This window comes from Nymphaea colorata, chromosome 11, assembly GCF_008831285.2.
Source record: "Nymphaea colorata isolate Beijing-Zhang1983 chromosome 11, ASM883128v2, whole genome shotgun sequence".
Classification (NCBI taxonomy): domain Eukaryota; kingdom Viridiplantae; phylum Streptophyta; class Magnoliopsida; order Nymphaeales; family Nymphaeaceae; genus Nymphaea; species Nymphaea colorata.
This window is the reverse complement of record NC_045148.1, coordinates 6,056,410-6,127,074: the sequence shown is the minus strand read 5'-3', so window position 1 is coordinate 6,127,074 and position 70,665 is coordinate 6,056,410. Positions and strand designations below refer to the sequence as shown.

Here is a 70,665-nt window from a genome sequence, read left to right as displayed (position 1 = left end):
ATTATTTTTCTTGTATAATTGTGATACTTTCATACTTTATCTCTTTTTTCTCAAGGCTTTATACTGTTGAACTCTTTGATTATTTAAGCTTTACTATTATATATCTGTTGATTTTTTACTAAACTTATTTATGTAAATTATTTTAAAGTTTAATAATTGTTTTCTTAGTTGTTTTCTTTTACAAGATTGTTTCATGGAATTGTGTTTATTGAGTGCTATAATCGAACATGAATTTTATTTAGACATAATGACTTTCTTTTTTCCATTTTAATATGTAATTTTGTCATATATTTTAACTATTTGAGGATCACAGTTTGGCAATTTTTTTTTACTTGGGAGTTTGGACATTTTTAGTCGTATAATCATAGTTTATTAAGTTGTCATGAACCTTATACTCTTGTTAAAATGTGACAATTAATTACATATTTTGTTAATTAGGGTTATGTTTTATTTAGAATAATTTATGCTATTATTATCTTTCAATAAATAAAAGTTATTTATCTTATATATAATCACCATGTTTTCATACTTATGTCTTTCTTTTCAAAGTTTTTATTATTGAGCTCTTTGGTTATTTAGACTTTATCTCTTGCATATATTTTCATTTTTTATGAAACTCATTAATTGATTGGGCATGTTTTTTTCTATTAGTATGATATTTTTATTTATAATCATTTCTGCTGTTACTTTTTTTTTTTTTTTTTTCCAATTAGGGTTATGATTTGTTATATTTAGAACCATTTTTACTTTATTATCTTTTGATAAATAAAAGTTACTTTTCATATATAATCAAGATGTAATGTCTTTGTTTTCGAAGTTTTATTATTAAGGTATGTGGCTGTTTCGACTTTATTTATGACAAATATTTTCATACTTATGCTTGGACTGGCTGAGGGTTCCCCTTAGCTGGTCCGAAAGAGAGTTAGGGATTACCTCCCGGGCTGTCCCCGGGTTGCGTCCGATCTCAGCCGCAGGAATTATGGCCGGGTAGCAGTCATGGTACAGCAGGGCGTCTCAAACCAGATAAGTGCCCACTGTTGGCTGGCCTTCCAGTTCCAGCGGCGCGTAGGCTCCAGCAGGTACCCGACCGTAACCTGCTCCTCTACCGAATGCGTCCAGTTGCAGTCAGAATCTTCTGTTCGGTTCGCACAGAACGCAGCTGTGGACCCGCGGCAGCTAGAGTTGACTGTGCAGTTTCCTCCTCGCCCAACTCGACGAACACAAACCACACGAGCAGAGGTCACAGTCCAGAAACAAACATGGATTACATTTGGCAGAGATGAGGATTTGGCTACCAGACTGAGATCAAACGCAGGCTGCAGCTGCTTCCGGGCACCGATGCTCCTGCTACAGGACTCGGTGAGGAACTCAGAACGGTGGCGGTTTTGGACGGGAGCTGTTGCGGAACAGAGGACGACACTCGCAGGGATCACGGACTGTGCACGCCGGTGACAGGTTCAGCTTCACAGGCCCGTTGCTCCCAGCTCACAGCTCGGATTTGAATGTGCTGGCTCGTTGGAACCGGGAGGACGTCTCGAATCCATCCTGGCCGTTTTTACGTGAAATCCACGGTGGGTTGCGTAGCTATGGTCCGTCGAACGTGACGGTTCGGCTACTGGTCCTTCGAACGTGATGGTTCGGCAACGGCAGGGAAGCAATGCACAGCAGCGAGCTTATGCAGATTAGGGAACAGATTTTACCTGTCTCCAGCGGTGAAATGTGCTATTTGAATGCGCCTGGACCCTGCATCCAGTGCTTATGATGGGAGTGACGACCGTAGGTGGTTTGGAGGTCGTCGCTGGTGGAAAGACTGTGTGGGTCAGCCTTCAACTTGGCCTAGAGCAGCCACTATAGAGCAGCCACTAACGAGGCCGAGAGCAGTCATAGGAGGCGGGCCAACTTGGCCTAGAGCAGCCACTAACGAGGCCGAGAGCAGTCATAGGAGGCGGGGCAAGGCCGCCCTTCATTCAGTCAAGGCCCAACAGGGCCGAGTTGACCCAAGCCGGGGTCAAGAGAGAGGAGTGGGAGGCGTTGAGCAACAAGGTCAGACCGAGGTTAAGTTCACAGATCAGCTTGGAGTGGAAGCAGTGGGAGGTGCGGGAGGAAATGCGACGACTCTAAGTGAGGCTCTTGAAGACCACATAGGTGGGTCTAGTCCGGTCCAGGTCAAGTCCAGCCCAGGTCTTGGTCAAAACCCGATCACTTAGGGTCAATCTAGGGCGAGCCTAGGCAAATCTAGGTCCGAGTCAAGCCCAAGCACGTGCGGGTTAGAGGAGGACCGGTTTTAGGGATGAGACTTTAGGTCTCGTGTTTGCTTTTGTGCACTTTTGCTTTGGATTTGGAGTGCGCCATTTGCTTTGGTTGATTTGATTGAGTTTTCAGATCCGGATCAAGTGTTTAGATCCGTTTTACTTCAGAACTATAAGTACTTTGATCACATTTGGATTCACATGCAATTGAAGGAAATTAAGTTCATTTTTCACTTTCGTCTCTCTCTCATCTCCACGTTTCTCTCTTGCTCCCTTGCGCACTCTCCCTTCCACGCACCTCTCTTCTTCCTCGAGTCACATTTGGGGAAAATCAGCCACCGAGGTTGAAATCCAGCCAATCCCCATCGCAAAACTGAGGGTTATTCTTTCTCCTTGCCTTATTTTTCTTCTTCTCTTCTCATCTCACTCGCCCAAGGTAAACCGGCTAGAAGATTTTCAAGTGCTCGGCGCGAAGGATCTCCTTGCCACGAGTTTCCCCACATCAACAACCAGCTGTCAAGGGTGCATTCTTCCTTGAACCATGGAGGAGGAAAAGAGGCCAGATCAGTCTTCGGGAAGACCTCTACTCGGCTAGGCAACTAGGCGAACCAGGGTAGCGACATTGGAATCAATCGGTTGAAGGTTAGTGCCATAACTTCTCTTGGCGATTTGTGGATTTTGTTGGACGGTTTTGTGGAAGAATTCGGCCTTAAGGATCAACACTTTCCCATGGTGAAAACCCATGAGTCTGAGCTGGGATTGACGATGGAAGTCTCTCAGAAAACCGTTCTTACAAGGCGCAAGGATACCTCGTGGAGTTCGTACTTTTCCCAAGCCGATTGAAAGCCATTTTCATTGGCGAAATCTCTTCAAAACCTCAGTTCTAAGTCTCGGTTTAGGCCTGAGTATATTACTGGAAAACAGCAAGAAAAGAGTTGAAAAGTTGTGAATTGGACGGTGGAAAAAGAGGAAAAAGCAAATCAAAAGTATCGTTCAAACAGAAGGAAGATTTTGGCCAAGTTTGGTGAAATTCCGGCTTGAAACGGAGTGGTTTTAGGTTCGCCAGAATTCTGATATTCCGGCGACCGCTGCTCTTTTTCTGGCCAACATTTGGGAACTCCGGCCATTGAAGAACATCGCATTTGGGCGTGCAAAAGATCTCGTACATTTGGTGTTGGCGCATTTGGGAATTCGAGTGGCAAAAGGAGAAAATCCTCAACGCAATCCTTCATCCACGCCGGCACATTTGGAGTCATTTGGTTGGCCCTACTCTTGAGGTAAGTGAATATTCTCATTTAAGCCTTTCGCCATCTCCACCCTTCATCCTCGCCACGTGGCGGAGATATAGCACATTAGAGAGATCATTTGAAGAGAGCTCGCCCCTTGCTTCCAAGATCTTAGGAAGTGCTCCACATTTGGTGGGATCGATCCACTTTTTGGGAGATCTTTTTGGGATTCAATCCGAAGAGGTCGTTTGATTGCTGTCCATTGGGACAGGACAGACAGGACGTCCTGTCCATTACACCACTGTCCTGTCCTCATGGACAATGGTGTTTCTTGTCCACCGTTTGATGATTTTAGGAACAGAACACTATGTCCTTCTTGTCCGGCGTTTGTTTCGTGTGTGTCTGTTCTGTCTGTTTTGTCCACGTTTGTTTTTGTCTTGTCTGATCTATCCGTTCTGTCCATCCTGTCTGACGTTTGTACTGAAAGAAACCTTCAATTTCAATATCTCTTGTATCTATTTCCATAGAATATTTTATTTACAAGTACAACTTCATCAACAATAAATAAGAAAAAACAAAAAACGTATAAGACTTTTATCATGAAGCAATACAAAACGCCAGTGAACAAAGGGAGAAGCATTCACATCACATTGGAAGGAACATGTTCAAATAATGTAAGAGCGTGCACCCTTCATTTCAAATGAACTCTTCTTGTAAAGAGTAAAAGCATACGTTTAATCAAATATACAGGAACCAGTTCAGAATGTCACAACCACAGTTGTGACAAAGCTTTTATGAAAAACTGGAAGAACAGTTGACACTTTCACAAGAAGAATGTGATGGAAAGAAGAGATCTAGTGGGTCTCTTAGCCACAACATGACATCTCTTCAAATATCTTTACAGTTCAAGCAAGAAAAGCTTTCAATTGAACATAAAATGAAGCATGGATTATTACATCGACTGTAAAAGCAAAATACAACTATGACATCTTGCTAAATAACTTGTCTTCTGTCATGCACACTACTCTTCCCATCGAAGTCATGCAATACTTGAGAAGATGCATCACCGTCTAGTTCCTGCATTTCAGAAATTAAAAAGACAAACAAATAATTAGGTTATCACCATAAAGTATTAAAATAATCAAGTATAATTAAAACAATAACATATAATATAATGAGAATGTTATACAATCAATATCTTACTTGAAACATAATCATTCCACATTGTTGAAGTAATCTGCTCACGAAGTTCATTGTTGCTACCACGTATTTGCGTTTTTTCAGTATTTTCATCATCATTTATAATTTCACTTACTTCACTATCATTTATATCATCAGAAGGAAATTGTTCAGCATTTGGATTGTGGTTGATTATAAAATTATGAAGAACACATGTTGCTTGTACAATTTTAACTTGAGTGGATATTGGATATGACACATGATTCTTCAAAATCAGAAACCTTGCCTTAAGCAAACCAAATACTCTCTCCACAGTAGTGCGCAAAGATGAATGTCTATAGTTGTACAATTTTTCTTTTGTCTCAATTTGCCTAGATCCAGACACATTAAACTCTGATAGATGGTACCGAATCTTCTATATGGAGTTAATAATCCGACAATATTTTGGTATCCAGCATCAGCAAGATAATATTTACCTATTTCATAATCAACAATATGTGTTTTGTCAGTCAAACAATTAAATTAATGATAGTAAATTTAAATCATGAATATTTATTTTCTTACCATGTGAAATTTCTAATGGATGAAGATTATCTTTCAATGCACTATACAATACTCTTGCATCAGTTGCACTTCCTTCCCAACTGGCTAGTATGTAGTGAAACCGCATATCGAATCCCACCACTGCTAAAACATTTTGAGATAAAAACCCTTTTCTATTTCGCCAACGATTTTGGCCATCTCTTCGAACATATACTGGAATGTGTGTACCATCAATTGCTCCCAAACAATCCTATTGATACGTAATATGTGTTAATATTCTAAATGTTTTACCATAAATAAAAATGTTGACTATATCTATTATGGATTATAGTTGTTTACCTTAAAATATGGAAAGAAACGTGGATCTCCTCTAATTCGAGCTGGTGTAGTATCATCTCTACATCCCACGTATTCATGTGCAATGCGAAGAATTGCTTTCAAAACTAAGTTGAAGTACTTACTAATTGTTTGTCCTGAGTGCTGAAAATCATATTGGGTTCGTCGATTTTGTTGATCATGTCCCAAAGTAACGAGAAATATCGCTACTTGTTCTTCAATTGTGATTTCTCTTGCATCACACAATAACTCCCTACTTTTTAGCAAATTGCATAATAATGCATATGTTCATTGATCTACCCTCAATAGATCTAAACAATTTCTTGGGTGTCCGTGCATACAATCATGCACAAATTGGGCTCCTGCTAGTCGATTAGTATGTACTAAATTTCTAGTAGGTCTACTTTGAGCTTTCAAGCGTTCCATCATCAACCACGTAAGAAGAATAAAGATAACTGTGGATATTTCGTCCATCCTGATAATAAATACATAAATTTCATGAGAATAAACACTATTTAATTGCAAGCATGAGTTCATAGCAATTTACTATATATCGCAAATTATAAACAATTAAAAACATCAAAAATACACTATTACAAACAATTATTATATATCAAAAATTACAAACAATTACACATATCAAAAGTAATGCATAAACCTCCATAATGATACTTAGCTACAAACATGACCTGCCGTTTAGCCAATCTGCATGCGCAACCAAGTAATCTGCAACTCACGTGGCATCATAAAAAAAGCATTTGCTTTATCAAAATTAGAGAGTAAATCAACTGATCTGAAAAACAAATGATTATCTATTTCTCCTTTTGCATGCATATCTCTTAAAATTGCTCCACTCTTCTGCAAAATAGCTGCAAGTTGGGTTTCCAAAAGTTGCCGTATGTACTCACCAATGGTTTCAAAAGTATCATCATTCATGGTTGTAGAGGTTCTTGCTCTTTTGTTTCCCCTCATGCTGTTAGAGGTTTCTCCCTGAGTATGAGTATTGCTATCCATTGGTGAAGTAGGTAACTGAAAATCATTCTCATCTTGCTCATCCACATTTATTTGTATATCATCTAGTGGCCTACTATCTACGCCACTCCTATTGTCACCCAATGCAGTAGAAGAACCTCAAATTTCTATTGCGTGCTCATAATATTTCCATGTAGCTGGCAATTTATATTTTTTTCTATTTGGGTACTTTTGTATATATTCTTTCCACACATTATCATCCGCTTGTATAATTTTTTTATCTGGGTCCCACCCAAATCCTGAAGCAGTAAGCCAGTTGTAAGTTAGGTTTTGCTCTTTTCAACTTGTTTCGAATTTTCTCTAATGTAAACATTGGTCCATATGCTTCTATCATTTTTTGTTCAACCACCTTCATAGCAGTTTCTTTTAGTCCACCTGATGTTCACATTCCTGGAATCTTTGCTTGCTCTAACATCATGTCAAATAAAAATTGCACTTGATTTTCATCCCACTGTAGTTTGTCATGGTGGCTACTCATCTAAGTTTAACAAATAGAAGTACAAGAAAATCAAACAATTTAGTTACATGAAATAAATTTAAACAATTGATTGCTTGTGCAAATAAGCAAATATACAATCAGCAACATCAAATAAACAAATATGTTTAAGCAATGAACAGACCGATCAAGAAGTCCCCATTTACATTATAGTTCAACTCTATGATAAGCCACATCAAGGACATGTGCACTTTGGTGATGATAAAATGGACATTATCAAAGCAATTACAAGCAACTCATGGAGCAAGAAGGTCATTTTTCCCCCCTTTCTAGTACGTGCATGTGTAATTTACTGTCAATCTCTTTTGATCTACTGTCTCTCAACATATGTTATATCAGTTGTAACCAAGAATACATGTTGCTTCTCTCTCTTTTTTCTTTTACTGTCAATGTCTTTTCATAGGCAAATCTCATCTACTCTATGGTACGTGCATGTGTGAACTACATATGTTAAATTACACACAGCTGGAAACGTGATGATGGATATCATACAACCAATTACTCTCTCTCTCTCTCTCTCTCTATCTACCTATATATATATATATATATATATATATATATATATATATATATAGTCAAATTTGATAAACGTGTACCACAAAGGCATTCATAGATAAAAGGTTTAACAAAATTTACCATCTAAAAAAACGCCTAAAAATAAAATCTGGTGCTCTCAAGGCCCTTCCTTTATGGTTTTTTTTTTCAACTAATCTAAAAAGGTATTTATGTACTTTTAATTTAACTAACAAGGTCATATTTATGTCTTTCTAAAGCAAGCAAAAAAAAAGTCACTACTATCACTTTCATATAATCATCTTTATGTAGTCTGCAGTTTTTTTTCCTCATTAGATGTTTAATGTGAATGAACCATAAACATGATGACCTCTTCCTAATAAGTTGGCCATGGTCTACACATCAATTCATAAACAATATTTCATGTACCCTTCCTCATGTTGATGGAACCTTGTTGTTGGCCCATTCAGGTGGAAGCAGGAAATGCTTGCTGCCATCAACATCTCTAGTAATGGGTTTTTAAACTTTTTTTCTGTTTTGGGAGGGACAGGTCATGGAAAGTCATATATAAAAATTTACAATAAGATACAGTACACATAATAAATATACAGTACACATAAGCAGTAGATTGTTTACTTTTCCACCTCAGGTAAGTAAATAGCAGCAGTAAAGCAAGAAAGCAGAAAGCCCAAAAATTTTCAGGGTGTCGTGATAAATTACCAACAAAAATAAACCAAGTTCATCTTCTCTAGTTGCATCTAATCCTAGGGACGTGCAAAAACGAAAAACTCTAATTGGGGCCAGAGAGATAAGTTAACATATATTACTAAAATCTGATCAGTCAGGGCCACACAAGATTCACATGGAACCTCACACAACACCTACTCATCTAAGCAGCAAGATAATTTTTCCCTGCATCTTGACAACTGCGGCATGCTAAACAAACAGATACAGGATGTGCTTTGAGATCTTGCAATATTTCTTCAAGTGATTGAAGTTGAATATCAGGTGCAAAGCTGTGGCTGAGGTGAATGATAAGAGTGACAACAGAGATGTCCTTTGATTCACCTCTTCACAAAGCCATTGCAACTATGACAGTGTATGGTACTTTGTTGTAATCACATTATTCAAAGTTCACTTTCTATTAAACAAATCATGTAGATTATGCCAGTAAGGTTTATTAAAAAGTGAAAATATGAAAGGACTGGTGATTTTTAATTTTCTGCTAAACTGCTTCACACTATCATGCATGCACATGTACACATACACACCATCCAATGGTATGCAAATTTACAGACAAAAAGAATAAAATAAAAAAATATGTGTATCATCTTAAATGACAAAAAGTTTATTAAGGTTTCTGAAGCTTATCATTACAGGAGAATTTTGACATTGCACGCTGGTTATCTTATGTTTATTCACTTCTTATTTCTGCAAATAAATTCATGGCACCCTCTCTGCACCAATCATGTGACTATGCAGTTGCAGATTTTTCAAAAGGCCTCTCGGAGCTGTGATCACATATTTGTGGCTTCTAGATATTGGAAGGTCAGGAGCCAGGAACTGACCTGTGAATGATGAACTGAGTTTTCAGATCTACATTCCAAATCCCAGAAACCCCATCAAAAGAGTGGAAAAAAGCCATAGTCATTGAAACTAGGACATCAGGTTCTAGCCATATATCTAAATATTGGTATGCAACTTCCAATTATTCCTAGATTTTCTAGTGAAACATTTAGTGCTAAGCTGAACTAATGGCTGAAAACAGAAATGCCATATGTTTCTTTGATTGGCGAAGCTGAAGGCATCAAGCCTCAATGACCTTTAAGAAGCATTAATTTGTCAGAGTTTTTGTCCTTTTTGGTGTAATAGTCATATAGATCCATCATTATTGTAAGATTTACGGATGTGGGAGCAACTGGCCTCAGCTCTTACAAATCCAATTGGACAGAAAAGATGAGTCACACATATCCCTCCCCATGTGTAACCTACATCATGCTATAGACGGATAGGTGTTGTGTGGCATGCAAGCAGAAATAACCAAAATATTATTGTTGATGAAAGTTGTAAACACAGAGCTGAATGTCCAGCACAAATCATGGAAAACGATGTGTGATAAACACTATTCATAGGACCTTACCTTTTATTAATATAAACAAAATATTGGCAAAGATTAATGGACCTTATTAAAAAATGGTGGCGTAGTCAAGAAAAAAAGTTCAGAAAATTCACTTACATTTTTTACAAGGAGAGGACCTAATTATATGCACAACAGAACTTGACAGGAGCATCATATCTCAGAACCAAGCTGGTGATCTGATTTCCAAAGTCCTGTGGAATCCATTGTTTATAACTTCCAACCAGTAGTAGATTTTACTGTATAATGAACTTCATGAGGCTTACAATTGAACACCAAAAACGGACCATTTGTGTGAAAAAGCAGTCTGAATCAAAATCTAATTAAATAAGGTCTGATCAAATCCAATTCAGTAAAGAGTGTATCCAAGCCGTTGACATCCCTATTTAAAGGCACAGATTTGCCATTCCCTGTTTCAATTCTTTCTTGATAGTTAATATGAAGAAAATCCCCTCAGTGCTTTAAACCATAAACTTAATTAAGAACTGTTTAGATTGGTTTATTTTTTTACTTAAAGTGATCCTCTTAAGCAGTTCTTACTATGCCTAGAAAGGACCATATAAATATTTTAGTTTTGTCGTAAATAACAATAATGATTTGTTCACTGCCAAGGGCAGTCTAGAAAATTCATATAGAAGCTGTTATGGTTTTTTTTTTCTGCTCATTGTTCTGCCCTCTTCACTTCAATGAGAGTTTTCTTTGGCCTTACTCATGTAGATTAGCCACATCCAAAGGAACTGCTTGTTACATGTCTCCTTTACCAGGCTCTTTGAACGGATTAGGAGAATGAAATATCATCCTTCGCCAGGCTCAAACAGTTATTAGCCCCTAACCTGTTTAAGCAGATAATTGCTATGTACAAGAACCAATTCAAACAAGACAGACAGAATGAAATATATTTATCATAAGAACAGCACAACACCATATCAATTCATATCAGTAGGTCAATTTATATCATTTCATTGAAGGCAAACAAGTTCCAACTAACAAATTTAACAATAAATGTATATCAATGTGAACCAACCGAACAAAAAAAATCTCAATAGTCAAGAAACTCTGTCTGTTATAGATTTATTTTTGTTGTAAAAAAGAGGACGCCCTTACCTCGACGAGAAGCTGCTGCTGGACTGCAACGGAAGCTATGGCTGGCTGGTCTGCTGATGGCCTGCAAATGATAACCGGCAATAGAAAAAGGGCAAGAAATAAGCCTGCAATCAGGAAAAAGGAAAACAACAGAGAGAAAGAAAGAGAGAAGCAGCCTGCGCCTAACCTCGACAGAGGTGGGGAAGAGTCACTGCTACGGAGAGCTATCGTTCCTGCTAAGGAGAGGAGAAGAGGAAGTTGAGGAGCTGCTGGGCTGCTGGGCTGAGAGGGTGCAGATTGCTTGATTGGCAGGGCGAGGGGAAGCTTCAATCCACTGCACGTTTGAAGGAGGTGAGAGGTTGAAGGAGGGTGAAGAAGCGTGAAGGGCAGACAAGAAGGGGCTATAGGGTGAGGGCTAGGGCAGCTCGGGCGGCAGAGGAAAATGAGAGAAACAGAATGAGAGAAACAGGAATAGGGCAGCTTGGGGGCTTAGACGAGGGCAGAGATGGAGGAGAAAGTAAGGTCGGGGGCGGAGAAGAGGAGAAAGGCAGGGAAGATGGGGGCAGAGGTGGAGGAGAAGGAGATGGGGGCAGAGGTCGATGGCTCGGGGAGAAGGAGATGGGGACAGAGGTCGAGGGCTCAGGGAGAAGGAGATGGGGGCAGAGGCCGAGGGCTCGGGGTCGTCGGGGGCAGACGAATTTCTGTCTTGTCTGTTCCGAGGGTTAGCTCGGAACGGATAGGGACAAAAAAATCATTTATACCCTCTTTCAGTCGTCCGTCCTGTCCAGTCTGTCCGGTGTCCAACGTTTGATGTAAAAATCTGCTAAACATGACACGCGTGTCCTGTTCTGCGTGTCCTGTGGCCATCAAATGACCTCTAAGTTCGTAGGTGGTGACCTTCATTTTAGGACCTAGAACCCTCTAGCCTCGCCAATTGTCCTCACCCTTAGTCCTTTCACACCCCGCACCAGCTTACTATCCCTCTAGTGGATCACATTTGGTTAACTCGCCCCCTCCACCTCACCATTTCCCCTAGCCTCTCTCCTACTTCCTTGGGAGATAGTCTCCACCGCGCCGCCACCTCAACCTAGAATCTTGGAGCTTGATCCTCACTTGGGATCTTCTCCAATTCATTAGCCACATTTCCCTTACTCGATTTACCTTTTCATTTCCACCCTTGGTGCCTAGATCTACCCTTCCTTGAATTTAGGAGTTGATATTTGGACCCTTTTCCCTAGTCCGTTCAAGCCCACATTTGAACCATAGGACCGAGTTAGCCTACCTCGTCATTGCCCGAGCCCACTTCCTAGACCTAGCTCGGACCTACCTTGACCCACCTGGCCCGAGCCCACCTAAGCCTACCTAAGCCGCAAGGTCTGCACCTAGTTGGTTCCAACCCTAGTCCTCAAGGAAGACCGCATTGTTGCATCCTTGTGAGTCTTGGAACCGGCGGGCCTTGTCTCAGCCATCGCCGGCTACCTCCGGCCGCCGCTGCTACTATTCCAGCGACCTTTCGGCGAAGATTCCAGCCGGTCCCCACTTCATCCGGCGTGCATCCGTGGAGCTCCTAGGCGATTTCCGACGAGTACATCTCCATCCTTGGTGATCTTTGAAGTCTCTTCACTAGCCGGCGTACTACATCATCCTTGGAGCTTGTCATCATCCACAACATCTTCCCTCGTGTAGATGTTATTGCCCGAGCGTGGAATCTCACCTCGAGGCCTTGGGTTTATTTTCGCCAAGTTAGCCTTGGCCGGTACTCTCTTTATCCCCCTATAGATATGTGGGAGGGTTTCTTGCTTTCGCATTTGTTTTTAGCCCGGCCTTGGGTTGTTGTTGAGCATTTGAGGGACCTCTGAGGCACCACGCCAAGGACATGACCTCGTGCCAACTTAGCCTCCTACGGGTGGGTGTGGTTTGTTCGTTTAGGCTTGGATTGATGGTTTGTTTGAGTGAGTTGTGAGTGATTTATCATTGTATCGCTTCCACGTTGTACTGGCCTCACATATCTAGTTATTTGTAGTAGGATTTGGCTTTCGGAATTGGGATTAACCTCTCTTGTATTCCTTTACCTATTTGGGTTTTTAGTCAGGGTTTCTGTTCGACTGGGTAGTATCATTGTATTTGGTTTGTCCTAGGAAAGTCTTAAGGTTGGTCCAAGGTGATCTTGGGGGTAGGCACGGCCGTTGGCTTGGGACTTTGGTCGGCCACGGGCAAGACCCTACCAGTTACGGAGGGCGGACGTTTGGTTTATGTCAGTCGGATGGCTGGTCTGCAGCACAACAATATCGCACACAGCAGTAGCGGCAGAGAACCACGCTGGAGTGCTCGTTGGTTGCCTAGGGATTGCTGGCATCGTGGTGTACCTACGGGAGTGCAGCGAATCTATGCTGCTTCACGTCGGAGGGAAGCATGGTCTGCAACTATGTGCCGGAGAAGACTCACGTTGGAGTGGAAGATTATTGAATGGGAGGATCTCAGCTGGCCGCCGGCGGCTGCTGCTGTGCAACTACAAACTGGTCATCACAGGAAGAAAACGCAAGCAAAACGACGCGCCCGACCCAAAACGCTGAAGTCTTGGATCCGTCCTTGTGCTGAACGGATCTGGAGCAATGTGCCACGAACTGGTGCGCAGGTTGCATGCTGGTCTGAACCACGCTTGGCCGAGTCTTTGGGTGGCTAGTGGGTAGTCACGGTTGCATCGTGCTGTGGCTGCTGGGCGTTGTTGTGGTATGCTGAAGTTGGGGCAGACCTCATGCTCCCGTCCGTATCCATGGGCGTGCAGTTGAGGTCCCCTTGGCTAGCTGCACTTTTCTTGCTTGACCCGGCCAAGCTCCTCTTGGCCAAGTCTGGCCGAGCTTTGGTTGATGAATCGGACAGTCTCGGCCATGCCTGGCCGAGGCCGTTGGGGCGTCTCTCGGCCGTCCTAGCCATCCAGGGGTAGGGTCACATCTATAAGATTTATCTAGTAAGTTATGTTAAATCAGATATATTTTTCATTTTTTATAGATGTGATTTATCTTGGTTAGAGATTTCTTTAAATGTTCTTTTATGATAATTTGTTAGGAGATTTTAATTTATTAAATGTTCTTTTGTGTAATTTTGTCAGGAGATTTTAATTTCCAAGAGCTTACTTAAAAGTCTATTACACTTTTGTGAGGACGCTTGGTACTTCTAGCTCTATCTTTTACATCATCTTTAAAAGAGTGTCACTCAAATACTGGTGCCAATTGGTTTATATTAACACGATTGCATATTTCTAACTAGATCTTTGAAGAATTCAAGGGTGCATGAATTGTATTTCCTTAGACGTATACATTTTGTGGTGTCTTTCCAATTTACATGCTCTTTCAAATGCTTTCACTTGTTTTTTTCTTCTTTGCTTGTTCAAGGTGTTGGATGTAGAGATTCTTGTCTATGATTTGAAGTCCTATTTTTAAAAAAGAATTAATTTTTGCTTGTATAAGTTTGGTTTATGAAATTATATTAAATCTTTGCCTACTAAATTTAAGTATGATAATTGACTGCTTTTGATTAAACTGTCTTGGGTTTTTATAAGGTGTTATTTTCTTTTTGGAACTGATTTCATATTTTAGCTTCTTTTATCTTAAGCATTTACTTTCTGTAATTTTTGTGCTTTTTGGGGTTGTTTGGAGAGTGTGTATCTCCCGGCAATATAATAAGCTCTTTAGGGTTGTTTGTGCATTGCTTGTATTGGATATGCAACTTTTGCAATGAGAACTATGATATTTAGTTTATTCTGCTTTCCACTTTAAATGGTTTAGACAACAGTATTTGAGCACATATAATAAGTAGAACACATTTCTTCAAAGACAAGTATTATCTAATAGTCACAAGTTGGTAAAAACCCCTAAATCCTATATAGGCAAGTCTGCCCAAGTTGGTGTCCAAAAGGAAAATCAAAACCAATAATGACAAATGTATAATATTGTTATTATTCATCAAGTAAAGAACATTTGTTTGTCTAGTTCACATGAACCCATTGTAAACTAAATTCTATGTACCAATTCTACTGAAGAATCTATATGTTTCATGGATAGCAGAAATCATATATAACACCCCAGAAGTTTAGTCCCGTATCGAAGATTGTGAGGGATTTTCAAGGGCTTATAAAGGGAGGCTATTAATGATATGATTGTCCTGGTTCCTAGACTTTTTTAGGATTGGAACCGAAACTGCTAGGGGGCGGGTTGTCATCCGTCGAACCAGGGGTCCGAGCCCGGGAGTGGGTCGGGTTGTTATAGTGGTATCAGAGCCGGTTCAACACTCAGACCTAGGGTTTCACACGCGCGGACGCGTGTGCCTTAAGGGGGTGGATTGTAACACTCTAAAAGTTTAGTTCTGTATCGAATATTGTGAGGGATCTTCAAAGGCTTATAAAGGAAGACTATTAATGAGATTATTGTCCTGGTTCCTAGCCTTTTTTAGGATTGGAACCAAAACTGCTAGGGCGCGGGTTGGGATCCGTCGAACCAGGGGCCCGAGCCCAGGAGTGGGTCGGGTTGTTATATCATATCTCTTTGCTAACCATCATACTGAAGATTCTCAATATTAATTAATTTAGTTGAACTTGCCATTGTTGCTTCTTCTTAGTAGACAGAATATATAGCTTTACCCTTTTTTCCTGATCTGTTGTTAGTATTATGCCTTTTATTGTATTATTTTCCTTTTTCTACATTTATCTGTTATATAGGTGAGAGGGGGTGAGGATCTCATATCGTTCCAATTTCAGATGGGCTCAAACTTTAGATAAGGAAGTCCTAGATAATTTCTTGGCCATTTAACTTGATCATCTTTGTCTTAGCCATGATGTTGTGCATAGTTCAACATTCTTGTTGGGTATATGTCTCCTTTGAACCATCCATTTGTTTATAAATTGATATTGATGGCATGCTGACATTGAGAAGCACCTCCCCACTGAAAGACTCACCACTGTATCATTTCATCATGACAATCTTCTGCATCAGGAAGTCCTAGCTCATTTTTGGACTGTATTTGTAAGTCCATTTGTTTCCTAAGATCTAACAGTTTTAGGGTAGTAGACACATGCATCCCGATGCCATTACCATGTTTACAAGAAGTCAACAAGTCAGGGAAAAGGGCTGAGAGGCCGAATTCCTCCCGCTGAGATGCCTCACACACATGCAGCGCAATGCCATTGGGCTGTGTGTATTAGAGGCCAGATGGTCATATGAATCCAGTGCTTCTATATATAAGGGCAGATCTATGCTCTGATGGATGTTGTCTGACGATTAGAAATTAAAAATCTGTCACTAAAAATACTATTAATGGTTACTAAAAAGATTATGAACCATTGTTTCATCATAAACCATCATACATGCTCAAGTGCAACTATTTTTTAGTCACACACCCTCAAAGAGCATGTAAATATATTATTCAATGATGTTGTTCAGATAGCATTTTTCCAGCTATGGAAGGAGAGAAAATGATTATAATAGCATTTCACAAGTGTTTTGTGGCTTATTAAATACTCTAATATATTTGTTGATTAGTTTCTAAATAAAAAAGAAGATTTTATTGTTTTCTTTTGTTTGGGTCCATAAATACGAATCCATTTTAGTTAATAGAAGACCAACACTTAAAAAAAAATTATTGAATGAATAAAAAAGGTGTGAAGCAAAAGGCATATGAGGACCAAGGGACCAAAAAAAAAAGGTAGTGCTCATTTGTTTTTTCATTTTTTTTTTCAGATTCCAACAGCTTCTAGCCAAGAATAAGGGTGGGCATTGGGTCGGGCCGCCGTTGGGTACCCAGTACCTGGCCCGGTCGGGCTAGAAAAACTGGGTCCCGGCCCAGGCCCCTCCGCCAGGCGCTTCCCCTCCGGCCCTCCTCCTTCGTCTCCCTCTCCGGCCCTCCCCCTTCGCCTCCCTCTCCCCCTCCGGCCCTCCCTCTTTGTCTTCCGCTCTCCCTCCCCCTTCGTCCCCTGCTCAAATGGGTCAGCCCGGGTCGGGTCGGGCCCAGGATATCGGGCAAGGACCTGGGATATCAGGTCGGGCCCAGGATGTCGAGCTGGAACCCGGGATATCGAGCCGCGCCTAGGCCCGTTCTTCAGGCCGGACAGGCTGACCTGGGCTGGGTCTTACCGGGCCGATGCCCACCCCTAGCGAAGAATATCTATCCATCCAACAAAAAATGTCACACCCTAACTTTTTGAACCCCCAAATAATTTTTTTTGTTAAAACGTAGAACGTTGAGGTGTGACGACACAACGATCAGAACAAATCTATGCAAATTAAAATGACAATGGGGGCAAATCTTTTATTATGTAGCAAGTTCAGTTCATATAAAATCATTTCATATTTACCAATAATACATATGATAAAAATGCCCTCAAAACCACAATATCGATGTCCAACAAAAACAAGACATTAATGAGACCAAAATAAGACGCACTGCCACGACTATATACCCAAAATCTCCTAAGCAAAAAGTAATTGGAGCCATCATATGACCCAAAAACTAGATAAATCCCTAACTCTCTAAGGTAAATACTCAAATTTGGAGTCTAACATATAACAAAATGTATCACTATCATATCATGATAGGCGCATCCATCATACGACTTGTCATGAGAGTCCCTCACATATTTCACAATATGTAGGAACTTCTCAGTGACCACAATCCACACATCGTTTTCAATTTAAGCACATTCACTTCATTGACATTTTTTTTACTTACATTCATTTTATTTATATTCGATTCAGTGAATTAACAACTCCTGTAGGTGCAAACACAGGCGTGTGCGCACTATTGGTGACCTACAATTGGGAGGCAACCCCCGTAGTGGCCCAAAATAATATGGATCTGTTCACGCTTTAACGGTAGAGCAATCATCAATGAATATGTGAATCTCAAAGAAAATTGCTCAGCCTTTCATAGGACACCCAAGTTAGGAAGACGGGAGCCCAACAGTCCAAGCACATCACACAACAATATTCTCAGGCCTTGCACTACCTGCACTCCGAGCATGTGCGATGAGTAGCGATGGCAGCACATATTCCAAACATATTGTCATAACCCATTGGTCGCCCATCAATTATGAGAGCATATTCACAATAAGATTGGCTAGCACACGAGGTTTGTTCACTTCATGAGTGCATCCATGGATGTGTGCATCCCAAAGAGATTGTTCAGCCTTCCCTAGGACACCTAGGTTGGGAAGGCGGGAGCCCAATGCGCTAAGCATATCACAAAACAACATCCTGGGGCCTTGCACCGCCTATGCTTTGAGTAGGCGAGGGCGGGACATCCCAAACATATTGTCATAACCCATTAGTCTCCCATTAATTATTTTTTCTTAATTTATCATTATGAGGACATATTTATAATAAGACTGGCTAGCACACAAGGTTGGTTCACTTCACAAGTGCACTCATACCACAAAACACCCTTATACAAGTCAATACTCTTAATTAGCCATCATAGTTCATGGATACTTATACCCTTCAAGTTCATTCAATTAAATCACTCTCAACGGCAATGCAAACGAAAAACTTATAGCATTCACATCAATCAAACATAAATTATACAAAAACTTACCCAAACAACATAGAGTAGTCGCACTTCATGATTGGCTCATACTTGTTCTTTACAAATATCATGCTAGAATGCTCACTAATGCACAATCAGGATATATAGATACTCTACTCGATACTCCACTTAATCTTTTATAAGGAGTTATAATTGCCAACATGCATGTGCCATTGCATAGTAATTTAAAAATGGTCAATCAATCTCATAATCATTCAATCACTCAATGGTCGGGTCTAACCTTAACTACACTTTTGTAACCATACAATGTAAATGTAAGTATTGAAATGTTTTCTTCTTTGCAATCTAGCCTTATGTATATGATCTTAGAATAAGTTGACGGAAAACATATATTAAGTTATTATTCTCTTAGCTTAATAATATTTTATAATAATGAAAATGAACAACTCCTATATAATCAAAATTTTGGTGGAGAAATTTTGACATTTTTCATAAAAATAACTTAAATGAGAACATGTGTGCATGCCATCTGCAAGTTAATGCTTCCTTTCCATTATTGAGCCCTCTCAACTGCTTTTTGCTATGTTGGGTGGAAATTGGTATGTTATAATGTTGGTCTCTCTCTCTCTCTCTCTTGTTGGGTCGGCCTCATGGCCAACTTCAATATAAGGTAGCGGCTGCTCTAGAGCCATGTAGTTTCACATATTTTCATATTTATAAATCAATTTGAAATATTTTAAGTTAGTTTTTAAATCCACAAATAAAAAATTAGTGCAATATGGGTTAATTTCTTAAACAAATTGATACGGCACCAATGTCATTGTTTACAAATAGTTACATAACATTATACAAATGTATTATGTTATTTATACATGTTAACGTTATAAAAACATTTACAATAACCTTTGCACCAGGAAACACGATACTCATATGGCCGGTACCACATATTGCTGATAAAACCCATAACATAGTGTACAATTATTTACAACTAATCATATAACATGGACATATTATGTACATTATGGAGAACTCTATGTTATAATGCATTGATGTTGCCTCGTGGTTAGAAATTAAACATTGTTAAAAGCATCAATGATCAAAACGATTTGCTAGTATATTATATAAAAAAAATGCATTTTATTATTTATACATTTATTTTAATATTATATAATTAGTTATTTACAATAACAATATTATATACGTTATACATATTATGCAGAGAAGCGCGATTGAATTATGTTATTTATACATGTCAATATCATTACCAAAAGTTACGTTAAAATAAACTTGCATTGGTGCTCGATTTGAAGGCTATGTGTGCTTGCCAGAAAATTTTATTTTCGAGGTGATTTCATATGCTCGAATCTAAGATTTGGGTTCCAGAGATCAAAGGGAGACTCGCCGGTGGATGAAGAGGGACGTTGCAGGCGAACTTAGCTGAAAGTCCCTGGCGGACCCTTCTTGAAGTAGACTTTGGCTCTCTTTACGGGCTTCGTCAGATAGGAGAGCTACCAAGCCTTCATTTTCCGGCGCTGAAGAAAGAAAGAGCTTCCAGCCACAAACGAAGATTTTAATCGGCGAGAGAGGCATGGGGCACTAGGTATCGTTCTTGCCATGATTTATTGCTTTGAATCTATCTGTCATATTTCATGTTTGTGCGTATTGATTGAGCTGAGACGTCCATGATATTCCCGTACCTCCACAAACGAGCTTGCGAGAGGCTTATTCACTAATCATACCTAAAAAAGAAATTAAGACGTTCTTAAGAAACTAAGTATAGAACCTTCGTTTGAGACCTGTTCGAACTCCCTCCCTCCTGTGTCTCTCTCTCTGCAGCAACTCGAAGAAGCCATGCTTTGCTAGTTGAAGAGTACGAGGACTCGACGGCGGGTCTGACAGTAAGAGGCTCACGTCCTCCCCTTTTTCCTCCTTCTCCTCCTCTTCTTCCGACCCTTCTCATTCTCTTTGTCTACGCCCTCCCTCTAATCTTTCTTTAATTGTTCAGCATTATTAATTCTATGTTCCTATGCTCAGTGTTATGTAGTTTCTCGTCTCATTTTGACGTCTATTATATGCTTTAATCTTAAACTGTTGGATGCTTGACTCGAGATATGAAGGCTGTTTGGTGGATACAGTAGCTCGAGGGTTGTGTTAAATCTTAAATGAGTCTGTTTTTTAACAGTCCTCTCAGGGGATAGTTTATGGGTGTGAAATACATGGTTATGAATGGCCTGCTATATTTTGGTTGTAGGATAATCAGGAGATAATTGGAATTTTGCATTTCATTGCGTCTGTGTCATATATAATATTCATGGATAATCCAAATGAGACACTACTTCTCCTATGTGTGACAAGATTGCAATACTCAAACTAAATGAATGGCTATCTTGTTGTCCGAGCATGAGAATTTTTTCTGATAGATGGCAGGTGCCATGTTGTAGCCTTGTCCAGTAAGTTAGCTACGTCCGGAGGTCATATCCAATTGTACTCTCGGCTTTGTGCGCATGTTTATTGTTATGTCCTGTGAAATAAATATTCAAACAACCTTGAATGTTTACGATGAACAAAAGACAGCTGTTGCTGAGCTTACACGCCGTATCTAAAGCTTTTTGCTTCAAACACATTTGTACCTAGATTAGAGTACTCCGTCACTGTACTTTTGAAGAGAACTCTGCTGACGAGAATCCATGACGGCGACAAGGATTGACTCACTTCTTCCTCTTCGTCACAAGCTCTTAGAGTGAGCCATTTCTCTTTCTCTCTCTCTCTCTTTTCTCTCTATACGTGCAAGTTTATTGTTTAGTCCATTAATCTTCTTGCATGTTCTCTTGTAAGTCTTGCCCCAGGTTAACAGGTACTATTGAAGAATCCTTATCGAAGACATCCAAAGATGAAGCACAGGGTGCAGAAGTTTCCTTAAGATCTGATTTTCAGTCCCTTTTGTGTATTAAAACGAACTTTGAGGATGACCCAGATTCAATTATGAGGGTTATCAGGGATTTCTACCTTTGTTGCTCTGCTTTAGCTTCTGCTGATGGTGGAAAAGACCCCACAATGTCATGGGTCCCAAAAGCCTTAGCTTCATTGGCATTTCAAGCCATCCGAGAGCTGTCAAGAGCAATCTTTTGTGATCTAGATCAGAGTATACGGAGGACAATCACAAAGCTCAATGATGAGTTTTTGTTAGTTCCCAATGAGGATAAACTAGTCTTAGAGATGATGCCAATTGTGTTCCCCATGATGAAGCATGTAATTAGTGATAGCTTAATTGATGCGATGGAGGATACTGTTGTTGATTCCTGTGCTCGTGCTTCAGTTGGTTCAGCTATTGTTGCTTCTCATTGCCTTAGATGGAGCATTGAAAGGGTGCATATTCTTAGTAGCTGCTTATGACTTATGTTATCCAATTATTTCGAGCTTTTGTAGCAGCTGATTGATTAGCTTAAGTTATCAATGTTGGTTTCAGGTTTCCCATCCTTATCTTGGAAAGTTATGTTCCTTGGTAATTCCGAGTGTATTGACTGCTTTGGATCACTGGTCACCTGCAGTTAAAGTATGTTCCATCTTTTATTGTTGTTTCCAACATACTTTCAGTATTCATTTTGCTTGTCACTCAGGGATTGTGGACATGCCTTCATATTTTGCACATCAATCTCATGAACATAATGAGTGAATCATTGTTATGGAAGTCTAGAGATAGAAGCTGAGTAAGAGCAGCAATAAGAACCTAGTGAATAAGGTGAGAAATAAGTAGGACTGCCCCTAGTTTTAGGCTGGTATAACCAACTCCACATTCCTTAGTGGTATACATACACACTAGTTCTTGATTTCTGTTCCATTTTTTATTGTTCTTTCCAACACACTTTCAGTATTCATTTTGCTTGTCACTCAGGGATTGTGGACATGCCTTCATATTTTGCACATCAATCTCATGAACATAATGAGTGATTCATTGTTATGGAAGTCTAGAGATAGAAGCTGAGTAAGAGCAGCAATAAGAACCTAGTGAATAAGGTGAGAAATAAGTAGGACTGCCCCTAGTTTTAGGCTGGTATACCAACTCCACATTCCTTAGTGGTATATATACACACTAGTTCTTGATTTCTGTTCCATCTTTTATTGTTCTTTCCAACACACTTTCAGTATTCATTTTGCTTGTCACTCAGGGATTGTGGACATGCCTTCATATTTTGCACATCAATCTCATGAACATAATGAGTGATTCATTGTTATGGAAGTCTAGAAATAGAAGCTGAGTAAGAGCAGCTATAAGAACCTAGTGAATAAGGTGAGAAATAAGTAGGACTGCCCCTAGTTTTAGGCTGGTATAACCAACTCCACATTCCTTAGTGGTGTATATACACACTAGTTTTTGATTTGTGTCAGATATGACACCAGTCAGCATGACAATTTTGTCTCTCTCTTATTGTAATAATGATTATTCAGTGAGAGAGATAAAGTTGGATTTTGGGTTGTCAAGATTGATAGAAAGGCAGGATCTAGTTTCCTTAGTGTCAGAATATTGTTAAGGAATGTTGCTTGCAATAAGTCAATTATGTGGTTTACTTGAATCATATTGATATTATGTGTCTGTTATCACTTTTATCAATTTAATATTTTGTTTTCAAACCTCATTATTAATTTTATTTGACTGGATTAGGTCAAAGTGTCCCACTACTCAGGACTAATTGTTTAGGAATTAGGACCTTGACGGACCTGTCTTCAATTTCTGATTTTGACAACTTAAAGTAAAAGAGGCTGTTCCACTGAGCTCTTAAGATGATCTTTGTATTTCTTGAACTAAAATAGTAAGTGCCAATGACATGAGATGGAAACAACTAAAAAAACATTTGTGCAACACTTTATATGGACTTGAACTTCTCACATTTCTTCTCAACCGCCTCTGTCTTTTTACTTTGTCATCTTTGTTGATGATTTACTACGTTGTCGTGCGTCAATTAAACTCCAATGGGAGAGTATTTATCTAATGAATTTAAACATTGGAAAGCAGAATTGAGAATACATGGAAAGGTATTCTGCACCACATATCTTCTTCAAATAATCCACAACAAAATGCATTGGGCACAGAAAATGGTATCCAATATTAGAAATGACAGTAGCTTCTTCAATATGTAATCAATAGAATAATGCTTTGTAGTTTCAGAAAATATTCTCCTTCTTGCGAAACTATATAAAATGGAAGCTATATGAGTTCAAGAATATTTGGTTGTAAAATTTTGTTATACCTAACAAAAATGATAAACTATCTCGACCATTTTATGTGTTTCATGAGTACGCTGAGAATTGAAGAGAAAGTAATTACCTCTGATTGATAATGGTGTCTGATGTGGGTATGCACATGAGATCCAGAAGCAAATCCAGGAAAGGGGCAGATAAGCAGCATCTCAATAAGGATAAGAGATTTCTTACATTTCCTGGATTTTTTATCTTGTAAAATTTATTTTCCATTTTACTGATGTTTTTACTGCATGCAATCTTCTACTAATCTCTGTTTCATGAGAAGGGCTTCCTACTGTCTTCCAGATTGCGAATTGTGCATCTTCATCCTCTAATGCTGGTCATTCTTTTTCTTAGTTGTGCTTGCTTTGGATTTTCTGAGATACCAAAAGGTATTATGATATCAGTGTCGGGATCTGTCAAACACAATTATAAGATTTTTTTTCTTTTTATTTTGTTGCAAGTTTTCCCTGGTATCATCTTGCTATGTTTCGTGACCTTCTCTTTTTTCAGTTGGATGATATGTTTGCTGTCTTGTCTTCTTACTTATTTTCTATTTATTTGAGTCCTGTTCTGGAAACTGAAATCTGCTTCTAGTTTCCTGTTTCTGCAATCTGCTTCCATTCATTCTTGTCTTTTGGTCTTTTTCCATTCCTTTCTTCTCTTCTGGGAATGGAGATTGGAAATTGTTATTGATTCTATGCTCAAACCAGGTTTATTAATGAATGTTCTGCACCGGTGATTTATTACTTTAGTTTTTTTTTTTTTTTTTCTGTTTTGTGTTGAAATCGGGTTGTCAATCAGAATTTGCAAATCGGACCTTTATCTTCTTTTGTTTTCTTCTGTTTTCCTGTTTTGTTTTCTGCTGAAATCTGTTTGGTAATTAGAATTTGCAAATCTATGTGTTATTTTATTTTGTTTTATTTTGCTTTCTGTCTATTTCTGTTCTGTCCTTTTGTCTTGGATAGAAAAATCTAGAGTCTAGTTTGGTCTTCTTTTGCAATGCAGTCTGGAACCTAATTGTGCTTTGACATTAATCAGAGTTCTTAACATCTGGTTGTGACCCTTGTTCTAAAACTCCTCTTGCTGAAATCTGTTTGAATTTCTTAAAGGAATAATGCTGTTCATATATAAAAGAAAGATATGTTGCTTCTGGTGCAATGAAGTGATCTCAAAGCAGCTCACTTTTAAGGATTCTAATTCTCGTTGTAATTTTCTTCCTTTGTTGATTTCCCTTTCTACCTGGTTAATTTATGAGAAGTTCAATTATACAAGTAACTACTTTCATTCCGAGAGAATTGTGATAGAGCTTGAAGATCATAGACTAGAAGATCAGTCTTAGAAGATCTGGAAAAATTATTACACATACTCAAATTTTTTGTCAAATAGTTCCTTCCTGGCTTGGGAAAGGCAAATAACTTCTTTCTTCACTAGATAAATCATAGTAGAGCCCATCACCGTAGAACTGGAAGTGAAGTACTTGAAAGTCATAGTGATAGCCTCTGCCTCTGCACAGACACTCAGGCGATGTGTTAACTCACGCACACCATGAGAGGAGGAGGAATTATGGCAAATCCTCTCTCCAGAGGGTTAACTTCTCATTACTCAAGAATAAACTCTTTCGGGTCACCTCCCGACTATCTATAATGGTGATAACTGGAAAGAAATTTCAGGAGGAGTCTCTCCAGCCACCCGTACCTGTACCTATGCTTTTGAGTGTGTACCTATGTGACATAGCTTTTGAGTGTTAATAATGTCAATAGTGTACCATACAAATCTTAGTGTTATTCACTATTTCTTTTATCTTCTAGCAATCCTTTTGATTTCATTGTTGATTTTTTCTTTCTTCCTATAAGTTTCCGATGGTTGTTTTTTTTCTCAGGGACAGGCAATTATTAGCTTTCTGCATATAGCAAAGAACATGAATATGGCTGAACTTGATTGGTATGCAGATGTAATACTTGATGCCTGTTGTCGGAATATCCCTGCTAATGATGACATCTGGCATAGCACCATTGAGATGACTGTGCTTTTGGTGACATGCACGCAACGAAGAAATCCTCGTTGCAGTTGGTATGTACCAATTTTAAGTTTTCTATTTCTTGGTGCCTTTCTAATTCTGACCTATGTGTGAGCTTTTATTGCAGATTTTAGTAGGTAGAACCGTAGAGCAATGATTTATGTTGAAAAAGTTTAAGTTTGATAGTTTTCTGAATTTTTAGAGAGTTAGAGTCCTCTTCATTTACTATGTTTTTGTGAAGTTATTTTGTAATAAGGCTGGCCGCCTCCTTTCGCTAGTAGATAATTTTTAGACTTTTTCTCTCCTACCGTGAGTTCCAACATGGTATCAGAGCCACCAGCGATGGCAATGCGGAACTTCCACCAGTGGTGATTATTTTCTAGCGAACTTTGACGGCGGTCGGGAGATTCTAGCGATTGCAACTTTTGGGTATTCTCTACATTTTCGTCAAATTGAGATTTGAGTCAGATCATCCGATTTTCATCAAAGTAGACCAGTGTTTTTGCCCCCTTTTTACTGCAAGGATTAGATCTGATTCAGATTTGAAGAACTAACAGCCAGATCTGATCACGTAGTGGATGTAGACGTGATTAGACTCCTGATGTAGAAAAGTGGCTTGAAGTAGGAAGTTGTTTTTGTGGTGAGGCTGTGGAGTTGGTGGTGTAGATGTGGAGTTTGTGATGAGTTGGTCCACTTGTGGCTGCATTTATGGTTTGTTTTGATGTGACAGACCTAAAATAGTATATTTTATTGCTGCTAGTCAGTAGTTTTATTGAATTCAGTCTGCCATGGGATATTTGTTAGATTTTGGGTGTCGAAGTATAACCCACGTCCAGAGAGATAAGAGAGAGAATAGGAAAAGAGAAATGAGGAAGGGAGATGTGATTTTACATTCTCACACAACCCATTTATATAGTGATCCCTCTATACAATTTACAAGAATCTAGAATAACACAATCACAATAATCTAGAGCCTAGAGTGAAGCAACACATTAATCTAGAGTCTAGAATAAAACAATTACAGAAATTACAATCATAACCCTACCTAGATAAATGCGCTCAGACATGGTTAGACGTGTTGGATCTGGATCAGATTAGATCCAACATCTTATCATCCTCCTTCAAGTTGTATATGGTTTTGCACCTTCTACAACTTGCCTTTTAGAATCCAAAATCGTTGCTTCGTTAGTCTTTTTGTGAATAAGTTTGCAACTTGTTCATCTGTACGAACATAAATAGGCTGAATCTCCTTGTCTTCCACCTTTTGTCTAATAAAGTGTTGATCAATCTCAATGTGCTTTGTTGGACCATGTTGTATGGGATTAAAAGCAATGTTAATAGCGCTTTGATTATCGCATATTAACATTGACATTTTAATCTTTTCTCCAATGTCTTCTAGCAAATGTCTAACCCATGTAACTTCAACAGCACCTGCAGCCATGCATCTGTATTCTGCTTCAGTGCTGGATCTTGCCACTGCCTTTTGCTTTCGACAACTCCAAGACACAAGATTACATCCAATGAAAATACAAAAACCAGAAATGGACTTTCTTTGATCGGGATCTCCAGCCTAATCAGCATCTGTGAATGTCATAAGTTGATGTCCAGTAGTTATATTTTCATTTTTACCATAAACTAAGTCATCTCCTGCTGTCCCTTTTAGATATCTTAATATTCTTTGGACAGCATCCATGTGAGTATCTCTAGTTGCATGCATAAATTGAGATACGTGATTCACAACATATATAATGTCTGGTCTAGTGAATGTAAGATGCTTCGATATTGTGTAGGATCTTCATATAACTCTCCATCCTGAGCACTTAGTCTTTGATTTAGAACACTAGGAGTTCCAACAGGCTTACAATCAGACATACCTATCAATCTCCACTCCAAGAAAGAATCGTAAATCACCAAGCTCTTTCATTTTGAAGTTTTGCATCATCAAAACTTAAACTTCTTCTATGTGTTTTTCTGAATTTTTTGTGATAACAATATCATCAACATATATAAGAAGTAAAGTAAATGTGTTTTCCTTTCGATAGATGAAAAGAGAGTGATCTAGAGGACATCTCCGAAAGCCACATTCTTGAATCTTGCAGGAGAAATCAAACCACGAGCGTGAGGCCTGTTTGAGTCCATAAATAGATTTTCTTAGTTTGCAAACCCATGTATGAGAATCTCCTTTCGTATATCCTGGAGGTTGTTCCATATATATTTCCTCCCCCAAATCACCATGAACAAAAACATTCTTCACATCCATTTGATGTAGTCTCCATCCATATTCAACTGCCAACGATATAATCACACAGATTGTTCCCATTTTGATCACAGGGCTGAATATTTCATCATAATCTTCTTCATATTGTTGTATGAAGCCTCGTGCCACCAATCTTGCCTTGTATCTTTCTCCATTGCCATTAGGTTTATATTTAATTTTTTAAATCCATTTCGAACCTACTACATTCTTTTCTTTGGGTCTAGGAACAACTTTCCATGTCCCACATTCATGCAATGCATCTATTTCTTCATTCATTGCCTTGATCCAATGCGACGACTTGGATGCTTCCTCAAAAGAAGTAGGTTCATCTCTTTTTATAACTTGAGACATAAAGAGCTGAAAATCTAAGGAGAGATGATCATAGCTTACCCATCTATGAATGGGGTGTCACACTGACACTGATCTTCTAATAGGCTGATCATAGACTTTAACGTGGGAAGAGGTTGGATTGCCATCTCTCCTTTTTTTCTGATGAGTGTAAACCTGTCCTGAAAATCGACATGAAGCATTGTTTTCTCCTTTCATAGCTGGAACTAGTTCTTTGTTTCCTTTTGTTTGTGTGATATGTGAAGATCCTATCTCATCATGTGGATGTGATTCTGGACTGCCTCCAGCAAATAACTCGGCACTTACCCAAGGATCATATGATTTCACGGGTTGAGAATTCTCAGGAGAAATGTTAAAGTTGTGTTCATCAAACACAACATTTCTCGATACTTTGATGCGTCTGGTTGTAGGGTCATAACATCTGAAATCTTTGTATTCATCTGCATAGCGAACGAACCTGCACTGCATTGCTTTGCTCTGAAATTTATTTCTCAATGACGAGTCAATGTGAACATAGCACACACATCCAAAAACCCTTAAATCATTGTAGTTTGGATTTCGACCAAAAAGAGTGAAGTAAGGAGATTTTGAATCCAAAACTGTCTGCCCACGGGCAGACGATTTATTATATGCACAACAGTGTGAAAAGCCTTCGTCCATAGAGTAATAGGAGTATTACTATCATGCATCATACTCATACTACTTTCCACGATGTGACGATGTTTTCGTTTAGCTACACCATTTTGCTGTGGAGTGTATGGGCATGAAATCTGTCAAGTTATCCCATTTTCTCGTAAAAAGTTAATAAAGTTGTGTGAAGAATATTCTCCCCCACCATCACAATGGAAAAGCACAACTTTAGATGAGAACTGTGTTTGGATCATGGCATGAAATTCTCGAAAGATACTAAACACTTCTGATTTTTGTTTTATGAAGTGAATCCAAGTATATCGAGAATAAGAATCTATGAACAAAACATAATAGCAAGAGGGAGCTGGCCCCCATACATCAGAATAAACAATCTCAAAAGGTTTAGAAACTCTTTTATTGATATTATGAAAAGGAAGTATATGACTCTTACATAGTTCACAACTAGAACATTTTTGGTCATAGGAATCAAAAGATAGACTGGATTTTGGAATGAGATTATCTGATGCAAGTTTTTCCAAAAACCCAGACTACAATGTCCCATACGACCATGACATAAATTTGACTTACTGACGTGTGATTGGAGACAGCTAGAACTTGGAATTTGTGAAGGTTTGGAAGGTAAGCAGGTCAATTGAGTTGGACTTGAAGAGGGCTGGAAGAGATAAGGATTTTCCTTGAAAACATACATATTTCCTTGGCGTTCCCCTTCAACGAATGTTTTCTTCGTTAGAAGATCCTTGACATACACAGAAGAAGAAGTAAATTCAATAGATGAGTTTGTATCATCTACAAGTTTAGAAATGGAAATAATATTCTTTTTGATATTTGGAGCAAGGACAACATTTGACCCCTTCATCACCGTCCGTGCATTAAGCACATGATAATCCACACAGAATCACCAGCTTCCACCCTTCTTCCTAACCAATAGTGCTAGTGACGCAAACAGGCTTCCGCTCGGTCAAATGATCCCCTCCATAAGCATATCCTGCACCATCTATTCTAGGGTTTCTCGTTGCGTTTGACGGTACTGGTAAGGTCTGCCCCTAACAGATTGTGCCCCTGGCTGTAAAGGAATGTGCTGGTTGTGTATGCGTTGGGAGGCAGGCCACTAGGCAGTGTGAATACTTGCTGAAACTCATAGATCAGCCGCTTCAATGACTGGCCACAGATCTTGGGCATGTCGCAGCCAGTCCACTGCTACATGATCTGAAGCACTGGTTGCCAAAAGCTAGAAAGATGCAGCCGACCCCTTCATTACCCTGAAGTCTGATTCTTTCTTAACTTCACACTTAGGCACTGCCTCGAGCATCAGTTTGGATTGATCACTTCGCTGAAAGTGCATCTTCATACCCATGGAATCCCAAACAATCTCCCCTAAAATGCACAGCCAATGAATGCCCAATACCAAATCTGCTCCGTCCATACCTAGTGTGTAAAGCTGCAGAGGGAATTTATGCCCCTGTATTTCCAGTGCCACATTCTTGCGTCTTCCTCGGCACACGTACTCCCATCTCCCACAACAACGTCAAAGACTGGTTGCACTTCCACCTCACAGCCTAAGGATCTCGCAGTCTTCTCAGAAGTAAAATTGTGCGTAGAACCTGTGTCTACCAAGACTCTCACTAGTCTGCCCTGCAACCTCCCTTGCACATGCATGAGCTATGGTGCTTCGTCCCTGGATAGCACGTGTAAGGAAATTTCCAGCACTTTGTCCTCCCTTCTTTCATGCATTTCTGTTCCTTTTTTCAAATGCAGGTCACCCTCTTTGTCCTCCACTGCCTCTTCTTCCACCAAATACATGTACAATCGATGGCATGAGTGTCTACGCTAGATGGTCTGTCGCAGTGAAAACAGATCCCCTTCCTTTGTTTATCCTTGATTTGCTCAAGCGTCAAATGCCTCACAAATCGTCATGTAGGCTGGGTGGACTGAACGCTGTTACCTGGAAACACATCTCTATCTGATCTGGAGGGCTTTGAGGCTCTCTCCTCACCCCTTCCATGTAAAGCTCAGTCGACTTTCTTTCTCTTCCACTGTTTGTGCCATCTCGAAGCACTTCGCCAGAGAGAACGAGGTCTCTAAGCCTGAACTTCGATCCTAATTTCTTGTTGAAATCCTCCAATGAAAGCTCCAACAAAAGCTTCAATGGGCCATCCCCTCAAAGGTCTCCTGGTACTCCACTACCATACCTACCTACCTGATTTTTGATAACACGACATTGTAGTCGAGATAGGATGATGGACCGAAACAAGCAGTAATTGCCTCCACTAGCACGTCCTAACTAGGCTTTCTTTGCTGTGGAATGAGCCAGCTTTACCAACGAATGGCTGACCCTTCAAAATGTATTGTTGTGTGGTTAACTCTCTGATCTCTCATGATTGCTTAACAATCAAAGTATTGTTCAGATTGGAAAACCCAACGTAGGATCTTTGCCAGTAAAATGAGGGAATTCCATTTTTTTCTGTCTCTAGGTTGCTGCGTCAGACCCTTGTGCATAACAAGTTGTCCCTCTGTTGTTTGTCTCCGTGCGTTCAGAGTGGGGATGGGTAGTTGTTATGATATATAGCAGATCCAAATGCATATGATTATGAATTCAATTGTTGGAAATCATGTCCAGTGCTTTGTCATTTAAATTTTATATGATGGGGAAATGCAAGAGGTTTCAAAAGTATTTCTCTTAGTTTCTTATTATCGACACAATTGTGAACTTAGTTGATTAGGGCAGGTTCATGTGTTTAAATGTAAGATAATGATGTTTGTTCATTTATTGATTTTTAAGTTCCACAACTTTTGTTTTTAGGTATGAGAAAGTACTAAATGAAATGCTTGGGCATTTAGAGCGCCATCCAAGGAGTAAAGGGCTTCGAGTTTCGTGGCTGCAACTGATTGAACCTGTCTTCAATGCTATGGGAGTTATTATTGTAGCCCATTTTAGACGCATTTTTCCTCTCATATTTAAATGGCTTCACGCTGATGATGACAAAACAGTTTTACTGGTTAGTGTCATTTACATTCTTCAAATGCATGACTCGAATTCTTTTGATTTTCTTAGAATTGGTGTGGCGGTAGAAGAACATGCCTGTTTTGAAGTTTGATGGCTTTATATTTTGGCTGAAAGTTCCTTCTAGATTCTTGAGGACTATATTGATGACTGATGTATGTATACTGAAGTGTGTTAGATTGGAAGCTCCTCTTGCACAATGCAAATAAAAAAAGCTTCTGTGTCACCAACAGAAAACAAATGTTCCACAGTACACACACACACAAACACAGACACAAGAAAAAAAAGTTATAATGTGATTTATTATATGCCTAAATGCATATCATAATGCACAACTAATACATTCAGTTAGCTTAGTGATGGAACTCCTGCACGAGTTTCAGCTAGACTGTCATTGTTAATCAGGCCTGAACTTAATGATAGAAAATCTTCAAGAATCACCGTCTTGAAGATACCAACTACTCCAAGAAATCACACAAGGAAAAACTTCAAACTAGAGGTGAAAACTTGTATTCAATCTCAAATAATAGACAAAAACAGGCCTTAAAGCCCACACAAAGCAAGAGACCGAAGTCCCTTATAGAAAAAAGAAAGGAAGAAGGAGAAAAAGGAGCTAGCTGTTGCACAGCTCCAACAGTTAGATTTCTAGTCATTGGGGGCAGCCAACAGCTAGTTCCTTTTGTAAATAAAAAGAAATAAAAAATATACAGAAAAATAAAAGGAAAATAAATACAAAAAGGCCTATGCATACATACATATATTTATACATACAAATCATACATCAAACTACTAGGAGTTTAAGATATATGATAGTACATACTACATATAAAAACATGTATGTATACTTACATTAGAGCTAATCCTTAAATTTCAACACCCCCCTAAAACTTCCGGTGTGATCACCAAAAGTTTGTTAAGAAGAAACTGAAATTTTACTGAAGCAAATGTCTTGGTGAAAAAATCTCAAAGTTGATATTCTGAAGGAACAAAAGATATGTTAATTGTTCGGCTAAGATATTCTTCTCTCACACAGTAACACTCTATTTCAATATGTTTTTCTCTTCATAAAAAGTATGATTGCTAGCAATGTAGATGGTGATTTTATTGTTGCAGCAGAGCTTAGTGGCTTCAGTCAAGTCAATTCTAATGTCCTTTAATAAACTCTTTAACCATACAATCTCTATGGTGGTGGTAGCCGTAGCATGATAGTCTCGGTTGAAGATAAAGAGTCTTTATTTTTCTTTTTGTACCTCCAAGAGATAAGAGAATCACCTAGAAAAACACAAAAACTAGTGGTGGAATGCCTATTGTTAGGATCTCCACCCTAATAAGCATCAGTATAAGCAATCATATTTAAATTTGATGAGGAGGATAGAAAAAGTCCTTCGTTATAGTTTGTTTGACATATCGAACATTCCTCAATGCAACTCTCATGTGTACAGAAGTAGGTCTTTGTTGAAATTGACTTATGACATGTACATCATGAGATATGTCAGACCTTGTGATGGATAGATATGTGAGAGCTCCAGCCAATTGACAAAAGGGTGTGAGATTTTCTGGAATTTTTCCATCATCAATCTTCATCTTTACTCCTAAAGCTTCATAAGTGTCGACCACTTTGTCATCAGTGATTTTAGATATGCTTATAATATTATTGGAAAACTTCATTTGTAAGAGTAAGTATCCTCTTCTACTATAAGCTACTTCAATGCCATGAAAATATGTTAAGTTACCATAATACCGTTGGCGTCATTACTTGTAATAATCATATCATCTACATATAAAAGCAACACAATTATACATATATCAGTATTTTTAACAAACATAGCAGTATCAGAATAACATGATTTTAAACGTTGTTTAAACATAACATTGCTAAACATGTCAAACCAAGCTTTTGGAACTTGGTTCAAGCCATTTAGTGTCTTTCTAAGATGGATAATTTTTCTTCAGGTAAATCAAGCCTAGGAGGTGAGTCCATGTACACCTCTTCATGTAATCAACCATTTAAAAAGCATTCTTGACATCCATTTGATATATGGACCATTGCTTGATGGCAGCAATGGCCATGAGCGTCCTAACTGATGTCATTCTAGCAACATGAGTAAAGGTCTCATTGTAGTCTATGTCATATTCTTGAGCATACCCTTTAGCAACTAATCTAATTTATACCTTTCAAGTGATCCATCACTTCTAGTCAACTTTATATACCCACCTACATCCTATTATCTTTTTCATTATAGGAAGAGAAATAATGTCCCAACTCCAACTTTTATTGTTCTCAAGGGCCCTAAGTTCATTGTTCATAGCTTCAATCCCATGTAGGTTAGTCTTGGCTTCAAGATAGGATGAAAGCTCATCAAAGGAGTGAATTGCTAATAACCAAGTCCTATGTTTTGGGGAAAAACATTTATAGGAGACAAACTTTTGATGTGGATTACTATCTCTTTGAGATCTGCTAAGAGTAGGTTGAGACTTATAGGTGTTTTCTTGAGTCTTTCTTCTATAAATTATAACTTCTCTTAGTGGTCTATTATGAAAAAGAATGCTATCAAACTCATTCAAAATATCATCGTATGAAGAATGCAAAACATCATCATCATCATCATCATCTTTTCTCCATAAGAAAGAATAGTCATCTTCTTGCTTGGGTTCATTTGTTTCAAAGTCATTTTCTTCTTCAATAAAAAATATCACATTTCTTGAAAGATACACTTTATTTTTTTCAATGTCATAGCATCTATATCCCTTTTGAGTTTCGGAATAATCAATAAAGACACATTGAATAACCTTATATGAAAGTTTGTCATTTTTCACATTTAGAATGTAACACTTGCAACCAAAAACTTTACATCGTTTAATAAATTGGCTCCACATTAAAAAGTTTTTGAAAAGGTGATGTGTTTTTTAGAATCTTAGAAGGCATTCTATTAATCAAATAAATGGATGTTAAAATGGCTTTCTCCCAAAATTTTTTTGGAACATTTTTTGATATAAGAAGAGCTTTTGTTGTTTCAAAAATATGTCTGTGTTTTCTTTCGGCAAATCTATTAACGACTTTTGATGTATAATTCCTTTTTCCTTTAGAAATTCTTCAAATTCATTAGAAATAAATTCTCCCCCGGAATCATTGCTATAGGTTTTCAGGTTGACATCAAATTGTGTTTAGTTTATGTTGTAAAGGTTTTTGAAATTCATAAAGACTTCCGATTTCTGTTTAGGAAAATAAACCCAAGCATGTCGAGAGTAACCATCCCCAAAAATAACATAATATAGCAAACCACCTTTAGACATAATAGGAGCAGGTCCCCATATATCCAAATAAACTAATTCAAAATGTGCTTTTGCAACAAAGTTCTATTGCCAAAAGGTAAAACCTTAATTTTGGCTTTAATACAATCATCACAAAAAATCATTTATTTACATTTCTCCTCCAAAAATGAGATACAAGTTATTTTTCTTAAAGAGTGTCTAAGTCTTTGATGCCAAATTTGAATGTGACTTTTCTTGACAATGTTGCAAGTAGGGTTGGAAAGATCCAAATAATCAACAATGTTGCAAGGACTGACTTTTCAAGACTTTGAAAATCAGCAAACAAAGAGCCAATCCATGGCTCTGATACCCATGTAAATCAGACCTGAATTTAATGATAGAAACACTTTAAGAATCACTCTTGAAGATATCAGCCACTCCAAGAAATCACACAAGGAGAAACCTCAAATTAGAGGTGAAAAACTTGTATTCAATCTCAAACAATACACAAAAGCAGACCTTAAAGCCTACACAAAGCAAGGGACCCAAGTACCTTATAATTATAGAAGAAAGAAAAGAAGAAGGAGAAAAAGGAGCTAGCTGTTGGGCAGCTCTAACAGCTAGATTTATATCCTTTGGGAGCAGCCAACAGCTAGTACCTTTTGTAAATAAAAAGAAATAAAAAATATACAGAAAAATACACAAAAAATAAATACAAAAAGGCCTATACATACATACATATATTTATATGTACAAATCATACATCAAACTACTAGGAGTTTAAGATATAGGATAGTACATATAAAAACATTACATATACTAACATTAGAGCTAATCATTAAATTTTAACATTCATGTGAACTAAACTAATAGAGTGTACAAAAAAATACATGCATATGGGATAATATTTTACACTAGTGAAGTTATGGAGCTAATGGGGTGAAATGCATAGGTGGATGCTTTATCAACTCAATCCAGACCCATGGATGTGTTTAATGTGATCTTTATGAAGTATCAGATTCTGTATTATATTTTTTATGGAGTGGATCAGACTCTGAATTATATTTTTTATTTGAAATATTATTTCCGAAGTGATTTAAGTTTTTGTATATTGTAGATCATTGGCTTTTCAAGCACTTTAAAACCCTGATTACCTGTTGAAATTTATATGATCCAACAATCTGATTCTGGACTCGTCATTTTGCAGTCACTTGAAAGGCTCCAGACCATCTTAAAGTTGACTTGGATGCGGAATACATTATATGTGGGCCAGTAAGCTGCCTATTTTGTTTGAAGAGCTATCATTTGCGGCCTGCAAAATCATGAAAATTGACGATTACTTGTAACCTGAGTGGATCCATGCATATAGGATCCCTTGTTTTGTACCTGTTTAGCTTGGAGGTTTACTTAACATTATGCGGTCTCCAAATCTACAATGTTCTAGTGGCAATGTTCATGGTTGATATTGGGTTGCTAAAATGTAATCCTTGTCCTACGTGTCATTTATCTGGTCTGTCTCCATTAGGGTCCATCCACTTTCTCATCATGTCTTGCAAATATCTGGACGATACCAAGAAAGATGGTTGGTTTTTTTTCGCATTTTTTCTTGTAACTTTGAACTATTCTTTTTCTTGCTTCCTCAGGTTAGTGGATGAACTTGCTTTAACATACAAGGAAGCATCATTGAGGAAGGACAGAGAGATTATCCGTCGCCATATCCTTCAGATATTTTTTTTGCTTCAAAAGTAAGAAACAAAGTTGTTTTCTGCTTTCCATCTTTGTCAAATGGTTATTTACTACTTTTCTGTGGCAAAGATCCAAGGGCTTGCAGTTTGAAGGAGCTTGGGCCAAGCATAAAGATGACCCAAACCTAACTTCTCTTTCATCCTCATTCAGTCAAGGATGGTGGCATGGAGAAGATTCTGTTCTATCTCTAGCCTAAATTGGGTAAGATCACTTATTAGGTTTTTTTCCCCTTATGATCAGTGTGAAAACACGTGGTGCTTTATTAGTGTTGTTATGTGGGGTTTGGGCCTGGTGCTTATTGGTAGTCTTCCTCTTCACAGCTGGATAGCTTCGACGTTGAAATCTGTTCTCTAATGGGGGCCTACCTCTCGTGAGGTACACACCAGAGGAACATGGACCACCACACCTTACAAGGGCAAGTCCATGGTTCATGGCAGAGACTTGGTATAGGATCTTCATGTCGGCTATCTTCGCAACTACCTCCTCTCTTGTAAGGCCTCACTAGGATATTCAGTAACTCTAGAGGGTTGGTATTAGATGTTTCTGTCAGCATGATATATTTCCTGCGGCATGATGCAGGTCTGCTATATCTCAAAAACAGGACGTCCAGACAATTTTTAAATTTTAGGCAATTAAAATGTCTTGATTTTTCGGAAACTTAAAACTTATAGTAAAATAAATTTATTGTTTTAAAATGTCCCAAGTGGGGTTAGCACGCCTTTTTGTATTATTTGTATCTCTGCTTGTCGTTGGTGTACAACTGCAAAATTTTCATTCTTGTGATGCTGAGGAACCAGTTCTAATTGGTGCTCAAATGTGAGAGGGAGGGAGGGAGGGAGATCGAGAGAGCAAACAAATGATGGCAGGTTCAGTTCTATCCAGAATTATATATGGGCTATCATAAAAATTTTGACGAAGGTAGCCTAGTATATCTCTTTTCCACTACAAGAGAGTTACATTTGTAAGCATTTCCCTCGAACTTCTTCACATGGTGTGTAAGGTATCGTCCTGAGCCTAAAGAGAAATATCTCGGTCCGAGCCGAAGGCAATCTTGTACCTAACACGCTGCTTCATGTTCCCCAGAATTCACGTATTCAAATGCAAATCAGGCTCTCTTCTGTACTATTCTTGTGAAATAATAATCTATCTTGAACTGTTTTGTTAACTCGTAAGTGTTGGATTTCTAGGAATATTAATAGTGCTCATGTTATGACGCTGGTTGTCCTACTGATTGGACTTCCCAATTCACATAGAAGGCAGCACACCTAATTTATTTCTGCATTGGCTTGACTCATAGTGATACTAAAACCATTAATAGGGCTGTTCAACAAATTAAGCTAACTCGAGCTCGACTCAAACTCGCTTAATAAACTTGACTCGAACTCGGTTCGTTTATATAAGGAGTCGAGTTCGAGTTAAGAAATGAACTCAACAACCTAAATGAGTCGAGCTCAAGTTAAGTGGGTTTGGCTTTGTTCAACTCGGTTAAGTTCGAGAAAGAAAATATGTAAAATATGCTTTATAAAACTATAAAAAAAGTAGATTGCTCAAACCAGTATACATGTGACTGGTACATGGGAGGTCCCATGTTCAAGTCTAATGCTGCCTCTTTCTTTAAAAGACAAAATTTTTAATGAAATGCTTGGCTTGGCTCAAGCCAATCTTTGGCTTGAGTTGAATCGAGCCGAGTTCGAATTTTAAGAACTCAAGTTGAGTCGAGCTCGAGCTAATGAAATCGAACTCGAGTCGAGCTCAAGCTAAGTTTGAATTCCTTTCAAGACAAATGAGCCGAGTTTGAGCTGGCTCAACTTACTCGAACTCGCTCATGAACAGCCCTAAAAAGCAGTAGACAACCTATGGTGAGTAGATCCTCCAAAATCTGCATCCCAATACCCTTAACTTTATAGAATAAGATGTGAAAAACACTTAGCATGGCCACCCTCAATGCTGCAGCAAGGTGAACTATCTGGCTGAGCAAATGAGGTATGTGATGTTGAATTTAGTAATAGTCAAATATATCAACTTCCTAGTAATTCTTTTTTTCAATGATGATTCTTCAATTCTTCTCCATTTGAGGATCTTAGTTTTACATTTGGCTCAATTCAAGTTTCCACCTTTTTGTTTTGTCACTAGCTAATTTAGCCTTAGTTAGTGGGTCAGTTGCATACTTGAGTGTCATCATTGATACAGCCCTCAAGACCAAAAAAATAACTTGAATATCCAAGATTTTCATGTGAAATATTTGAGTTAACTCTGGTTTTGTATTATCAGTTTGCCCCTAGCCATCTCCAGTATGGAGTAACCATGTACACTTTTTTTATATGTTAATGAGACAAAAGAGCTGGATCATGATGGCTCTATTCAAAATTCAGAGCTTAATACTGTTGGATTGTGGTGCTTTCTTGAGACTATATAGGTCTATCTTCAGTTTTTACCCCTCTCCTGAGGGTTAATCAAGGTCCATCTAAGAACTTTTCAAAATTTGGTTGCCTTAAATTCAAAGCTTTGAGGATGCCCCTTTCATTGTCGCTGGGGCTTTAGGAGAAAAAGATCTAGAGTAGTAAATTCGAAGTATTGATGATATCTCTTGTTGACTACTTTTGCCTTATAGTTCCCAAATGTCCCAACTACCATAGTGTAGATCTTCTAAGGCTAACTACATTTTTTCTGAACAAGAAGTGCTAAAGCATTGAACTTTTCAGCTATTGTATGCTGCCATTTGTCTTTGGCTTCTTTAAAATTCTTAGGCTCAACATATAATGCACCAAGCCCAAGGGGCTTGGTGCAACGGCCAATGCGATGGCTGATAAATGGCTAGTCTCCGTTTTGAACTCTCATGGCATCAATCCTCTATATTGCAAAAAGGGGGCATTGATATGCAAATAGTGCATAGTGCATAGTGGAGGTGCCTACCCCGAGGCACTGTAAAGCAGCCCTGAGCCTTGGGGGAATGAGGGGAAAAGGGGAGGCTTCAGCCTTCACTCGGACAGTGGGATTTGTCTCTTGCTCACCCGACAACATATAATGCACCAAAGCAAGATAGGTGCGATGTTTTGAAGAGAGGAATAAGGAGCAAAGCCAAAAGAACTAAAACCGATGAACTGAATTTGATGTTGAACCATCCACTGATTTGTCGTATCTCAAAACTTGACAGTAGGCTAAGTTAGGCCGTGGGACTCAGCTAGCCTTAATCAGCTATGATTACTAGTAAATTTTGGTCTACTACGAGCCAGTGTTGCTTAGACTACCTTGGCCGTACCCAGAGTTAAGATAAAGCAGGGCGGGCAATTGACTATATGGAGTTTTAGTTAAGATTCAATGTTAATAACAAATAATTAGATTAATCACATCGTTTATAGAGTGCATAGACTAGAAAAGTTGATATTTAGCAGGCTTGAACTAAGTTGCAAGGTTAAGCAAATGGCTTAAGTTAATTAAGTTCAGTTTAATTCTTTAAATACATGTTCATGCATACATGCATGTTATTTAGTTGTATCCATTTTTAAAAGTATGTGCCACACTCAAATAGGGAACTCGAGCTATGTTGATGATAAATGGTTGATATACTTATGCTTTAGTTTTGAGATGAGCACAAGCAGCGTAGTGATGATAGATGTGAAAGTATGCTCATGCATTAAATTGATTAAACATGATAGTTGTTTATTTACTCTACACAAATGTTTGCTCATGGCCTGAGTTATCATTATAATGTGGGAAACAGCCTAGGATCAGTTTTATATTTTCAGATTAATGGTCTAAGGGGAAAGTCTGAGAGCGGTACAATATACCAGAAATGAGAAGTTTAAGATCAACACCTGTTTGCGACTATAAAGAGTCGAACCCAACTGTAAAACATAAAAGGGCCAGGTTGGGTGGTGCAAGATCTGGGGACCGTTAACCCAACTCTATATCTATTTCCTTTTTGTGATTAGTTATGTACTACGTCACACGGATACGGCAGATTGGGTTGAGTACCGGTGTCGACACGCCGACACGGGAATCCCGACACGGCGATACGGCCGGATACGTTTTGGATCGGGTCTGGGTCAGACCCGATCCGAACCACTTTTATAATCCGTTTTATAGCTTTCATTTGAACAAATTTCAAAATGGCCCTAAATTTTGTGTTATTTAAACAAAAACGGTTATAATTTTAAATTGTTTGCAAACTCACCGTAACCTCATTTTCTATCAACATTATTTTATATATATATTTAAAATTTAAATTGTTTTAATATTTTAAAATAAAAGTGGGTTTTTCTTTGGCTGTGTCTATGAGGACAGACAAAGTATGGACAAAGAAAGAGGGACGTTAGTCTTTTTATTATAAATTTCATGTTTTTTTATTTCATTATCATTTTTAATTTTTTTAAAATATAATATTCGCCGTGTCCGCGTATCCTAAAATTTTGAAATTACCGTGTCCGCGTACCCGTACCCGTATCCGTAGGATACCCGTACCCGTATCCGTGTGACATAGGTTATGTATGACATTGAAACATTACATTTAATGGTATTAGAGCAACTCCATCATTTTCTCAGATCAGCCTCGGGTCATGACATCATCCAATAGGCAAGTACCAGGTAAAATTTTTATTGATAAGATACTGAGAAATTCGTTATGAGTTGTTTTAAATAAAACAAGTTGGAAAGTTGTCTAATAAGAAAGAAAAATTTGTGCATTGTAGAGAGTAAAGCCTTAATTCACATAAGAATGTCTTAGTATATTAGACAGAGGTCTTGGCAAGATACCACAGGAACTGGTGGTGTTTAGGAAAGAGACAAGGGTCATCAACTAGGAGACCAGGTTGGCCTTATGGAGATCCTACGGACAATCTCCAGGTCTATGAAGACCTTGACCCAAGCAAGCACCCAGTTGGCAGATTTGGCTTCACCATCAAAGCCGCCTATGGTACAGAAGTAGTTAATGGCAACCAACATAAACAATTCATGAACTTGGGTCTACCAAAGTTTACAGGAGGTATAGACACAGTAGATTCTGAAGAATGGTTGGATGAAATTGAAGAGGCTTTTGAACTAGCAGATGTACCTCACAACTTGAAACCCAAGTTCAGTACTTATATGCTTTGCGTAGATGCCAAAAATTGGTGGAAAACCATTAAGCAGATAAAATTTGATAGTCAAGTGATACATTGAAGCAACTCAAGCATAATCTTATTGTCAAGTATATCCTTGATCATGTAAAGGAAAGAAAGATGCAACAATTCCTTGACTTAGCTCAGCATGGTAGAGCTATTGAGGAGTATATCAGTGAGTTCCATCATATGAAAAATACTGCCCAAATACATACAGACTTACAATACCAGAGTAAATAAATTTATGAGGGGGTTGAATGATATATTGAGGTTGAGAATGATGAAAACAAGTCCTATTGACCTAACACATGAAATTGACAAAGTGACTCAGATACAAGAGGCTCTGAATCAGATTCAACACCAATGAAAAAGAAAGTGCCCCAACTAAGAAACCTTTTGTGCTTAAGTACAAACCCTTTTCATTGCCCCCATTTTGTAAACCCTTCCCCCAAAACAAACCTTAGCATGAAGAATGTCAATTTTGCCGCTGATTACATTTTGGGAGACTTTGTCGTAGACTCATAAGAGCATGTTTTAATTGTCGTGAACAAGGATACTTCGCTAGAAAATGTCCTAATAGACAAGGATTTCTACGAGGAGGACCACCTCATGCTAGACCTACTCAGCCACCACAACTTACAAATTGACCTCCAACCAAGAAAATACCAGGATGGGTGTATGCCACAATGATAGAGACCCTTCATAATCCAGATCTTGTTGAAGGAACCCTACTTATACTCTCATTCTTGATGTGTGTTTTGTTTGATTCTAGAGCTTCCCATTCTTTTATACCTAGACCTTTGTCACAATCACACCCCGACCTTTTTAACCCTTATTTTTTTTAGAACACGTCAAAGTGCAACGACACAACAATCAAAATGGAGTTATGCAAATCAAAATGATAGTGGGGTAAATATTCCATTATGTACCAAAATCAGTTCTTACAAAATAAGTTACATTTGCCAATGACACACAACAAAAATGCTTCCAGAATCAAAACATCAATATCTCTACAAAAACAAGGCATCAATGAAACAAAACGTGATGCACGGGCACGATTATAGACCCAAAATCTCTCCAATAGGATGTGAACGGAGCCATCTGATCAACCTATTGCCCCGGGTCTACCAAACCTAAAAAAGACAAACAACATAAGACTCTAAGGTAAGGGCTCAATAGTTATAGTTAACACACGTATCAATCATATTCAATTCATGCATATTCACTTTATTCACATTTGTTTCATTTACATTTGATTAAATGAATTGACAACTCCTATGGTTGCAAAACATAGGCATGTGCACACCACGATTACTCTACTCGATTGACAACCCCCATGGTGGTTCGAATAATACGAGTTCGTTCACGCTGCAATGGTAGAGCAATCAACCATGGATGCGTGAATTCTAATGAGAGTTGCTCAGCCTTTCCTAAAACACTCAGTTTGGAAAGGCATGAGCCCAACACTTCTAGTACATCATTCAACGATAACTTGGAGCCTTGCACAGCCTGCACTCTGAGCAGGAGAGACCAGTGGTGAGGGCAGGGCGTATACCAATCATATTGCCATAACCCATTGGCCTCCAACCAATTGTTCTTTATTAATTTATCATTATGAGAGTACATTTACAATAGGATTGTCTAACACACGAGGTTGGTTCACTTCACGAGTGCACCCAGACCCCTCCTTAAGAAGGTCACATGTTCATTCAATACTCTTAGCTAGCCTGGTCATACTTTATAGACACTTCTACCAATTAAGTCCATTCAATCGAATCACTGCCCAATAGCAATGCTGACAAAAATCATGTAACAATTACAACAGACAAACCATAACAATCACTTCATACGAAAACCTAGCAGGACCACAAAAAGTAGTCTCAATCTGTGATTGGCTTGTAGTCGTCGTATGCAATATCATACTAAGACGCTTACTAGTGCACAATCGGGGTCGAGGAGATACTCAACTTGATACCTCGCCTAATCTGTCCTAAACAGTTATAATTTCTAACATGCATATGTCATCACGTAATATTTTCAAAACAATCAATCACTTTCAAACATGCATTCATATGGTAATAAGCACGTTATATCACACATCATTCAAACAAATGACAATCATGAGATCCAATGATCCTAAAAAGCCCACAGTTGGGAGAATAACACACTCCATATTTGACCCCATGCAGGGATTTGCCTGGAATGCCACTATACCTGTTGCGCGTCTCCACAAAAACCCAAAATCACCTCGCACTCTAGATCGTGGTGCCCAAGTTCTACTTGATGTGCCCAATCCACCTATAAAAATTCAAAATGATAACTTTTTCATTCACTTCTCTCTAAAATCTATTTATGTAAGAAATATGACTATCAAGTCACAATTATCATCTCAAGAGGGTGTCAAAAGGTAGAACACCCATAAAACCCCTAATTAGTTTTTTTTTTTCCATCTTTTCAATGTTATGACCGATCAATTTAGACTCTAAGACCTCATCTTAACCTATCAGTAGTATGTTTCTCCACTTGCTTTCTTAGTTGAGGCATCATCCCAGCAAGCATGCTTCTCTATTTGTCAATTTGATGACGACAACACTATCTTACTATAAGAGAGTAAGATTAATCAAATCCACATGAAATGAGTATTATTATCACACCCTAGCATATGTCTAAACCCCAATAAATTACACATTTTGTCATCCCTTCAAATTGTACTTTCACATGTGACCCAACGTTCTCACAAGCACAACAAAATCCAATAAAATAACATACCAAAAATAGTCTTAAACTTTCTCCAATGTAATAAAATCTCTATCATGCACCCCAAATCATTCAATCTTGATACTAGCATGCTTAAATAATAATTATTCATGTACATAATGAGAGCATGAGACAAAATTTAAACAAAATAGGTTTGATTAGGCCTCGCTCACCACTCTTCTGGAGTCCCAACTGTTGTAAGCATCATCGGCAACCAATCCAAACACTTGACCAATCACCAAAAGCAAAATACTTTCCTCTGTCATTGCCACCAACACATATTTGCTGGTATGATGGGGAAGATGCATTCCTCCGAATGCCAAATCCAAAAGAGTGAAAATGAGCAAGAGAGTGTGTGAGAGAGAGAAAAAAATTGGCAAGAGAAAAGGAGCATTTGATTGAAAGGGAGAGAGTTCTACTGAGCACACAAAGTTTGAGAGTGAGAGAACAAGTGAGAGAACGATGGAGGGTTCAGATGAGGGAGACACAAGGGGGAGAGAGAGAGAGACAAAAGGACAAGGAAAAAACAGACAAAAGGGGGAGAGTGTCAGAGACCAAGGGGAGTCAGTGAAGGGAGTGAGTGGGTGAGAGAGCGTGTAGAGAGAGAGCGAGAGAAAACTGACAGGGAGAGAGAGAGTAGAGGACAATGGGGAGCATGAGACAGAGAGGGGGAGAGCGTCAGATAGAACATAGATGAGATAGAGGGTGAGAATGAGAAAAATCGAGAGGGATCATGGTTTACCTCTATGTCCCCGCCTCTACTTCTCCTTCTATAGCTTTTTCTGCCTCATGTTCCTCTACACCAAATGCCAAACAACGAAAGACAAAAAGAGAGATTGACCCCTAGCGTTGGGCCTCCCTCTTCACGTGGGTGACGTTTTGGGTCTGGATCTGGACACTGATCCAAGTGCCTGATGCCCTAAAATGTCAAACGTTACATCCTACCCCCCTTAAATAAAATTTTGCCCTTGAAATTTAGATCTTACCTCAATGTGAGAACAAGTGTGGATAGTTTTTTTGTATATCAGCCTCGAGTCCCATGTGCTCTTCCTCAACCCATGGTGTTGTCATTTTACTTTTACTAGAGGAATTCTCTTACCGTGAAGTACTTGTTTTCTTTGATCCACAATTATAATAGGGTTTTCTTTTCTTGTCAAATCATTTTGCACTTGAATACCTTGAAAATCAATTAGATATGCATAGAATTCGGCACATACTTTTGGATCATGTTGACATAAAAAACGTCATGAACATGACCCAACTTTGGAAGTAGTGTTAATCGGTATGCCACCACAATGATCTCGATTTGTAATAATAGACTTTGGTACCCCATGTAGTCTTACTATCTCTTCAATATATAACTATACGAGACTTTCCAATGACTGACTGATTCTGATGGGCAGAAAATGAGCTTCCTTTATAATTCAGTCAACAATCACCCATGTGGCACCATGTCGTCTCTTTGTGCAAGACAAACCTGCCGCAATATTCATCATGATGTCCTTTCATTTCTACACGGGAATATATTTCCTATGCAACAAGCCTCCTGAGCCGTTGATGTTCTATTTTGACCCATTGGGGTACTAAGTATTTTACCAATATTTTGTAATTTCTTGCTTCATGCCAGATCACCAATAAATTCATTTCAGAACCTAAAACATCTTTGTACTAACAGGATGCATGAAAAATTTAGATTTATGAGCTTCATCAAGCAACTATCACTTCACCCCTGCATCTTTAGGGACTCATAATCTTTGTCAAAACCACAATGAACCATTCTCATCCTGATACCAAGGAGAATTTGTCTTCTTACTTTTTTTCATGTTTTTAGCAAAATCAAAATCTTTTTTTTGCTTCAATATAAGCTTCTCCAAAAATGGATATTATATCAAGTCGGTCATAGTTGCTTTGTTCTCATCACCTACCATGTTATCTTATGTTGCAACAATGTCCAAGAGTGTTTCATCACTATATGTCATCGCCTTTACATGTCTGCTCAAAACATTAGCCACCACATTCATTTTTTCTCAATAATATGATATTTTAAAATCATAATTCTTTAGAAACTCAATCAATCTTTTTTACCTCAGATTGAGATATTTTTGGGAGAATATGTACTTCAATGACTTGTGGTTTATAAACACCTCAAACATTGCCCCATAGAGATAGTGTCTCTATATTTTCAGTGCAAATACTATCGCTCTCAATTCCAAATCATGTGTGGGATAATGCTTCTTATGAGTCTTCAACTGTCTAGATGCATAAGCTACCACATGATCATGTTGTATCAATACACAACCATAATTGATTCCTGATGCATCTGTGTATACCACAAATCTAAAATTACCACATGGAAGCGTCAAGATAGGTGTGATGGTAAGCTTATCTTTCAGAGTTTGGAGATTCTTCTTGCACTCCTCATCCTAAACAAACTTCACTCCTTTTCTTAATAGTTTAGTCATGAGCGTAGCTATTTTCAAAAAGTCTTGTACAAACGTGCGATATTACATGACCAAGAAAGTTCATATTCTCTACCCAAAATTCACATTTTGAGTACTTTGTATGTAAATTATGTTTGCGCAAAATCCCTAACCCACTCTTTAGGTGATTTTTGTTCTCTGCCTCACTATTTGAATACACCAAAATATCATCTACAAATACATTAACAAATCGATCCAAGTAGTCTTAGAAAACCTAATTCATGAAGTTCATAAACATTGCAGAACCATTGGTCAATCCAAAAGGCATGACCCTGAATTCATAGTGTTCATATATAGTTCAAAAGGCAGTCTTAGCAACATCTTTCTCCTTTATCAAAAGCTGGTGATAGCCCATCATCAGATCAATGGAGAACACTTTTGTATTCTTGAGCTAATTGAACAAGTCCTCAATTCTAGAAAGCAGATACCTATTCTTGATGGTGACTTAATTCAACATGTGATAATCAATGCATAAGTGCATTGTTCCATCTTTCTTCTTAACAAACAACATAGATGCTCCCCAATGTGATATGTTGGGTCGAATGAAGCTCGTATCTAAGAGCTCATGTAGTTGCTTATTCAATTCTTTTTGCTCTGCCAGTGTCATGGTATGGTGCCTTAAAAATGGGAGATGTCTTTGGTAACAACTCTGTCCTGAATTCATTTTCCTGTATTGGAGGCAAATTCATTAACCCTTCAAGAAACACATATGGGTACTCTCCCACAATGGCCACATCCCCTAACTTCACTAGCTTAGTCTCACTGGCCAACACATTGACTAAGAATGCATCACTTTTCTTTTCTAATAATCGTTCCTTTAGTGCAGACACTATTATCTTATCAGTTCGACTTGATTTTCGAGCTTGGATTTCACTAGCTGCATCTCATGAGTCAACAACTTTATCTGCTTATTCATGCAATCTATATTGACAAATAATGCACATATAGCCACCATGCCTCAAATAACATCAACCCACTGATACTTGTGATTGCCAACTGTATAAGCAAATGATGCTGATGGATCTCTACATCTACATCAGATAGATACTGACCACACAAATCTTGAGCATGCATAGAGCTTACCACTTTTAAGACATATGGCATCATCTTAGTCGACACTTCTAGTGAAGTAGCAAATCGACTATATATGAAAGAATGATTCGCCCCTACATCAATTAACACTAGCAATATGAGAACCTACAAGTAATATACGTTCAATGAGATTGAGTGCATGAAGCTCCTCCACAATAGTTGCATACGTTTAATAGTCTTTTGCGTACTTGAATGACTGGCCTCAGGCTTCTTCAACTCTTTTTCTTGCATTTTTGGATTTTTTTTATGAAGTGTCTCATCCTTCCATAATGTAAACACACTCTGGTCTCTTGATAACATGGCTTCTTGAGGTATACACATGAACAAGTGGGACATCTAGGTAGAGTTGAAGTAGTCACTGCCCCTATCTAGAATCACTGTCGGTAAGCCTGTTATGCTTGAATGCTTTGTTGTTTTGCCTCCTATAAGGCTTTGCCTAGTTGTTGTGCTTGGTTTGCATCCGCCCACCATGTGAGTGCTGGCCTGGTTTCTTATGGTGGTCCCCCTGTGTCACTGCTTAATCCTCCTCCATGCATCTGGTCATGGTGGTCATCTTGTCCAAATCATGAGGCATGCTAGACATCACCTTGCTTTACATTCTTTCACACAATTCATGCACAAATTTATCTGCTTGACCTCATCAATAGTGTAGAGATGTGGCGATACATCTCCAAGTGCCAATACTTCATAACATAATCTCCCAAACTCATGTGATTTTGTTACAACTCAAGGAACTCTTGCATTTTTTTTGTTCTTTGCATGCACTAGGAAGTAGATGTTGAAGAATGAATCTCTAAACTGCTTCCATGAGCTCGCTTGTTGACCTGTGAACTGAATCTCACATGTTAATTTCCACCATGGTTTAGCATCCTCATTCAACAAGTATGAGTCACAGTTAACTTTATCTCCCTTTGGCATCTTAAGAAACCCAAATGTGCACTCAACCTCCTCAATCCACTCTTCTGTTGCGTCTGAGTTTCCATCTACAGTAAAAACAGGCAACTACATCGACATAAATTGTTTAAATGACACCGAGGCCACCTTTTGCTTAGGATGTAAACTAGTATCTCTCGTAGGAGATACATGGGTCCTTTTGATTATTGACAAGCACTTGCAACTTCAAATTGTTGAAGCTTCTCGACTGGACTAGTGAGGTCATTGTTCGCAAAGTTGTTAGTAGTATAGCTTGTTGATCCACTGATGGAGTCTAAATTGGTGGTGTTTGGGCACCCACACCAGTCTAGGTAAACTGTTGCCCCAATGTACTATCGTCCAGTGGGGTGTGCACATCTGAATGGGCCAAACTCAGCTCTCTTTGTGTCTTAGTCGCAAGCTCACTTCACTTCTTACCCCTACGTTGGTACGTCATCTGTACAAGTAAAAACCTTCATTCTTATTACAAAGTCTATGCCAAGTCTTTCAAGTCAAATTGCAAAGATACATCATCAAAATAATGCCAAAACATCAACCCACTCAACACATATATATCATAGTTAAAATCAAAATTATAATATGAGACCAATCAAATAGCACGAACCAGGGGAACACAGCTTCACAAATGGCCTTTAGTTCCCATTCATAGTGGGTTTTTTCTGTAGCTCTAATACCAAAGCTGACACACCCCAACCTTTTTAACCCCTATTTTTTTATTACACATCGAGGTGTAATGACACAACAATTGAAATGGACCTATGTAAATCAAAATGACAATGAGGAAAATATTCCATTATGTTCCAAAATCAGTTCATACAAAGTGGCTTCACTTTTATTAATGACATAGATGATAAAAATGCCCCAAAAACCAAAACACCAATGTCTATACCAAAACAATTCATTAATGATACAAAATGTGATGCATCAGCTTGACTCTAGACCCAAAATCTCCTCATTTTGATGTGAGTGGAGCGATCTTATCAATCTTATCAATCCCTAACCTTTTAAGGTAAGGGCTCAAATCTGAAGTCTAACATATAAAGAAACATAATGACTATGATATCATGATATGTGCATGAAGTCACATGACTTATCATAGTAGTCCCTCACATATTCTATAATATATAGAACTACTCAATAACAATAGTCAATACACTGATCAATCATATTCAATTCATGCACATTTACTCCATTCATATTCATTTCGTTTATAGTCAATTCAGTGAATTGATAGCCCTTGTGGGTGTAAAACACATGCGCATAAACACCATAGGTGACCTACAGTTGAAAGGCAACCCCCATGGGGGCCCAAAACAATATGAGTTCGTTCATGCAATAGCGGTAGAGCAATCAACCATAGATATGTGACTTCCAAGGAGAGTTACTCAGCTTTTCCTAAGACACCCAAGTTGGGAAGTCAGGACCCCAATGCTCCTAGCACATCAAACAACAATATTCTAAGGCCTTGCACTGCTTGCGCTCCGAGCATGCGAGACCAGTAGCAAAGGCAAGACATATACCAAACATATTTTTATAACCCACTTGCCTCCAACCAATTATTATTTATTAATTTATCATTACGAGAGCATATTCACAATAGGATTGGCTAGCACACGAGGTTGGTTCACTTCACGAGTGCACCCACACCCCAAATCGCCTCCTTAAGAAGGTTGCATGTTTAATCAATACTCTTAGCTAGCCATATTCTTTATGGGCACTTTTTCCTGTTAAGTTTATTCAATTGAATCACTACCCAACGTCAATGTTGACAAAAATCACATAACATTCACAACAGTCAAACTATAACAATCACTTCATACAAAAACTTAATCAAACCATAGAATTGGTCTCGATCCGTGATTGGCTCATAACTGTCCATCTACAAAAATTCAAAAAAATAAATTTTTTCATTCACTTTGCTCTAAAATCTATTTATTAAAAAATAGGACCATCGTGTCATGGTTATCGTCTCAAGAGGGTGATGAAAAGAAGAATTGGCCAGTAGAACCCTCCAACAAATTTTTTTCCATCTTTTCAAGGTTATGACCGATCGATTTAAACTTCAAGACTTTGATTCAACCTATTAGCAGTGTGTTTCTGAACTTGCTTTCTTAGTTGAGGTGTCATCCCAACAACCATGCTTTTCTATTTGTCAATTTATTTGTCAATTTGATGACAACAACACTAGCTCACTAGTAAGAGCTGAAAATTAATCAAATCCACATGCAATGAGCATTATTTGATGATAACAACACGTTTCTTTATCCTTTCAAATTGTATTTTCCATATGCAACCCAACATTCTCACAAGCATTGCAAAATCCAATAAAATATAGCATGGGTCAATGCTCATCTAAAAACAGTCTTAAACTTTCTCCATTGTAATAAAATATAGCATGGGTCATGTTATCATGCACCCTAAGTCATTCAATCTTGAACCTAACATGCTTAAACAATAGTTACTCATGTACTTAAGGATAACATTACACAAAATAGGCTTGATTAGGCCTCGCTCACCCTTCTTATAGAGTCACAACTCTTGTAAGCGTCTTTGGCAGCCAATCCCAATGTTCAGCCAATCACCAAAAGCCAAAACCTATCCTCTATCATCACCACCAATGCACTCTATTTGCTGGTATGAGAGGGAAAATGCATTCCTCCAATTGCCAAATCTAAAACAGCCCTAAAAAAAATGAAAATGAGCAAGAGAGTGAGAGAGAAAAAAAATTGGCAAGACAAAGGGAGCATTCGGTTGAGAGGGAGAGGGTTCAGCTGAGCAGAGAGAGTTAGAAAGTGAGTGCACGGGTGAGAGGATGATAGAGGGTTCGAATGAGGGAGACAACGATAAAGAGAAGAGGAGACAATAGGGCAAGAATGAGGGTGAGGGAAAAAAATAGATGAGAGGGAAGAGTGCGGGAAACCTGCAGTCAGGTGTGTGAGTGGATGAGGGAGTGTGCAGAGAGAGACAGCGAGAGTGAGAGATGGTGAGGGCAAAAGAAAACTAACGGCGGGAGAGAGAGAGAGAGAGAGAGCAGACGACAAGGGAGAGCATGGAACAGGGGGGAAGTGTCAGGGAGAACAGAAATGAGATTGAGGACGAGAATGAGAGAGCAGACATAAGAGATAGAGACAAATCGAGAGGAAGGATGCTTTGCTTCAGTGGCACCACTCCACCTATGTTGTCTCTGCTTCTTCTCCTTCCACAACTTCTTCTTCCACCTCCTGTTCCTCTGCACCAAACACTGATCAACGGAAGATGAAATGTGCCAACACTACATACACCATGCTTGATTCCTTGAAATGTCAAATGTTACAGTCACTATGCTTAAATGTGCCAACACTACATACACCATATGAACTTAAAGTGTCTAGTGCTATTGAATTTCATGATTGCTGTCATGGTATTTGCTTGATATTGGGATAGAAATTTTAGGAAATATACTTCCCACATACTTGATCATCATTGACTAGATGGATTTGACATAATCCTACGCATGCACTGGATGTGTGTGTGCATGATGCACTCATTGATTGTTATAGAAACTATATGGGCCAATAACTCTAACCCTATAGTATTAACGCACATAAAAAAATGACTCTAACCAACTTGTGGATACAAGAACACAAAAAAAGGTACGACATAGTCTATCTTATCCATGTGGCTATAGGGAAAACTGAGACATCAATGCTAGATCAAATCCCAGTGGTCCAGGAGTTTGGAAATGTATTTTTAGAATATCTCTTGGGATTACCACCACCGCGAGAGATTGAATTTACTATTGATTTGGTACCCGGTACTGGTCTGATCTCAAAAGCACCATATAGAATGGCACCGGCTAAACTAGAAAAATTAAAGAAGTAGTTGCAAGATCTTATCAATAAAAAGATTTATTAGACCAAATGTATCACCTTGGGGTGCACTTATACTATTTGTTAAGAAAAAGGATGGGTCATTCCGGTTATGCATTTGCTATCAAATGCTAAATCAAGTTGACATTAAGAACAAGTATCCCCTTTCCATAATTGAAGATGTATTGGATCAACTGAAGGATGCCCATGTGTTCTCCAAAATTGACCTTGGATTGGGGTATCAACAATTAAGATTAAGGAAGCAGGTATCCCAAAGACTACTTTTAGAACATGGTATGGACTTATGAGTTTCGTGTTCTACCTTTTGGTTTGACTACTGTGTAAATGATTTAATGAACAAAGTATTTAAGGAATATCTTGATCAGTTTGTTGGTGTGTTTCTTGATGATGTGTTAATATATTCATCCACCCAAGAAGAACATAAAAAACACTTAAGAAAAGTGTTGAGTATTCTTCAACAACACAAGTTATATGCAAAATTCTTGAAATGTGACTTTTGGTTATCCAAGATCAGCTTCGTAGGGCACATCATTTCTCATAAAGGTATTGTTGTGGATCCAACCAAAATCGATGCAGTTCAGAATTGGAAAACTCCTAATAATGTTACTGAAGTAGAAGCATTCCTTGGATTGGCTGGTTATTACAAGATTATACAAGCATTCTCTCGGATTGCATGACCCATTAGTATTTCATGTCAGCCACTTCAAACCCTTCAAGGGAGAACAACAAGTGGAGGTCGTTCCATAAACCGAAGAACCACCCCTATCGCGGTGGATTATCAGGCGTCGATGCATCAAGGAAGGGGATCAACTACGAATGGAATATTTGGTGGAATGGGAAAGAAGAGAGGACAGACCCGCTTGGGAATTAGCCAATGAGCTTGCCGATAGGTACCCAATGGTAGGGACTTGGAGGCAAGTCCCATCTAAGGGGGCTAGATCTAATACACCCTCTTTTGCAACCACATCTGGGCAAGATTGTCGTCAAGAAAGTACAACAGCAGGACCGTCAGCATGGTCGGGCTGGCTTGCCTCCAAGCCCATGCACGGCGATCATCCACTGGCTGCTACTGCAGCCTGTTCCTTCACGCCGCAGCTCCCGCATCACGCACGCAAGCTGGCCGGCCTTTGCCCGGCCAGAGCATGGCCACTTCGGTGCTCCACGGCGCTCTCACCCGACCACTCATGCAGCGGCAGGAGACCCCCGTCGAGCAGTGCATGACTACCCTAGTCGAGCGTTTAGCAATGGCTGGCCTTCTTCGGATGGAACAGTCGCCCATGTGGGCTTGGACCCCTTTAATCGGCCAGGCATGGCCGGGGTACTAGGCGGCCGTAGTCGAGAGACACATGCCCTATGGTAGTGTCATTTCGACGTAAGGCCCTATGCGGGATGCCTCATTAGCCAAGAAGATTGTTCCTCAGCCCCACACTAAGGGCCTGTTTGGTAGGAGGGAAAGGGAGGGATTGAGCAATCCCTCCTTTGTTTGGTTGGCTAATTAGAAAAGAAGGAAAAGGAGCAAAAATGTGTTTGGCTGCAAGGGGAGGGAAAGGAAAGAAAAGGAAAGGGAGGGATTGTTTAGTATAAATCCCTTCCCTCCCAAATCAGACGGATTGGGAGGGAAAGGAAAGAAAGGTAAGTGGAAGAGTTTTTTATTCCCACACTACCCCTCCTCCCAAATTGGACGGATTGGGAAGGAAAGGAAAGAAATGTAAGTGGAAGAGTTTTTTATTCCCACACTACCCCTCCTTTTCTTTCCCTCATTTCTAAATCCATGTGCTATTTAGTCTTTTTTTCCATTTCATTCCTTTCTCTTCCCTTTCTATCCAAACAAACTTTTTAATCAACTCATTCCATTCTTTTTCATTCCATCCCTTTCCCTTTCCTTTCTCTTCCCATCCCTTCCCTTCCCTTCCCATTCCCTCCCTTTCCATCCCTTCCTTTCCCTCCAACCAAACAAAGCGTAAGGGAGAGCCTATACCAAGCACAATGAGGACCCAGACGTCCGTAGCCGACAGGTTGCTCAAGTTTGAAAATGAAGGACAGCCCCATGTCGAGCGAAGGGCCGCAAACCCTGCCAAGGGTCTCGGTTCAGTGCAGGGAGAGGCTACCAGGCATGGTAGCTCTTCACCAACCACGGTACCACGCGAGATCCAAGGAGCAACACGAGCACAGACAAATGCATCATCTTCACCCCTTGGTAGCATGCACCCACACATGGCAAACCAAGGGCTTCACCCAACATCATGGCACTTGGAGGACGTCGCACAAGCACACACAACTACACGATCTACACACCTCGGGGATCTGCAACCAATGACAGGTAACCAGGGGTGGCACTCAGCTACTCACCGTTCAACCACCACTCAACAGGCCAACCAACGGCCCAGCACAGCTAGGACGGATCCAGCCTCAGTCAACAACAAAAGGAAGGGCCTATGCTGGGCCACCGGCCATGTTTGGTCCAGCATTCAGGCCTCTATGTGCACCAGAGTCACTCAGCATCAACCTTGGCAATTCCAGAGACTTCGGAGATCCAACACCAGGCCGATGCAAATCAGGCCCCTCCAGAACCACCCGCGCCAACCGAAGCTTATCAAGAGGATCCCAAGATCCAGATCATCACCAACTTGGATTAATTTGTTCTAGATCCGCCCGCATCAGAACTTCCAGAGTTCCATGAGGGGTGGGTCTGCCTTTTTGAAGATTTCAATCGAGAACACTAGACCCATGCCACCAAAGGACATCTAGAAGATTCCAAGAGGCGGGTCCGCACAGAGAAAACTCCAGCTCCAGCTCCAGCCCCAATCTGAAATCCACTCCAGCGCCTGTCGAAGAGCCTCTAGAAGCTTCTCTGGAGCAGATCTGCCTTGTGCTAGGCACTGCCCAAAACACTCTAGAAGCTTCGGTGGAGTGGGTCTGCCTTGTGCCATGCCGGATCCAAACGGTTTTCCTCCCTAAACCTCACTTAAATAGGATAGCAATTAGGGTTAGGGATCTTCTTGTCATTTTGTAATCTCTCTCTAATCTCGTTTTGTAGCTTGGCCACAACCTTCTCCCTCAGCTCCAACCGAGCTTTGCCTCATCGAAATACATAGAGTTTTGATGTTCTTCCTCTCCTCTAGCGTGGTTCTTCGGTGAAGTTGCATGCAAGGGTGTTCCTTGACATCCCAAAGGTTAGCGATTGTGGATCTCTCACTTTTACCTACTGGAAATTGGCTACCGTGACGTGGTTCTTCACGGTAGAGGATCTCACTGCATCCCGACGGTGGAAAGTCGATTGCTCCGTCTTTCGAGGTTGCCATCTCACTAACAGCCTCCCTTCGCTCACCCACAGTCTTCCTGCATTCATTCGGCCGGCAAACATGCCTTTTGCTGATGATAAATACCCCCTAAAAGCCCCTCCTACTCCGGTCCTGCTTCTGCAACACAAGGGTAACTGATGCCTCCAGACCCTGTTTGACCACTGCCTTCACCTCCCATTTGCGCAGAATTCTGTCTCTACCCTCTCGTGGCTCAGTTACCACCTCCTTCCTCACCCTTTTCCGATTCTAACGGGTACCCGGGCGTTGGGATTGGAGCAGGAAACCCATCGCAGCGGGGAGCCAAGGAACATTGACGGCCTGTTTCTACCGCCAAAAGGAAACGCCCGCCTGCACCGGCTGACCATATCCTTATCTGGTCCCCATTCCGTAACTCCATGATCTCCGTAGACCTTAGAAGCTATTTCTATTTGAGATATTGACTACTGTGTATTTGGAATGGTGAGGAGCTGTGAAGATTCTCGGGGTTGCATCAGGCCTCCTTCGGCCACTGCTGCTCGACTCCGCCAGATGGCGAGCCGCACCACACTGCCGAAGTAGACAATGCTGAAGCCGCTCAACCATTAGCCTTTGCTCCAGCCTGGTCGTCGCTGTCGAGAGGCGAGGAGTTGATACCGTGCGGCAGCCTCGCACAGCCAGAGGTAGCATCTCTAGGTCAACCTTTCGGTGGTTCCTGCCTTGCTCTGGGTCTGGACTTCCCGTTGTGGCCCACTCGGCAACCCTTTGCAGCCGCTGGCCCGACGCGATCAGCCTTAGGCCGAACTTGACCGCCCCCACTATCGCAACCAGACCGTGGCCTCGTCACAGCGACAACATTTTTGCCCAATTTCCACGTGGTCCAACAACCCTCTGGCTAACGTCAACTGTCCCCATCGGGAAGCTAACATCGTCGCCCTTCAGCCAGTCCTTCGTCTTTGTGCCAGCGCCCTCTACCTCCTGCTCTCGGCCAGACCATTGGTCGTAGGCGGAATAGCCTCGCAAAAGGCTGCGATATGACACTCTCTCCCTCTGTAGAACATGGGGCGGGTGTGGTTTGTCTGCGCGGCTTGGGCCTGTTTTAACCAAAAGGGATCCTTTGTTGCCGACCGACTGTGTCTGGCCCGGCCAAGCCAGTAAAAGGAGATGCTGCTTGGCCAACTTAGGCATAGTTAGAAGGCATGTGAGATTCAATCGCGCGCCGAGTCTAGCAGAAAGCAATGCACGTGGAATGTGCAGCGCGGTGGTGCGACGACAAGGCGTTTCAATGCATCAAGATCAGTGGTCCCTTTGGAAGTGCAAGTCCGTCGTTGGGGAATCTGTTGGGTTCTCCACGCGTAGTGTTTGGTCGCACAAGGAGGTGCGCGTGGGTTAGGGGCAATTCCCCCATTGGACGCATATGCTGTGTGCCACAACCGCGTAGAGTCACGCGAGGGCGAGTAAGTGAATACTTGTTGTCTAGTAGGGCGATGGTCGGCCGTCTTGCTTCATGACATGTAGTCGTCAACTGGCTTCGGTTGGGGACTTCCTCCCAAAGGAAGTCTACTCTCACCCAGATTTCATTGATAGTAGATAGGCACTCGGAGGAATAGCCAAGTTATGACAGGGCCTCATGGCCACGGCTTGCCAATAGCCGACTATGGGACAAAACCTGGGTGATGGTGTGCCGAGTGCGTAGCACTCCTCATCTAGTCCACAGTTTCCGAATAATGATGAATGCTTCCGCTTAAGCAAGAGATGTCAGGCTGGTCGAAGGCTTAGGGGAATGCCTTTGACGCCGCACAGGCCAAGTAAGGCTTGAAAAAGCCGGCCCGTGACAAATGGTATCAGAGCAGTCAATTCTCGAAAAGAACTTAAAAAAATGAGAACGCTGCGATGATAACAAACAATGGTTCAGTAAAAACGTTGACTTGTTGATGGTGCCTTATGGTTTGGGCATGTTCGTCGGACACTGGTTCACGTGACCGTGTTGGTGTTGTTGGGCAGAAGGTGATCACACGTTCTGAAAATGGTGTCTGGGTGTCAGGAGCTGAAGGGCCAAGAGTGCCGCTCGTTGAGACAGATAGGATGAGAGGCCCGACGTGGAAAAAGATTATCCTTAGTGTTGACATGACTCGAGCAAGGAGCATGTGCACTGTAGACAACACGGCTTGGAAATTTGAAAATTAGTGATTGTCGGAGATGTTCTGGACTTTACTAAAATAAAGTGCAAAACAATGACATAAAAGTGGGAAGATGCTAAGGTGGGACTAGAGGCAGAACACCTGATAAAGCAGGTAGCCACGACATGACGAGTGCGTTAAGCTGACGGACGAACGTAGGCTCAAGTTGAAAAGAAATCAAGGGAACGGTAGCTGAACTTCTATCGCTCGGGGCAAAGTTACTGAAGACAGTGACGATTTTGGCGGTGGGAGAATCTTGCCGACCGACTGTGTCTGGCCCGACCAAGCCAGTAAAAGGTGACGCTGCTTGGCCAGCTTAGGCATAGTTGGAAGGCATGTGGGATTTAATCGCACGCCGAGTCTAGCAGAAAGCAATGCACGTGGAATGTGCAGCGCGGTGGTGTGACGACAAGACGTTTCAATGCATCAAGATCAGCGGTCCCTTTGGAAGTGCAAGTCCGTCGTTAGGGAATCAGTTGGGTTCCCCACGCATAGTGTATGGGTTATGGGCAATTTCCCCAGTGGACGCATATGCTGCTTGCTACAACCATGTAGAGTCACGCGGGGGCGAGGAAGTGAATACTCGTCGTTGAGTAGGGCGATGGTCGGCCACCTTGCTTAATGACATCTAGTCGTCAACTGGCTTCGGTTGGGGACTTCCTCCCAAGGGAAGTTTACCCCCACCCGGATTTCGTTGATAGTAGATAGGCACCTGGAGGAATGGCCAAGTTTTGACAGGGCCTCATGGCCACGGCTTGCCGATGGCCGATTATGGGATAAAACCTGGGTGATGGTGTGCCGAGTGCGTAGCTAGTCCACAGTTCCCAAATAATGATGAACGCTTCCGCTTAAGCAAGAGATGTCAGGCTGGCCAAAGGCTTTGGGGAATGCCTTCGGCGCCGCGCGAGCCAAGTAGGGCTTGAAAAAGCCGGCCCGTGACACCTTTCGTGTATGTCACCCAAGCACTCCCCGGCTAAGCACTCAAGCTGATACTACAAGCCTGACCCAGGGGTTTAGACAAGGGGAATGGTTTGGACGAATAGTATCCTTGATGAGTGGTTTGACGCTGAACAGCGGCATTGGTGAGTGGCGAGCAATTTTTAATCTCTTGTATGCTGCGGTTGTACTTTAGACATGAAACCCTTGTGCATAAACTCTGTACTCGGGTAGGGGAAATCTCGATCGTACCGGGGGACAAAATCTGTACAATCGGAGGTTGTCCGACTAAGGGTTACATCTTGTACGGGAATTTAACCTCCCTTGAAATTGTAATAGTCCAGCGTGCGGTCCAGGGTGCCTATTGCTGCGGCAGGCCTCGGCACGGCGGGCGCACCACCATTTCATGACCTCGCTCTGGTAAAATGATGTGGCGATGAATTTAATTATATGAGGGGGAGTCGCTAATGTATGAACTGTTTCTCTATTGTCATCTGCTATGTTTGTTTCAATTGAATATAAGGTGTGGAATGGTCAAGCATGGATTATAATCTTAGTCTGTAGCTTGATAATATTGATACTATGTATATCCATGGTAATTAACATTAATTTCCTTTAATAATGAAATTTTTGTTCTCAAACTAAAAGAAGAGAGGATCTTTCCTACGATGGTGATGAAGGGTATTGCATTGGGAGATGAAAGAAGGAAAAAAATAAGGTTTTCATTTTCAATAAAACTATAAGATCAATTGTGATTTTCATGCCCAAAGGTTTTATGAATTGAGTGACAGTATTTTCTTCCTTCCGTACGCACATAAGAGCTAACAAGTGAAAAAAAAAAATTGGACCTTGGTTTTTGAATTTTCATGAAATTCTATACTGTACATTGCAGAAACATGTTTTTTTTATCTTTATTTTTTAGGATTTTCAAGTTGGAGACTATTTTCCCATAGTTAGTTTCAATTTATAGAAAACTATATTGAAGTAGTTTTTCATATAATTTAGTTTTTCAAATCATTCTTACATTCTTATTTTTTATTTTTCACATTTTTTAATTACATTATATATTTCAAAATTTTGGACGTGATGCTTATGCATCACATCAATGCATTGTTGTGGCAACAGAAAACTATTTGCCGCAAGATGAGCTCCAATCTTTTGATTTGGACCAGAGAGGCTGGCAGGGGCCATGGATCCTCTCAAAATCTAAAAAAAAAAAAATCATGTGATTTTGGAAGATTTTTGTTTTAGCCTACATAAAAAAATTTGAAACAATATATATTGATCCACTTAATTCCGAGAGCTAGATCTCGGTTTCTCTAATAAAAAATAATTGGCTCCGCTTCTGCAGTGACATGATAGAAGTAATGCCAATGGCCATCATTTTTCTCTTTTGCAGTATGATGTAGTATAGATCAGGGGTGGAGCCAGGATTTTTTCTAGGGTCGGGCCAAGACGATTTAGGGGTCGGGTCAAGGTCGGGCCAAGAGGAGCGACGAAGAGCGACCGATCGGGCCAAACTAAAAAAATTTAATTTTTTCAATGTAAAAGAAAAAAAAATTTCTGGGCTCACCGGGCCATGGCCCGGACGGCCCCCCCTGGCGTAGATGAATATCACCCAACTATAGATAATCTGTAACATGACAGCGTTACTAAAAAGGTTGTGTCGTAAAAGATTAGACACCTCTGACGTTCTTCTCCTGATTCTTTCTTTTTTGGTGAGAGTAACGAACCCTTTGTTTTTAGTGGGCTTACACTACAATGTGTTTCTCAAAAAAGTGATTTTAAAAATGGCAGGTAAGAATTTTTCAACGAATGATGCTCTAATCTTATTTGATATTTAGAGGTATATATTGATCTCAATGAAAAACCTGTAACTCTAATACTCCAATAATGGATCTAAAATGAAGGCCGATAAGCATAAACAATATACGTCTTTAGTCGTCAGTAATGAGAAAAGAATGAGAGACATACCAGTTGATATGAATTAGATCCATAAGGTTTTTCTCAAGCGCATACTCCATATAACATAATTAGCAAAGCAAGCTGCCTCTTCTAAAACCATATGCATAGAAAAGAAAATGTTTTTGAGTGAGAAGCATGTATGGTGTAGGGATTCAACGGACTAGATTTGAATAGGATATGTTCTTAACTATATCCGCTTTTGTTATGTTCCCATCTTGACATTCAAATTTGGACTCTAATGCACACAAACAAAGGTATATCTGAAGCTTAATCCAAAATCTGATTCCAGAGTCTGAATATGATCAGAACCCGATTTTGAAATTCACATTTGAATCTGAATATGAATTTTAAACTAAATCCAATCAACATTGAAAATATAAGTGTATCTGATATAAGATATTTATTTGACACCAAACAGGATCTGAACATAAATCCGAATTTGATTGAATATTTATGTATATCCAGTCTCATGACCCACTGTTTCTTTTTGCCTTGGCCTGGTAAAAGAAAGGGTTGGATTCGAAAAACTGTGAACGGAAAGGATGCCTTTCCAAATTTAACTATAATATAAAGATAATTATGTTTCCAAATTATTAATTTTCTTAATGTAAATCATGTATAACGAAATCTAAAAGCTTTTCTTAATTTTTTAAAAAACAAATCATATTTTCAAAATATCATCGTCAATCTAGTGGCCCCAATTTCAAATGACTCTAGCTAGGCGCTCCTGTGTGAGGCCATTTTAGTGTTAGGCAACCAACATGGCATCTAATGTTTCACAATTTTAAGAGAGGCGTTTTGATTTTTTTACATGCGTGATAGTTTTTCTGATTCTACTTTTGCCCATCTTTTTCTCAAGTTCATATATATATATATATATACCTTGACTATTTAGAGTCACTTAGTCATTTAATTAAAAAGAACAAACACTAAATGAAAAAAAGTAATCATCACCTTTTTTTCTTATTGTTCCTACCAGCTCGATAAGTCTATAAGCATGTTGATGGTCGGTGTTGTAATAGCCCAGGTTAGGTCGTGAGGAAGGGTCAATGTTGGCACAAGGCTTGTCAGGGACAACCCATTGTTTAAACCCGTTTTATATGTTAAAAATAGATTAAAAAAAAAATAGTGGCAAAAAAACCATCTTTTGGAGAAAAAACACAAAACGAAAAAAAAAGTGTAAAAAACAAACCAGAAAACACGCTTTTTCACAGTTTTGGCATTTTTAACTTTTTAACGTTTTATTTTTAATTTTTAAACCAAAATATTGATATTTTCTCAACTAAAACAATTTTATAATCTTATAAGAAAAAAACCTCACACTTTAATACTCATAAATAATAACGGACCTCATGGCCATCATGACACATAGACCTCGGCAACGGGTCAGGCCGTCCCGGCCTGGGGCTCGACCCGAACCAGCCCGTTTGGTAAAAAAAATAATTTTTTAATTATAAAATAATTTTTTAATAATATAAAATATATTTTAATAATAAAATACATATTATTAAATTTTAAAAAATTTAAAAATTAATTTTTTTAATTATAAATGGGCCGAACCGGACCAACCTAAGCCGCACAACAAGCCCGGGTCCGGCCCTCCGAACCTGGACCCGACTGGGCCAGGTACCGAGTACCCGAGGGGTAGCGGGCCCGTTGTCAGGTGAAGTCTGGTATCTTCTATATTGTTTTGGAATATTTCTCTTCAGTTGACTGAAGACCCACAAAGAAACGAAGAAACGTTTTTGTTAATGGCTTCAAGCATTGTTGAAATGGACTCACTCATGATGTCGACGCTTCCATCCGTGTCGATTGTGGAGCCGTGGCAGCTTGAGTCAATCCCCTACCTTTTAGAAACAAGTTGCTTTATGTGCAAGTCTAGGATTTTTTCTAACTGAGAAGAATGTAAGCCGCTAGTTCAGGACTGGTGTGGGCACCTCATATAATTTTTCAGTTATCATCTCATAATTTTATGTCTACTAATAAAAATCTTAAAGGACCGTTTGGTACTTACAAACAAATTGTCCTAAAATCTGAAGTAGATTCATAGAATATTATATCATGTTGAAGATTCCAAGGTGGTTAAGGGCAAACAAATCAGTTTGGGTTTTTATATAGGCTTTAAAATTTATATATTTCATTCAATTAAATACAGGTTTTATGAGCTTTGACATCATTAGAAAGAATACAATGAATCTTCAATTTTATAGTACTTTTCTCGAGTTCCATACAAGGTTTGATATTTTTTTCTTGAACTACATATGAGAGCTGTTTCACACTAATAAAAGTATTAACATAGTGTTTCATGAATTTAACCTAATCATCAAGATAAATTTGATTCAGGAAACAATATTGTGTTGGTATTGTTATAGACAAATGCTTGAAATCCTATTTCTTCGGTATAGAAACATCTGAAATACTGTCCCTCCGCCACTGCGTGCCCTCTCAATCATTATGACAAAAAAATACATAGAGAAGAGAGGCCAAATTCCAAGGGACTCTCCTAAAATATTTAGTCATTTAGCTTTTAAGTCACGAACCTAGATTTCTATATGCTTCAGAATCTTGGTTTTAGCACCGTTAGCTGAGTGCACTCGACCCAGCAAGACTTAAGTAATCCAAGCTGAGCTCAACTACATGTAATTTCACCTAGCAATTTGATGATACATCTAGGGGCGGATTCAAAGTCTGCTAATTTTTTTTTTTTTTTAAGTTTACAGGTAACTTTAAAAAATATATATTTATCTTATATAAATATTTTGAAAAATTATATTTTGATCTCTGTCAAAATTTTTTTAAGATATAATTTAACTTCTCTCATAAATTCTTGGCTCTACTCCAACATACAAAAGTATGGTACCGTATTGCCAGTTTGAGAAGAAGCACTCTTTCAAATTTTATATTAAATGTGGGGGGAGAAGTAAACAAAGATGCCACCACGAAGTTGTGTGATGCGTCACGCATGACATATCCAAGGGCCAGAGAAACCACAAACAAACGGACGCTTGTTGGGCACGCAACTTCTTCTCCAAGAACATTTGTGGTGGACGAAACTTTTTCTCCAAGGCGTTGTCCAAGCTGCGTTCCAAATGATGACAACAAAACCAGAACGCCCTTTCGTTCCTTCGAGTAACCAAATAATATTAAACATACTGGCGTTAAATATATTCCTCCTCATTTTAATACGCTTTTCATGTTTGCAATCGAAACGTACATGCGTTGAAAAATATCATATGTTTGAAGAGATTATTCTCCATTAGTTAAGTTGTCTTATGTCTGAAAAAATTAACTCTTTATTAGTAAAGTTGCCATAGTTTCTCTAAAACTCCTTCTTATGTAAACTGATTTGGAATCTGGGTGGAGAGCAATATATTTGTCAAATAAAGTATTATGCATCTACTACCCACAAGACTACCCACCAAATTGACAACCGAATTTTTACCTGCTCGTTAGTGACTCCGAATGTAGATAATAAAAGAAAAGTTAATATAATTGTATTGGTTTGATCGAGTTAATATAATTGTATTGGTTTGATCGATGCCTTGAACCGAACACCAGATGATCGAGTGTAAATCTTTTGAGATTATTTAATTGAATTAGTGAAAATGTAACCAAACTAAAACCTCAAGCCATTGCAAAAAGATTTCTTGAGCTCAGATCCGGTCTTCGTTTCTCGACTTTATGAAAACATAATTTATATACTTTATTCGACAGTGTCAATAAAATCAGAGCGTAATATCGGCTTGTATAGGCAAAGATTTGGCTGGTTCGACTCTGTTTTCTAGATTAATATACAAATTTTAAATTTTTTTATAAATTAAAAAAATAAGCTGATTATTCAATAAGAAATAAGACAGAAACAGAGGCAGGAAACCCAGAGGAAATGTGAGGCCCATTCTGATTGCTTGGTTGGGTCTATAAATAGGGACCCCGGAGGACCAGATGAAGCAACATCGTCTTCTTACTTTGCCTCACAGAGAGAAAAAGTGGGCGAGTGATAGAATGAAGGCAAGGAAGGTGGTACTATTCCCCACTCCCGGCGCCGGCCATCTCGTCGCCATGGTCGAGCTTGCCAAGCAGATTCTCCACCATTCCGGCCACACCCTCTCCATTACCATCCTCCAGATCCACCCCCCTTCCACCTCGCCGCTCAACTCCTCCAATACCTCCACCCACGTTCAGGCCGTCGCCGCCTCCGGTCTCGACATCAACTTCGTGGATCTCCCACCCTCCGATTACGACCCAGAAGGTGAGGGCCTGATGCAGACCCTAAGCTACATAGAGTCACAGAAGCCTGCCCTTTCGAGGACTCTAACATCCATTTCCGCCGTAACCACCGTTTCCGCCATTGTCCTAGACATGTTCTGCATCGGCGTGGCCGGCGTTCCCGCCGAGCTGGGCATCCCCACTTACGTCCTCTACACCTCCGGCGCCGCCATGCTGGCCACATTTCTTTACTTGCCAACGCTGGACATGAAATATGACCGTGATTTCAGAGAATTGAAGGAGTTGATCCACATACCCGGCCGGTCTCCGGTTCCTGCTTCGGCCATGCCGATTCCTCTTCAGGAGAAGAAATCCCCGAGCTACCAATGGTTTATTAGGGCCGCAGAGCTGTACTCGAAGCTGGACGGGTTACTTGTGAACACCTTCGAAGGTCTGCAGCCCACACCCATCAAAGCTTTAACGGATGGGCTATGCACGCCAGGGAGCAGAACCCCTCCCATTTACCCCGTGGGACCCTTGCTCGGCTTGCGACCCGAGTCGCCGGAGCACGATTGCATCAAGTGGCTCGATCGGCAGCCGCACGCGTCGGTGGTGTTCATGTGCTTCGGCAGCATGGGAGCATTCTCGCCGGAGCAGATCGCCGAGATCGCGGACGGGCTAGAGCGCAGCGGGCAAAGGTTCCTGTGGTCGATTCGCATTCGGCCCAGTGGCGCCTCGCAGTTCTCGGAGCCCGAGGACGTGGACCCGAGGGAGGTGCTGCCTGAGGGCTTCTTGGAACGAACCAAGGAGAAGGGACTAGTGTGGCCGAGGTGGGCGCCGCAAGTCGGGATCCTGTCGCACCCGGCTGTCGGTGGTTTCGTGTCGCACTGCGGGTGGAACTCGACGCTGGAGAGCGTGTGGTTCGGCGTGCCGATGATCTCGTGGCCGCTCTACGCCGAGCAGAGCATGAACGCCTACGAGCTGGTGAATGACTTGGGGCTGAGCTTGGGAGTACTCATGAAAGAAGAAGGTGGTGGGCTGGTGAAGGGCGAAGAACTGGACAAGGCAGTGAGAAGCTTGATGGAAGGTCAGGAAGGGAAGAAGGTGAGGGAGAAGATGAAGGAGGCGAAGAACATGGCAAGAAAGGCAGTGGAAGAAGGAGGCTCGTCGTATTCGGCTTTGGCTTCGTTGGTTCAGAAATGGACCAAAGGCCATTGAGATAGGCCTTCATTGGGCTAAGCCTCTGCTCTGCCACATGCAGGTGTCACGTTAGTTACGAAGATATTATTAGGATTATGAGACAATTTGTATCTTTCATAATTTGAGTTTTTGACATTCAAAACATTTTCAGACTACATGACAAAAGGCCCGTTTTGCCTGTTCTCATGATAGATGTCATAATCCCTTTCGTCCTTGTGCGTTCTTAAAATTCATAGATAGTAGTCTTGCTTTTTGTGAGTTCTTAAAATTCATAGATAGTAGTCTTGCTTTTCGGGCAAGGGAGAGGTTCATACCTACTACTGTTTGGAGCAAGGTCCTAAGGCCCTTCATTTCCCCTCCCTCTAGGGTTTTGAACTACATTGGCGTCCAATAGTAGTGGAGAATCTTTCAACTTGGATAACGTGATCTACTATCTTAAAACACAAATGCATAATGTCTATGAAAATCAAATAGATATGCCTTTTCACAGGCACCTAGCCCAACCAGCTATGTTGTGCCCTTTGATGCATTGTAATCTTGCTTTGTATTCAAATTTTATGGTTCCTAACTTTCAACATACATACTTGTATCATATTATTACTACTCCGACATGTAAAACTCGCGGCTAACCGACTCGGTTCAACCAAGCTCTAACTATATATATAAAAAAAAGGCATCGAACCAACCTACCAAGTTATTGTGCCAACATGATGGTGTTTATGACCACCATAGAAGGGAGTACCATCATGATTAAGAGTGAATGTCTTCAGGTACCAAATACTTGGCCCAGATCGGGCCTAGCTTAGTGATGCATCCCTCCCCCCGACTGGCTTGGATGGTTGAGAGTAGCCCTACAACACGGGCATGAAGAGGCATGGCCAGGCGCCTAGCCACCATCGGGCATAAGACAAACAAACTCTCATCATTCCCGAAGGCTTCCCTCCGCACACGAGGAGGTTAAGGGAATTAGCAAGACAGCAAGACCAAGCGCTCACCCATGGCCAAAGTGGTGGTGAGGCTAGCTGGCCACGAGCAGCACATTGATGACCTCGGTCTAGGCCGAGATGGGGCGCATAGGGATAGCTGAGAGCCGGTCATCGAGAACACCAACATTCCGAGCGCATGCCTTGTTGGCAATGTCGGAGTAGCCAAGAGGGGCTCGGCCATGCTCGGCAGCATGGTTGGCCTTGCCGAGTGTAGCTCGACCTGGCTCCTGGTAGCCATGCTATGGCCGAGTCTACCAGGTAGCCGCGGCCAGCCCCCTATCGAGGGGCATTCGACTGTGGTCTCTGAAGTACCAGGTGCACCACACAATGTAGGAAGACTGCCCCAACTTCAGCATGCCCCAACAGCCTCAGCTAGATCCTCTGCTGAGACTGCCCAAGTTATCACCAAAGTTTTCGCGAGGCATAGCCGAGAAGAGCAACCAGTGCAGCCGAGAGGAGCACAACTGCTCAGGAGGGCTTTCACAACAGCCTTCCCCATCACCTACAAGATTTGGAGGACCCTCTTCAGCACACCCAACAAGTAATGATCAAAGGACGCCAATGATAAGAAGAGGTGCACTACGGGCAACCTAGCACACCAAGTATGGGTCGCGCGGGTCTAAACCCACCCATTGACAGACCCGATCCATGCCTACAGAGCTTTGGATCTGGTTGGACATCAAGAGACAGTCCACAGACTGTTGAACCCGATCCAAGCCCAAATACAGACTGGATCGGGCGTGTCATCCGGAGTTGAACCCAACCTGGGTCCAATCCATTTCCCACCCAGCACTCTCTTTAAATAAAAAGAGCTTAGGGTTAAGGTTTTATGTTTCTGCATTCTATGTTATGTCGAGCTAAAGGCTAGCCTTTGTAACAGCTACAGAGCAGCAGCCACCGGCGAGTCACCGACCTCCTAGTTCAATGAAAAATTCGAAGAAGGCTTGAAGCTCCAACCTTCTCCGGTGTGGTTCTTTGGTGAAGCGGTGAATCTCCACCTTCCCTTTGGCAAAGTGTAGAAGAGGTTCCCTGCATGCACAAAGGTACACCACGAAGCCCAAAAACCTTATGCCTCTAAGAGCAACTCCAGCATGGTACGCAGCGGCTACTCAGGTTAGTTTCATGCAAGCTATGGTGTGGTACACTGCAGCTATGTCGTCCAGGCCATTTGACTGACAAGACTCAATGACTATCCTCCGTAGCATAGCCCTCCCACCATCGGTGGCCTCCAAGACATCCAAGGTGGCTGCACGACTGCAACACCTTCTCGCCACCTCCAAATAGCATCGCAACACGTCGGAAGCAGCTAGCAACCTGTACCGAATCCTCAAAAGGAGATACGAATAGACTGTACACTGCAACCCCAAAAAACGCCAGACATACCAGTCTATTGGGCGACCCATTCCATCAAATCCAGTCGTTGGGTTGTCCAAGTGATAGCCATGCAATACTCCAAAGCCCAAGCATGTTCAAATTTGAGCTAGGGATTGGGAGCAACAGAACTGGAAAATACCCCCCACCCAACGCTAGAAATTCCAGTCTACTGGTTCTGTAGAAGCCAAACAGTCATCCGTGTTCATAGACCCCGAGCACTGCATCCAACAGTTGGGTTTCTAATAGACGGCCACATGAGATTCTATGCATCTTCCTAATTCCGAAGAGCCCAAGCACATCCAAAGCGGACCGGTAGACCAACAACAACAGGTCGGGGAGCCTGCACTTGTTCACCGGGGAACCCAGACCGTAGTTCCTGAGTTGGCAGAATAGGTAATCCCTGATACATGACCGATGCCGGCCGGTACCACTAATGGGTCTTCTAGCTAACAACGAATATTGTTCTTAATGTTCCTAGGATTCTAGCAAGCCCAAGCGCAGCCAAATCCAAGCCCTATAGTAGGAGCAATGACAACCAGAAATAGCTTCAGTTTGCTATCTATGTCTAGCGCGAGTCCAGCCCGTTGTGCGCCCAAGGGGTCCATGCTTATCTGGGTGAAGATGCTGAACAGTTATCCCTTGCTGCCATGCGCCCTTGGCTATAGTCTGTGCGGACATTAGCTCAGGATTGCTCCCTATTATACGTCCAACAGACCCCAAGCAAGAGCAGGATAGGTTGAGTACTAGCCAGAGTAAACGCGTTGCAGACAGGCCTGCAAACAACATGCACTTGTCTGACCTCAGGTGCCTTACCAAGTCTGGTGCACCAAGCGTGTCCATCTCCGTGCCAGGCCAGAAAGCTTGAGGCCAAGCCTAAAGGTTACCCCAGGCGCAGCCCCGAGAGGTAATCCTTATTTCTCATTTTCTGTAGACACAGGGAAAGGGTGTGCTTGTGAGGTTGCGGCCAACATCCAGCATGGGGGAACCCTTGGCGTGCTCAAGGGACACGAGTATGGCCCCCAGCTGAGCTTGTTGGAAGAGGCCTGACCTATTGGAGAAGTGGGTGGGGTTTGACTGCATTGGTATGGTTTGTGCATGTGATTGAGTCGAGCAGTGGCAGTGAGTGAGCTGTGAGTGATTTAATCTACGTTGCACGCATTTGTAATCTTAAGGCCTCTTATCTACTAAAAATCTGATGTATGCTAGATAGAAGGAATTGGAGATTGTTTTATACTCATTCGGGATCTAGCTAGAGGGCCGAGATCCTATCTGACCTGGGTCTGATTTGTAAGGGAGTTAACATCTCCATAGTTTTGTGTCGGCATCTAGCATAGCTCCAGAGGAAGTTGTGGTCGGCTCGACAGCAATGGCAGGGCCTTGACGGAGCCTTGGTATAGTGTGAGCAACAGTAGTGGTGTCAGAGATGACATTGGTTTTCTGATCGACACACAAGGAAGTCGTAGAGACAAACAG

At 40.3% G+C, this 70,665-nt stretch overlaps 2 protein-coding genes across 8 annotated transcripts; both read left to right on the top strand.

The window, feature by feature from the left end:
* The first annotated feature begins 19,642 nt into the window (after positions 1–19,642).
* LOC116264973 (uncharacterized protein At2g39910) lies at positions 19,643–37,555 on the top strand. Of its 7 annotated transcripts, none has more exons than XM_050080342.1 (11): positions 19,643–19,927; positions 20,164–20,225; positions 20,967–21,067; positions 21,174–21,693; positions 21,794–21,880; positions 25,448–25,638; positions 31,642–31,837; positions 36,302–36,366; positions 36,738–36,839; positions 36,910–37,041; positions 37,161–37,555. In XM_050080342.1, the coding sequence occupies exons 3-10, from the start codon at positions 21,015–21,017 to the stop codon at positions 37,034–37,036; spliced, it is 1,341 nt and encodes a 446-aa protein (XP_049936299.1). In that variant the 5' UTR covers positions 19,643–19,927; positions 20,164–20,225; positions 20,967–21,014; the 3' UTR covers positions 37,037–37,041; positions 37,161–37,555. The 7 variants fall into 7 exon arrangements, with proteins under 7 accessions (XP_049936299.1, XP_049936297.1, XP_049936298.1 ...); XM_050080340.1 differs by having other exon boundaries at positions 20,962–21,067; XM_050080343.1 differs by having other exon boundaries at positions 19,645–19,927; positions 20,962–21,067; positions 21,163–21,693.
* Positions 37,556–65,366: 27,811 nt separating this feature from the next.
* On the top strand, positions 65,367–67,335 carry LOC116263516 (UDP-glycosyltransferase 88B1-like). Its single transcript, XM_031643252.2, has one exon. The coding sequence runs from the start codon at positions 65,369–65,371 to the stop codon at positions 66,848–66,850; it is 1,482 nt and encodes a 493-aa protein (XP_031499112.2). The 5' UTR covers positions 65,367–65,368; the 3' UTR covers positions 66,851–67,335.
* The last annotated feature ends 3,330 nt before the right edge of the window (positions 67,336–70,665 follow it).

Excerpts from the sequence above, each read along its gene's own strand:
- LOC116263516 (XM_031643252.2), top strand. The coding sequence starts at position 65,369 with ATGAAGCAACATCGTCTTCTTACTTTGCCTCACAGAGAGAAAAAGTGG.
- LOC116264973 (XM_050080341.1), top strand. The coding sequence starts at position 21,015 with ATGACGGCGACAAGGATTGACTCACTTCTTCCTCTTCGTCACAAGCTC. Across the intron at positions 25,639-31,641 it reads AGAAATCCTCGTTGCAGTTG|GTATGAGAAAGTACTAAATG; the intron begins GTATGTACCAAT and ends TTTTGTTTTTAG. Across the intron at positions 36,840-36,909 it reads ATATTTTTTTTGCTTCAAAA|ATCCAAGGGCTTGCAGTTTG; the intron begins GTAAGAAACAAA and ends TCTGTGGCAAAG.